The sequence below is a fragment of the Triturus cristatus genome, chromosome 4_2 (genome assembly GCF_964204655.1).
Source record: "Triturus cristatus chromosome 4_2, aTriCri1.1, whole genome shotgun sequence".
NCBI lineage: Eukaryota > Metazoa > Chordata > Amphibia > Caudata > Salamandridae > Triturus > Triturus cristatus.
In genome coordinates this window covers 121,405,092-121,477,180 of record NC_140586.1, presented here as the reverse complement: position 1 = coordinate 121,477,180, position 72,089 = coordinate 121,405,092, and positions in this window count along the sequence as shown.

Here is a 72,089-nt window from a genome sequence, read left to right as displayed (position 1 = left end):
CAGGTGGAAGATGCTGTAAAAGACTGCTGGGAATGTGCCAACAGTGACAAGAGCAAAAAGACTCGGGTGGCACCTCTTTCACCTGTAGATGTTCCTTCTGAGCCATGGTCCAAGTTGGGCTTGGATATTGCTGGGCCTTTTGAGCTATTTCCTCCTGATGAGCGTTATGTATTGTTATTGGTGGACTACACCTCTAAATGGGTAGTCACTAAATGTGTGTCTGTCGTCAATACTCGAACTGTTATTGAATTCCTTTCTGAGGAATTTTCTAGGGAAGGCATCCCCAAATGGCTTATTACAGATAATGGGGTGCAATTTGTCTCGCATGAGATGAGCAGATTTTTAAAGGAGTTGTCCATCATTCATTTCAAGACAGCTTTGTACTCACCGCAGGCCAATGGTCTTGCGGAAAGCATGAACAATTTGGTTAAATGTTGTGCCCAGAGGGCTTTGCAAACTAGACCCTCTCTTAAGAAGATGCTCAGAGAGACGTGGTGGGCTCATCGCACTACCCCAAATTGGCTGACTTCTGTTCCTCCTTTCTCAATTCTAAGAGGGAGGAAAGCTCATGACAAACTGAGTCCTGCTTGGTTGAAGTTGGATGTGAATGATTTGTGGATGAATGAGCAGGTAGACTTAAGAAGGAGAGTCTATCAGGGAGCGTATAAGCGCAGATTTGATCAAAGAAATTCCACATTCTTTAGACACTGGTGTGTGGGGGATGAAGTATTGATCAGGAATCCTGGCCTGTTGAAAAAGGGTCGGCCACGGTTTATGGGGGCCTTTGTCATCAAGGAGGTCAGGAAGAATGTGGTTGTTTTGAACTCTGGTGAAGTATGGAGCATGTCCAGGTTGGTTAAGTGGGAACCTGGGGTTGATGCTCGTGAATCTGACCAGACATGTGAATCTGTTTCCAAACCGGTCTACAATAATGCTACTTCCGGTGTTCCTGGTTTTGGCACTTGTAGGAGGTTGAGATGTAGGCCGAATTGGCATAAAGATTATCATATGTCTTGAGATGTATACTTTGTTCTTGCCACTTTTCCTTATGTTATTGAGAAGTGATTTTGATGTTCTTGCCACTTTTCTTTTTGTTATTGAGAAGTGATTTTGATCTCATATGTTCTGTTCCTTGCATTTTTTTCCATACAGATTAATCATCCTTTATTGTAAGGGTAGGGGATGTGTTGTGGGTTACTAAATCTCTTTTCTCCTTTCCCTTCTTGTCCTATCTTGCTTTCCCCTCTTGTGTCTGGAATGTATGTGTACATTCCAAGCGTCATGAGATGAACTGTGTGGGGAGGTTCTGGAAGGGTGGGAGCTTTGGCAGTTGAAGCTGTGCCACTGTTGGATGCTGTGCCACTGTTGAACCAGTGGTCCTATTTGTTGTAATCTGATTGAATTACAAGAAGACTATCACGCCTCCATCGTCTTCTTTCCAGTATCCTCGTCATTTGTCAATGGGTGCCCAGCACGACCTGTGTTTGGAAGAGACACACAATGTGATTTATGTTTCTACATGCATCGTTGGTTCACAAACATGACATTTTCTACTTTTCAAACAGATGCCTGCCTGTACACTGCTTTTTCCCAGCTTGTCACGGACAGAGTTTGATCTTGTTGTTGGCCATTTGCCAGCATGGCCTTGTGCTCCCCACAACAGAGCCCAGTGTCAGACATCTTGTCGGTTCCTTCCCACTCCCTGTGAGGCGAGTATGGTTCAGGTTGATCTTGCTGGGCCATGTAGGTGGGTGTAGGTTGGGTGTGACTGCGAGTCCCATCATACTCTTGGCTATACCCCCCTACCCAGCATGCCCATGCTTCCTCCCTCTTGACTCTGCTTCCCTGTGAGGGGGTGTGGCAGCAAAGGCAAGATGGCTGACTGTGGAATCCTGGTGTTTGTTTGGCTAGCAGTCCCAGCATGGCCTTGTGCTCCCCACAACAGAGCCCAGTGTCAGACATCTTGTCGGTCCCTTCCCACTCCCTGTGGGGCGAGTATGGTTCAGGTTGATCTTGCAGGGCCATGTGGGTGGGTGTAGGTTGTCTGTGACCGTGAGTCCCATCATACTCTTGGCTACACCCCCCTTCCGAGCATGCCCATGCTTCCTCCCTCTTGACTCTGCTTCCCTGTGAGGGGGTGTGACATCAATGGCAAGATGGCTGACTGTGAAATCCTGGCTACAAGTCCCAAGTGAGCCCCTCTGCTTCACACAGCAGCAGCCAGTACAGGGGGATCATTTGCTGATATTTCAATGAGGTGTGTGTCAAAGCATTGTACCCGGTGAGTTGTGTGGAGTTTGTGTTGGGGGTGTCTCCCCATGCTGATTAGTATGGTCAGGGCTGTCAGTCCTCCTTCCTATCATGAAACGTGCTTCCATTGTAGGGCATGCAAGTTGTCTTTCAGGATGTCAGTCAGTGGTGTCCTGCTTCTGATTTGCACACAACCCCTAGCAGGAGCCAGTGTCAGACATCTTGTCAGTCATTTTCCACTCCCTGTGATGTGGGCATGTTTCAGAGAGGTCTTGATGGGCCAATGAGGAGGGGGAGCATTATCTGTGACTACAGGCCCCATAATGCTTTTGTCTACACTCACTTCACCTGCATCCCCACTATTCCCTCCTGACAGTCAGCTGCACTGTGAGGTGGTGTGTTTGTGGTGGCAAACTGTCTTGCTGGATGTATTTGACTTAGTGCCAGTGGCTTGCTCTATTTGTTTGTAGGTTGGTGCATGTCATGACAAAGTCCCCAGTCACTATGAGATGGCAGATATTGTGTTTGTGTGACTGGCATCCACATCTTGGGTTGATTATCTATTGGTTAGTGTAGGTTTGCTTGGGGTGCATGGTTTCACTGTCCCCTAGCCAAACAATCTTGGGTTTGTTGTTTGTGTACTCACCAGTCTCTGGGATGTCTGTTAGGCCATGGACGCTCTCTGGTGGTAGGATGTCCCGCACCTTCTTCTCCCAGGTCCTGAAGTAGACTGGTTTGGCAGGAGGGCCACCGCCGGTGCGCTGACTCAAGGCGTGATCTTTCTCGATGAGTTTCTTGACCCTCCTACGCACATCATACCACCTGTTCTGGATATCGTCCTTTGTGAACACGTTGGTGCTTGTGCGTTCACCTTGTCCACAATCCTCGCCCACATCTTGGTTTTCTGTGAGATGGGGGTCCTTTGAACCAATGTACCAAACAAATGTGGCTCTACTCTGATGATCTTGTCTACCAGCACTTCTAACTCATTATTTGTGAACTTTAAATTCTTCTTTGGGGGCATGGTGATGGGTGGGTGGTGGTGAGGGATGTGTGTGTGAGGGTGCAAGTGATGTTGGTTTGGTGTTGGTTTTGCTATGTGTATGTGTGTATGCTTTTGTATGAGGTGCTGATGGTGTGTGAGTTGTGTGATGGGTGAGTTGTGAGTGTGTCTGGGGGGCTGTGTACTGGTGTTTGCTGCTGGCTGTGTCTCCTGTTTGCAAGGGATGATGGTAATGATTGTAGTCCTTTATATAGTTGTAGTTTTGGGTGTGTCTTTGTCCAATTAATTTGTGTTGGGTATTTATTGGCTTAGTTTTTGCTTGTTCGGTCCTTTTTTTGTGTTTTTTCCTTTGTGTTTTGTAGGCATGTAGGAGACGTTCATGTGACGGAAACAGACGCTGCTGCTGTCTCATGCGGTCTTCTCCGCCTCGTTCACGCTGCCCGTCTTCTGTGTTGGTAGGCGTCATTCGCGGCGGTCTCTATTGCTTGTGTGCCGGTTTGTCTGTGCATGTCGGTCGTGCGGCTTTGTCTCCGTGTGAGTCGGTCTGGTTTTACACGCATTGCATCGTACTGCGCTAATCGTACATCGCAGGTACGGGTCAGTCGGGTTGATTCCGGGTTCGTGTCGGTCGGTGAATATCGCGTCGGTTTTCCGGCCGGATCACTATTTACCCTCCGGCTCGGTCGTACGGCTTGTATTCCGTACGTGTCGGTTGTAATTCACTCGCGTTGAATTGTACTACACGGGCCATACGGCGCTGATCCGTGTCGGTCGGTATTCGGTCCGGGTCCGTGTCGGTCGGTCCGTTTTGCGGCCGGTATCGGAATCGACCCCTTAATGTATAGTTATTTCTTTAAAGATTTGTTCAAAATAATCCACCTATGCTTATTTGTATTCAATCAGTATTAAACATTGCTAAAAGTGAGATAAAAAGTAATTTTATTTACTTTGAATGTTAAAAAAGTAAGTTACATTTAAATGTAATTATTTTTAACATGGTTAATATATATATATCTTTTTTTGTGTTTTTGTTTGTTTTTTTAAAGTCGAAAAGAGTTAATTTATTTCAACATTATTTCCTATGCGGTATAATTTTAAGTTCCCTCCTCCAATATTTTCCTTTGCAGAGCGTTGCAGTACCTGTTAGTTGCAATGTGTGATGCTCGGACTTACTCCAAAGCTCAGCTGAAGTACATTTTCAACCTTTTTGGTTTTATTTTAGCTATTGCAACTTTAGAAGTGCAGTTTGGGAATAGCCATTGGCTTTCACATTTGTGGATGAGTGTGTGTTTCACCCAAAAGTACTTCTTTATCCCTTAATTAGCCCTGCCCTAAAACCCCCCGTTTAGTGGTATTAGTAGTATTTCCAGCCAGTACCCCATCCCTCCCACATTTAATACTATAACGTAAGTGTACATGTGGGGAGATTGTCAATAACGGGGCAGAGATCTCCGCTTAGAAAATAATGGAGCAGGGGAGGCGTAGATCTAAATATAGGCCCGCGAATAGCATTTTCTGGTACATAAGTAGTAGTATTGTAGTACTACTAAGCGCACAACAAACTGCAGTTTGTGAGTAGGCTTCTAGAACTATACTCAGGAAAGGACCAATGCTTGCTTGGGAGTAAATGCATTCAGTAGTTTTCATGAAATTGGCCTTACAATAATGTGACAGTGGGCCTGAAATGGTTTTGCGACAGACACACCTGGACCGGTAGCGTGCCAAGAGTCCTCGATCCCAGGCTTGTAAACTTTCCATGAACCTACATTTACAAATCAAAGCCCACATTCGACAAAAAAGCTTTTAGCTCCCATTGTCCAATTTGAGTCGGCAATACTGAAGTTTAGCCACACATCAAAACAGGGTCCATGAATACAGTACCATACTTGGCTACAGGCCAGGTCCTACTGACAGCATGTGGTATACATCTTTGAAAGATATGCACATCGGCGGTTGGCAGTCTGCAGCAAGATAGCAAATTATTAGCAAATGAACACCTTTTACTCTTTGTCCTGAACTGTGCACCAAGTTGATCGATTTACATAAAACTCCATGGGGTGAGGTAACTATGCTAAGGTTTTGGCAGATTTCATTCCAATGATATTAGCAAATAAAAGAATATTGGTTTCGTTTTAACTTTGCCCCTTTGTCAGATCTTCGTTAAACTTGAGATTCATGCATTGGGCTAAACTTGCTACCAGCCTGTCAAATTAACACTTTTGTTACTGCCTTCCACCACCTCACTTAGCCCTGCAGGTCCTTGATGGATTTGCATAAAACTCAATATATCAAGAGTTCATGTAGTTTTACTTGAGGCACAGTATTCGTAGGAAAGGCATTTTTGTTTTCTTAATAGCATGACAAGCTTCGTGCAGATCAAACTAAAGGGTGGGAATTAGTTGAAAGAGGGGCAAACATTTTTTATAATTTATCAATATCTTCGGAAAACGATAATAAATCTGCAAGGAATTCGGAAGACTATTATCACATTTAGCCCACTCACGGATATTAGGTTTAATGCAGATCTAAGAAGCCGGGCAAAGTTAAACACGGTCAAAAATTATTTATTTGATAATAACTTTGGCACAAGTTTACAAATCAGCACAATAAGTGGCTGTATGCAGGGGCGGATGGCCACATACAGATGGTTTGGTGCAGGGTCTGGCCAGATAGAAGACCCTGCTGTCAAAATACTCCTGTGTATGGCCAGTGGCAAAATTCATGCGAATCAAATTTTAGATTTTTTGACAATGCATTGGATTACTGTTTCATTTTTTTCTGCTACTTGCAAGTTTCACACTGTGAAAATAAGTTACAATGCCATGAGGGGGCCAACCCCAAATTTGAATAACCACAAACCAGTGGTGAAGGGTACCCAGCCACTGGGAACATATAACGCAATCCTGAGAAAGTTTGCCAGTGCCCAATTGAATTGCTGGATTCAACCACCATTTTGCCCCTGACCCTCGAATCAAAGCTGACTCTCAGGTTTCATGGAGTTTTTAAAAACAAAAGCACATGAAAAAGCCAAACACTAAAATAAGAGCCTGGCTTTGCATGAAAGGCAGACAGTAGGGAGCTTGGCCTGACTACAGGCCATGTCCTGTGTCCAACCTCCACTGTGCAGCTCCCCAGGCAAATAAGGAACTAAGGGCCTTATGTAGGTGGCCTGGCATTTACCACTTCATAAATACCGAATCATACCGATTCGGTATTTATGAAGTGGTAAATGCTATGTAGGTATTCCTGCGGTAAAAATTACCGATTCGTAGAAATTCGGTAATTACTGAATCGGTATTTACCGATTCGGTAATGAGGCATACCTTCCCATTGATTGAATCAATGGGAAGGTATGCCTCATTACCGAATCGGTAAATACCGATTCGGTAATGGGGGGAACACAATCAAGGGTGGCAGGGTGTCACATTGACACCCTGTTGCACCCCTGATTCCTGCATGTGTGCACATGTGGCACACATACATGCCCTAAGGGCATGTATGTCTGCCACATTGCACACTTCTAAGCGCTTGAAAATGCATTTACAGAGCCATTCTTCATTTACCACCAACTATTAGTTGGTGGTAAATACCGACTCCACACGACACCCACACACTCCCCTTACATATCAGTACAGGATTCGGTATTTACCGAATCGGTAAAATTACCGATTCGGTAAAATTACCGATTCGGTAATTTTACCGATTCGGTAAATTACCGAATCCTGTAATGTGCCCCCTACATTGCAAAAGCCTAAATACCGGTCAGTAACGGTATAATTACCGAAAATCGGCCGTTACCGACCGGTATTGGGCTACCTACATGAGGCCCTAAGTGGGGTTGCATGCCAGGCTGTACACCCAACCCCCAATATGCAAGGCCAAAGGCGGTGCACAGCGGGGCTTGCGCAGCCAAGGTGGGGAAGGCACATGGGCTGGTCACAAGCCAGGCCCTCAACAAACTTTGCTGCTCTCAGCCAAAGGCCCTCTGCAGCATAAGTTGAAAATTATGTGCATAATAAGCAAACAGTAAAATGCACAAAAAACGCAGTTAAAAACCCAAGTTATGTTTCCGACTCATGTGTGCATTTGGGTGTACTGCCATGTGAGTAACAAAGATTAATTTGGCTAAGAACCATTGTTCCTTCTGTGTCAAGGACGACCTGGGACAGATTGCACATGCCATCAAATGGGAATGCTCATTTTGTGGTCCTAGAAGGCCCGACCTTCAGGGGGTCGAAAGTAGAGCCTTTGTGGTAGTGTACCAACGGTGCTGAGACAGAAATGTCGAATTACACAATTATCGAGTTGAAAATATTGTGATTCAGAAATATCGACAGCAACAATACCGTGGTCAAGAATACCGAATTTAAGGTACGAAATATCATTTTAAAAAATATAAAAGTCATTAATATTCTTTGCAAGAATATAGATGTCTAAAATATAGATTTTTAATAAGTGTTATGTATTATAGTTTATGTTTTAAATGTATGTGATGTATTTTTTTGTATAAGTATTGTTTATGTTTTTAAATAAACGTGTTACAGTTTTTGTAGTTATTAATTTTATTTTTATTAAATTTGCATTTTTTAGTTCCGTAGCGGGTTGTGGGTTTATAAGGGAATAGGGTGGAAAGTAATTTAATTAAAATAAATTAAGGACTATTTTTTATTTATTTAATTTAGATTTGTAAGCGTTAATTGTGGGAAGTAATTTATTTGTAATTAATTATTAATTGGTTGTTAATTAATATTAACTAATTAATTGATAATTAACTATGGTTGATTGTGCAATTTGTTTTAAGTGCATGTTGTGAGGTTTATAGAGGTAAAGGGTTGGAAGTAATTTATTTTTGATTAATTAATAATTTGTTGTTAATTTATATTAATTATTGATTGAAAATTAATTATGGAAATTGTGTAATTAATTGTAGGTGCGGGTTGTGGGGTTCATAGGGGTAGAGGATGGGAAGGAAATTATGTTTAATTAATTAATAATTAGTTGTTAATTTATATTAACTAATTGATAATTAATTATGGTAATTGTGTGATTTGTTTATGTGCTGGCTGTGGGGTTAATGGGGTAAAGGGTGGGAAGTAATTTATTTTGTAATTAATTAATAATTAGTTCTTAATGAATTAATTTTATTTTTAATTAGGATATTTGTTTATATTTTTGTGTGTGGGTTTTATTGTTACTTACTTTATAATTAGTTGTTAAATACCATTAGTTTTTTCATTGAAAATAAGTTTTAATTGTGTAATACATTTTTCTGATACTTTAATTTTAACTGTGGGTTGTGGGGATTATAGGGGTAAAGTGTGGGAAGTGAAATAATTTGTATGAGATTTTTTTTAAATTAATAATATTTCTTTAATTGGTAATTAATTATGTTAGTTGAGGAGGTACATTTTGTTTTAATGTAGATGCGTGTTGTGAATTGCGTGGTGTCATAGGGTAGGAAATTAAAAAAAAGTAAATTTATGTAATAATTAATGTTTTTCTTCCTAAATAATTTTTTATTACAAATATTTATTTGTTTAGAAATTGTTTTTTATTTTATTTAATATAATAATTGTAGGTTTTTGATATATGTATTTAACATTATAATTAGGGCTCCCGGTTTTATGGTATTTATTCTTTTGCCATTTCCGTCTGTATTTATCCATATTTATTTTTTGGGCACTTTTTCTGTATTTATCCACATTTATTTTTGCCACAAGTAAAAGACGACGCTACAGCTAGTATTTTTCCACATTTTTTTAAATTAACAATGCATACATGCGCTCACTTAAACTAGTGATTTGTTGTGGCTTTAGCAGTGCTATAAATGGTCCGGTACTGAGTAATTTCAAAAGGAGAGTACCTGTGCTTCTCAGTTCTGCTATAAAAACACTTTAGGATAGAGGACAAGCACTTATCAGGAGTAAACATGTGCCAGCGCTTCTGTATTTCCATCTAAAGCCAGCTAGAAATCTGCCTTCAAGTGAATTAGTTCATTTCACATTTTTAAGCATTTTTCCCTTACCTAGCAAAAATTACCTCCTACAACAACTGTTTCTTCTTTTCCTGTATTGAAACTAGCCCTCCCTAGGAAACGGGAAGAAGTGGTACAACCTCATGTTACCAACCTACTTAAACCTGCGCTTGCCTTTACTATTTCTTGTTGCTAAGCCTACAAACCCTTCACTGGATCCATAAAATCTTTCAGGGATGAGAAGTTGGCCAACTGTATGTCCAGGCCACAATCACACAACACATCCTGGGATGCTCTGCTAATTACAAGGTGACTGATGGAAAATAAGAGACTAGAAACACCGTTTTTAAAGATAAATGTTGAGTCCTTATAAAAAGGTACAAAAAAAGATGTTCAGCCAAAATAGGAAGTTTACTGAGACCAGGAAATAAACACGCTTCCACCCACCCTTCTTCTCTTTTCCGACTTGTCAGATCTGCTTTGACTAATGCCAGGCGCGCAACACCCATTGGACTCACAGGGCTTCAGCCCATCCCCCCCCCCCCCCCCGTCGTGTGTGGCAGCCCGGGATGAGACACCTTCCCGGGCAAAAAAGCAGCCGCACCCGAGCACTTCACAGGTCTTTAAAAGACCATTTGCATGTTAATGAGGCTTCGCTGTTGTTTCACCCCTTCTAAGAACCCCTGCAGCTCCACTCTGCCTATTGCTTAAAGTTCAGCCCCCCCCGAAATTTTTGCTCAGCCCCCCCCCCCGAAATTTGTCTCTAGTTGCGCCTCTGACTAATGCTAACAATTTTACCACAGGTAGGCCATTGCAAGATTTTTGTGACCGCCTGAACCATTCCTTTTATGCTCCTGTTCGAAGAGCTGGGCTTGACCTCTTTAACAGATTCAACCTATGGCTTCCTCAATAGCAGTACGATTATTTGGAGGAAACGGTGGGCCTTTAGTATTGCCTCAAAAACACCTAAATCAGCAGGGCAGACATTTGTGATTGTGCGGTTGCTATTGCATAGTTCCCATGATGATTGTGCCTGCTTTAGGAGCAGTCCCGTGGACAAGACTCTCTGACAGTCTGCTTTAAGCGCAGGCCTGCGTGTTGTTTCCTGTGTCTGTTTTTAAAGCGGGCCTGTGTGCGTGGTTCCCTGTCTGTGCCCGGGGTCTGCCCCCTCGGAGGGCCCTCCTTTGTCCTTGATCTCTGTGTGCAGGAGTGACGGCGGCGGTGGTATTATTTTTTTAGCGACCCTGGAATGATGAAAGACTGAGTTGACCCCGCTGGGGTGCAAAAGTTTATCCTGCAGGCTACATCCAGTGTTGTGCCCCATAATAGCACCTTTCTTCTGTCTCCTCCTCCTAACTTTAGACGCCTGGTGCTGAGCGTGAATCAGATGCACAGCTATGTCGGTCCGAAGCTCTCACGCTGCCACGTGAAATGTATGGGGTGAAAGAACAATAAAGCCTCGTTAACAAGTAAATGGTCTTTCAAAAGACCTGTGAAGTACTCGGGTGCGGCTGTGTGCGCGCCTGGGAAGGAATTTCCAGCAGTAGGAAGGGGGCGTGGCTGGATTCGAGCACGGCAGTGTGGCAACATTTTTCAGTATTTTGCCGTTTCTAAATATAAATACAGACAAAGGAAATATAGATTTCCGTCTGTATTTATATGTAGAAATCCGTAAAAACGGAAAACCGGGAGCCCTAATTATAATATTTTTCTTTACTTTTTTAATATTCAATATATTTCTACTTGAATTTTTACCGTATTTATATATTTTTTAATATTTTTATTGTTGGTAAAATTGAGTTTGTTTTTAATTTTGAACTCACTGGAGTGAGATTATTATTGTTACTCCTCTTAAATCCAACACTTTCCCTACTGTTGCACTCACTGGAGTGGGAATAGTAATTTTTACCCCTCCGCTATCCAACACTTTACCTACTTTTACAATTATCAGAGTGGGAATAGTAAAATATATCCCTCAACTATCAACACTTTCCCTACTGTTGCACTCACTGGAGTGGGAATAGTAATTTTTATCCCTGCGCTATCCAACACTTTCCCTACTGTTGCACTCACTGGAGTGGGAATAGAAATATTTACCTCTCCTCTATCCAACACTTTACCTACTGTTGCACTTACTGAAGTGGGAATAATAATTTTTGCCGCTCCACTAACCAACACATTCCCAACTGTTGCACTCAAGGGAGTGGGAAATTGAAGTTTGAAGATTTTTAAATAGTTTAAATTTTTAATTTATAATAGAATGGTTTTTTTTGTTACATTTTATGTTATTGGTACACACACACACACACACACTCGATTCGATATTTTGTACAACTATAGTTTTTTACATTGATATTTTTTGTTGATATTTTTGTACCTGTTTAGCGATAGGGAGTAGATATTTTTGCATTCTATATTTTTACATTGATATTTTTTCCTCTTATATATTGCTAACTTCGATATTTTGTCAGTGAACCGTACCAACAATATTCAGGGGCTAGACCCCCTTAGCTCTTAATTCTCTCCACGTTTACCCAGAGGTGACTTCTTGGTGGGGTGTGCCGTTAGATTCTCATTATGTACAAATGTCCACAGAGAAATTATCAACAAGGAAAAATGTAAATGAAAAGCTGTAAAAGATTATTTTTAGGTGGCTATAATGAAGGAAAAACTAAACATATGTTTTCAATATTACTTAAAAGACAGTAAAATGTAAGGGAAGGGGTGTTACAAATTGTTGTAATAGGAGATAGTAGGAGGGATAGGTTCAGGTTAAGGAAGGGACTCAGGTGATAAATATTTTAAGGCTAGGTTAGGGGTTACACTTAGTACTAGTGTGCAGTTCAGAGTTAGCATTTGAGTTGATGGTAGGCTTTGGGCTCCGGTTAGGGTTAGTTGTTTGGAAACCAGTTTTTGAATATAGCTTATTTCCTCATAGCAGTTTCCTTTTTACTGCAATTGACATGTTCATTAATCATTTTTCTACAACATTTTCTATCTTGGGATTTCTTTGTAATGGATTTCTTTATTCTAAAACAAATATAATTCAGGCAGGTGAACTAAATATTTGTGTCTTCTTCCAAATTTATTTACTTTGGTGCCGATCACAATCCGGTAAAAACCGGGTACGAACCGTCGGACGGAGCATATTCTCCGTCCGACGCGTACCCGGTCGTCAAAATATACAAACATGGAATTACGATTCGCACGGGTACACCATTACCGTACGAATCGTAAAAAAGACCGACCGAACAAAAAACACCTACCAATGCGATCCGGGAAAGCGCCGACCTGACGTCTGGACGCACGCAGCCAGCCATTCACGACCCAGGAATCACGATTCGCACCGACGTCACCCCGCACGGTGAATATTTTGCGGCAGCCAAAAACTGCCGGGAAATCAGGACGACGCGAACAAGGACCACCAGTACGCGACGGACAGACGACGACGCGAACAAGGAGGACCAGTACGTGACGGACACACAGGACGACGCCACCAAGGAGGACCCGTACGCGACAGGACGACGCGATCAAGGAGGACCCGTACGCGACAGGACGACGCGAGCAAGGAGTACCAGTACGCGACGGACAGACATGGACCCGAACCTACGAGTCATCCCTGCCCTCATAGCAGTACACCTCCTCTACAGGTTACGACGCAGACGCCGCAGAAGGTCAGAATAACTAAGGGAGGGGGGAAAGTGGGGTGGGGGTGGCACGACCAGGGCAGGCCACAAAACAACCACATGAGTGACACACTACACATGGCCTGGACATACCTGACTCCCATGCCCTGGTCACCACGAGGGGGTGGGGGCGTGTCCTGATAATCCAGCGACCGCCACAACGGAAGTCCGTCACCACGCGAACCGGCAACACAACCAGACAGGTACGTCCCGTACCCACGCCTGAAGAGCGTGGGTACGAGTCGGACCACGCCCACACACGTCACCCCAACAATGGCGGGACGGATCGCACCCACGTGGCAAAGGCCTGGGTACGGGCCGCACAAACATCACATAGCGTGGGGACGGATATGTACGGACCCTACCCCCACCCCGTATGCAAGGAGCGTACCCCCCTGCCCAACAGTGTAAGTACGACCCGTACCCCCACCCACGAATGCAAGGAGCGTACCCCCCAGCCCAACAGTGTAAGTACGACCCGTACCCCCACCCGCGGACGCACGGAGCGTACCCCCAGCCCAACAGTGTAAGTACGACCCGTACCCCCACCCGCGGACGTACGGAGCGTACCCCCAGCCCAACAGTGTAAGTACGACCCGTACCCCCACCCGCGAATGCAAGGAGCGTACCCCCCTGCCCAACAGTGTAAGTACGACCCGTACCCACACCCGCGGACGTACGGAGCGTACCCCCAGCCCAACAGTGTAAGTACGACCCGTACCCCCACCCGCGGACGTACGGAGCGTACCCCCAGCCCAACAGTGTAAGTACGACCCGTACCCCCACCCGCGGACGTACGGAGCGTACCCCCAGCCCAACAGTGTAAGTACGACCCGTACCCCCACCCGCGGACGTACGGAGCGTACCCCCTGCCCAACAGTGTAAGTACGACCCGTACCCCCACCCGCGGACGTACGGAGCGTACCCCCAGCCCAACAGTGTAAGTACGACCCGTACCCCCACCCGCGGACGTACGGAGCGTACCCCCAGCCCAACAGTGTAAGTACGACCCGTACCCCCACCCGCGGATGTACGGAGCGTACCCCCAGCCCAACAGTGTAAGTACGACCCGTACCCCCACCCGCGTATGCATGGAGCGTACCCCCCATGCCAACAGTGTAAGTACGACTCGAACCCCCACCCACGAATGCAAGGAGCGTACCCCCCTGCCCAACAGTGTAAGTACGACCCGTACCCACACCCGCGGACGTACGGAGCGTACCCCCACCACACCAGTGTCAGTAGACTCGTACCCTCACCTCTAATGCAGTGTGCGTAACCCCACCGTGTATGTGCCAAGCGCACATATCCAGAAATCGGAGGTGTGTGTGCAGAGTCCACCCAGCAGTGCCCTGAGACAGGAGTGGTGGGTGTGGAGTCCTCCCAGCAGTGCCCTGAGACAGGAGGGGTGGGTGCCCATCACTCCCAGCAGTGCCCAGAGACAGGAGGGGTGTGTGCAGAGTCCTCCCAGCAGTGCCCTGAGACAGGAGGGGTGGGTGCAGAGTCCTCCCAGCAGTGCCCTGAGACAGGAGGGGTGGGTGCCCATCACTCCCAGCAGTGCCCAGAGACAGGAGGGGTGTGTGCAGAGTCCTCCCAGCAGTGCCCTGAGACAGGAGGGGTGGGTGCAGAGTCCTCCCAGCAGTGCCCAGACACAGGAGGGGTGGGTGTGGAGTCCTCCCAGCAGTGCCCTGAGACAGGAGGGGTGGGTGCAGAGTCCTCCCAGCAGTGCCCAGACACAGGAGGGGTGGGTGTGGAGTCCTCCCAGCAGTGCCCTGAGACAGGAGGGGTGGGTGCAGAGTCCTCCCAGCAGTGCCCTGACACAGGAGGGGTGGGTGCAGAGTCCTCCCAGCAGTGCCCAGACACAGGAGGGGTGGGTGTGGAGTCCTCCCAGCAGTGCCCTGAGACAGGAGGGGTGGGTGCAGAGTCCTCCCAGCAGTGCCCTGAGACTGGAGGGGTGTAACACATGTGTGTGAGGCCAGAATTATCCACATGCATACTGGCTACAAGGGAACATGTCCCCATGAACTCATGTCAACAGACTCCACACACAAGTACAGTGATCACCAAGGATGCCACGATTGTCGCAGGTGGAGACATGGCCCTGCATGCATGGCCAAAGTAGAAGGGCTCCGTCACACACACAGCTCATGTAGACACAGCGCTGCGCTAAACATTGGGAACACCCTGCAGGGAAGAAAGCTGGGTACACAGAGGAAGGAATACACCCTTGGACAAGTGCACCATGCAGTAACTGCCTACATGAACAAAGAAAGTTAGCCAACACCTTGTGATGGCACACAGATCACAGGGTCCCACCAATGAGCAGTACACTACTACATATCCCACACACCCAAACCCTTACACACCACCCAAAACCATGTAGCAGCCCCACCAACACCAATACCAGCATAGCAGTAGTGTGATAATGAAAACAAAATTAAGCTTTATTCTGCAGGAGCACAATGTCCGTGGATCGCAGGCAGTTCAATCTTCACAAAGCCCATAGGGCAGTCAATGATTCTCAGCTGGATGGGGGACACAGTGGGATGCGTGTCCCCTACCTTGCCTGCACAGTCAAATGGCATCGTCTTCCACACTGGTGAGGGCATCAGGGGGGGGAGAGCAACAGGCACCGCAGGGACATCAGGGCAAAGGGGCGGCGTTGTGGGTGCAGGGATGGAGGAGTCCACCACAGGGGGTGGGTCAGTGCCAAAGGCGGAGGCCAGGATGGCACTACACACCTTTGCAAGGTCATCCAGGGAGTCCCCTGCACCCGAAGGGACCTCAGGCCCCAAGGAGGGGGGGGGGTCAGAGGGATGGGTCGCAGCGCCACCGGGGGAGGGTGGAGACAGGGGGGGAGACTCAACCACCCTGACCGGGGACCTCCGTGACCGCTTGCGTGGTGGTGTAACTGTGGGGCTCAGGGACAGAGCGGCCATGAAGGAGTCCTTGGGGGAGATGTGGCCAGGAGAGCTGAGGGGAGGGGATTTGGAGGGAGTGGACTGGGTGGAATGCGGACTCCCACTATGGCTGCGTGTCACACGTTTGCCCCCCGACCCAGTGGGTGTGCCTACCTCACCCTGTGTGTGCGTGTCAGGAGGAGTGCGGTGGACCTTCCCTGCTGGTGTGGTGCCCGTGTGCGTTGATGTGGGTGCATGCCGACGTCTGGGTGTACGTGTGACAGGCATGGGAGTGGGAAGTGTGGATGGGGCAGGGGTAGGTGGGGGGAGGTCGCGCTGCAGGAGACCCACTGCTGCAGTCAGTGTGGAGTCGATGGACCTCAGCAAGTTGCGTTGGTCAGCCTGCGATGAATGAATGCCCTCCAAGAAAGCCTCGATGTTGGTGAGGGTTTTGCCGTGGGCATGGAGGACATTAAGGATCGCAGCCTGACCAACCTGCAGTTGCCGCTGGATGTCCACAGACTCTGCATTGGCGGCAGCAGTGGAGACAGGGGCAGGGGGCGCGGTGCCTGGCAGGAAGGAGACATGCTGTGACCGGGCACGCTGGGAAGGGACACGAGCAAGTGGGAGGCGGCTGGTGGAAACTGAGGGGGCGGTGCGAGGTGTTGTTCCGCTGTCAGCTGCTGGTGCAGCCTCCGCCCACTCGGAGACATCGTCCCCGGACCTGTCAGCTTCGTAGTCTGATGTGCCAGTCGACAGGTCCTCGGCCACACTCTCCTCCGCCTCTGTCCCACTCGATGTGCCAGCCCCGATGTCACGGCTGGCACTGGTGCTCGGTCCCTCCGCCTGGTCTGTGTCCATGTCTCCCTCTGTGTCCCCCGACGATGCTGTGGGCAGGGTGGAGAGACAGAAATTATTCAGACACCTGTACACATCTGTCACATGAGTCCAATCTACATAGGTAACATTGCATGGCCTGAAAAGGAAGATCCCTAACATCTACTGAACAGGGTACCGATGTAGGGCATGCAACACACAGTTGGTTGAGCCACCATGCCACTGAAATACCATGGAGAGCATGAGACAATAGCTAAACACAGGAAAAGGAGTCTGACATAGCACCCAGGTCCTGGGGACAATCCAGCACTGCATCTGCACCACACAGCGTTTGCGAAAATACCGATGACCAGGGACCATATCCATGAACTTGAGACACATGCTGCATAGGTAATGCTGAAAACATGCACAACATGACTCGGTCACTGCACATTGCGTGTGTGTCCAGGCACATCACACACTGCCCAGACCCAGCAAGTGGTAATCAGGATTTAACACATAGGCATTGCCCGCCCCAACAAGACCCTACACGAGGCAAATTGTGGAGACACAGGTGGCACCAACATCTCATGGTCTGGGTGATACACACAGGGGCAGGCAAAAAGCAAGATTGGACGCCAAACAGCCAAGGTGCGCCTGTACAAATAATGAGGTACCAGTGCCCATCCTCAGATGAGTATAACAAGACACACAGGCACTGGCAACTGTGAGTATGAAGAAGGACAATCAGGTCAGGCTGCACAGTGGACACCTGTACAAATTAGCACGTCTATATACATGGTGACAGGGGACAATGGCACAGAGCACAACTTACGCTGTAGACACTGACAGTGGCCACGTTCATGATGACACATACACCACTGAGGAAAAGGTGCCCCAGGGGACAGTAGTGGGCACGCAACTACATGCTACTGAATGGTAATGACAGCAACACACGTCACCATCCCTGCACTATGTGTATCGCACAGTCATGCACATCATGTCACAGGCCACTACATAGGACATGCGCGCTGTAAGGCATGACACATGAGAGACCAACTCCCATGTCTGGAGTCAGCATCAGTGCCAACTGACATGGAACCCACATGCAGTGAACTTGACAGTGCACAGGCAAGGTCCCACAACCTGTTACACACCACCCCCACACATGATGCTACAGACATTGTTCCCGTGGACAAAGCGCCAGCCTACATTACCCTGGGAAGGAGTGACTACACACAGACCAGGGAACACATTGCAAGGAGGGGAAGGGTGGCAGGGGCACAGCGCTATACTGGGCCAAACAGGATCTGCACAGCACCTTTAAACCCTGCCAGTGGATTCATGCTACTGTGCCCTTACAAATGCCGGTGACACACAACAAACACACATGTACCTACCCCCTTCCGGCTGCTGCATCGCCTGTAAGCGCCTCTCCAGGTCTGGAAAGACCACCGGCAGCACACGCCTGTGGAGGTGGCTCAGACGGCGGCGGCCGCGGTTCTTGTGGCTCTCAGGTGAGTCCCCCAGCAGGAGCCGTGCAATCCTCCGCGTCCAGCACCGGATATCCTGCCAGCGTTTCCTCACCTGGGCCAGGCGCCGCCTCCGACCATCCACACCCCTCACGGCACTGACGGCGGTCAGCCAGATCTGCTCCTTGGCAGTGGCGCCTACCTGTGAGGAGGAACAAGTGACACCACATCAATACACCAGCCACATGTCACAGAGAGACATATGGGTACAAATTAGCTGGTAACAACAAGGCATGTCGTGCAGCCAACGCATTGCACCTTTGTCATAGGGACATCATCCCCTGGTGAGGGAAAAAGCAGTACGTGCCACAGTGGGTACACAGGTGGAATGATGGCAATGTCACAATCAATGATCTAGGCTCACACTGTGCATCACACCCACCCCTCCTGGCTCAGGGCACTGCTGTGAGGAATCCACACCCACCCCTCCTGTCTCAGGGCACTGCTGGGAGGACTCTGCACCCACCCCTCCTGTCTCAGGGCACTGCTGTGAGGACTCTGCACACACCCCTCCTGTCTCAGGGCACTGCTGGGAGGACTCTGCACACACCCCTCCTGTCTCAGGGCACTGCTGTGAGGACTCCACACCCACCCCTCCTGTCTCAGGGCACTGCTGTGAGGACTCCACACCCACCCTTCCTGTCTCAGGGCACTGCTGTGAGTGATAGGCCCCCACCCCTCCTGTCTCAGGGCACTGCTGTGAGGACTCCACACCCACCCCTCCTGTCTCAGGGCACTGCTGTGAGGACTCTGCACACACCCCTCCTGTCTCAGGGCACTGCTGTGAGGACTCTGCACACACCCCTCCTGTCTCAGGGCACTGCTGGGAGGACTCTGCACACACCCCTCCTGTCTCAGGGCACTGCTGTGAGGACTCCACACCCACCCCTCCTGTCTCAGGGCACTGCTGTGAGGACTCCACACCCACCCCTCCTGTCTCAGGGCACTGCTGTGAGTGATAGGCCCCCACCCCTCCTGTCTCAGGGCACTGCTGTGAGGACTCCACACCCACCCCTCCTGTCTCAGGGCACTGCTGTGAGGACTCTGCACACACCCCTCCTGTCTCAGGGCACTGCTGGGAGGACTCTGCACACACCCCTCCTGTCTCAGGGCACTGCTGTGAGGACTCCACACCCACCCCTCCTGTCTCAGGGCACTGCTGTGAGGACTCTGCACACACCCCTCCTGTCTCAGGGCACTGCTGGGAGACATCAGGCACCCCCCCCCCTGGGACCCCCCCGACAGTACATGGCATGTGTGTTACACCTGGACGCAATGGCAGAAGTCACAGTCACCACATAGGGACAGTCTGTGGCAGTGGCCTATGCACTCACCTGATAACCTGGTCGCCCATACAGCATGGAGTACTGTGGGAGGATCACATCCAGCAGAGCCATGTTCTCCTCCAGGGTGAATGGCTGTGTCCTCTCCACAGCCCTTGACATGGTTCCAGGGAATCAGTAGCAGCAGCTGGGTCGACAAATGCAAAGATGTGCAGGCAAGTGCTCCCTCATGGGACCTGGCTGCCTTATATGTGCCCTTCTGCCCAGTCTCATGCACAGGAGTACAGAGAGATTGGTCACTCACATTTGCATCCTATGTTTCCACCAATCCCTTCAAACCTAGCAGTCTGTGGGTTCTCTATCGGTTTCATTCTCCTGCATGATGTCAGCCCCACAAACACATTGCAACAAAGTAGACAAATCCCAACTGACTTCTGCTGTGCACCTTCCAGAACAATTTCCAATTTTGAACTTGGTCTCCATGACAACCAGCATGCATGTAGGCCTTAATACTTGTCCCCCATGTAATTTGGAGCATCACACACAGGTACGGTGCGTGTGGGGGCCCTAGGGCACCCCAAATGCATGGCAACGGCCCGTACATGCATGCCTACGCTCTCCATCACTTTTGGTCTGCACGCGTATGCGTACTCGTAGTGGTACGGACCGAACACTCGCATCTACGCTCACTATCACTACGGGTACGCATACGCGTGCAGACCCATAGTGATAGTGAGCGTAGATGCGAGTGTACGGTCCGTACCACTACGGGTACGCATACGCGTGCAGACCCATAGTGATAGTGAGCGTAGATGCGAGTGTACGGTCCGTACCACTACGGGTACGCATACGCGTGCAGACCCATAGTGATAGTGAGCGTAGATGCGAGTGTACGGTCCGTACCACTACGGGTACGCATACGCGTGCAGACCCATAGTGATAGTGAGCGTAGATGCGAGTGTACGGTCCGTACCACTACGGGTACGCATACGCGTGCAGACCCATAGTGATAGTGAGCGTAGATGCGAGTGTACGGTCCGTACCACTACGGGTACGCATACGCGTGCAGACCCATAGTGATAGTGAGCGTAGATGCGAGTGTACGGTCCGTACCACTACGGGTACGCATACGCGTGCAGACCCATAGTGATAGTGAGCGTAGATGCGAGTGTACGGTCCGTACCACTACGGGTACGCATACGCGTGCAGACCCATAGTGGTACGGACCGTACACTCGCATCTACGCTCACTATCACTATGGGTCTGCACGCGTATGCGTACCCGTAGTGGTACGGACCGTACACTCGCATCTACGCTCACTATCACTATGGGTCTGCACGCGTATGCGTACCCGTAGTGGTACGGACCGTACACTCGCATCTACGCTCACTATCACTATGGGTCTGCACGCGTATGCGTACCCGTAGTGGTACGAACCGTACACTCGCATCTACGCTCACTATCACTATGGGTCTGCACGCGTATGCGTACCCGTAGTGGTACGGACCGTACACTCGCATCTACGCTCACTATCACTATGGGTCTGCACGCGTATGCGTACCCGTAGTGGTACGGACCGTACACTCGCATCTACGCTCACTATCACTATGGGTCTGCACGCGTATGCGTACCCGTAGTGGTACGAACCGTACACTCGCATCTACGCTCGCCATCACGATGGGTACACATACGGCAGCACTCCCACAGTGATTTGGGAACATGCACAGGCCCTCTCAGCAGCAGTACGGCGGATTTTACACATCACTGTGGTGATAGGCGACACACATGTCGGAATAGGGCGGACATACTTGTCCATGGATGGACATACTTGTCCAGGAATGGACACCAAGGCATCGTCTGTGCATTACCACATGTGTTGGGCACAGGTGTCACAGGCTGTGATGTGGAACATGCCTCCTGAGTGGAGAAGGCACCAGATGTATGATGAGATGTGTACATGTGTACTGTGTGAGGGTGCAATGTGTGCCAGGCATGCCCTTGACTCCTTTGACATGTGTGCATGTGGGACTGCGCACTTGGGGTGAGCGTCACTGGCATGGCACGGACACCAACACACGGAAGTGTCCCATGATGCCCGGTACAGGGGTCATGACACATGACTCATCACTACCCACAGTGCACAATGTGACTATGCCATATATGTGTCCGGGATTTACATCGGGTTGATGTTGTTGCACCCTCAAAAGCTGCAGCCGTTGCAGCAACCAACATGTGGCTGTGTGTAGATTGTCATTGCACACTGTTCCCAACACCATGCCACATGTGTTACCGGATGTGAGGTGCACATGTATGCAAGGGACACGGAGTAGCGTGACAAGGCCATGTCAGCAAACTCACAAGGAATGTGTGGGGAGTCATGACATGTGCACCTTCATGGCAAGGTGTGTGGGCTGGACTAGTGTAATGTCATGTGACCTGTGGCTCAAGTGTTCCGCTGCCAGTCTCTGCAATCAGCATCACACTTCTGCTGATGTGTGGGTGTATGTCACTCCTGTCTTGCGTCGGGCAGTGCACTTGCACTGGGACACAGCTATTCCCATGGCGTGGCATGGGGAGGTTCTCAATCACCGTGTGTAGCTGGGTCTTGGAAGGAGTGTCACCTTGCATCCATACGTGTCCTGGGCATGTAGCACATGCCTGACTCCCTATGTGGCATGTGTGTATTGGCAGATTTACATGTGCTCAGTAGACATGAGTTGTTCTCGTAGTGCACTCACTCTTCCTTGTCACTTCCAAATTACTGCAGAGCGCCTCCTGTTGCCCGAAGAATTCCAGACTTGGCCACCATGCAGGAGAATGACAGGATCCGGCTCTACCGCTTCACCCAACCGTTGATTCTGGAGCTGACGGCGAGACTGGCACCACACCTGCAACCGCAGCACAGGTATCCTACGGCACTGACACCCCAGCTGAAGGTAATGGCTGCCCTACATTTCCTTGCCACGGGTACCTTCCAATATACCATAGCTCATGTTGGTGGCATGTCCCAGAGCATGTTCAGCGGTGTGCTGCATGATTTCTTGGAGGCCATGTTGATTCACCTGGATGACTTCATCAAGTTCCCAACCCCTGAACAGATGACTGAGGTCAAACGTGGTTTCTATGCCCTGGGAGGGATGCCCCATGTCATTGGGTCCATAGATGGGACACATGTAGGTTTGGTACCACCACACGCACGGGAGGTGGCGTACCGCAATCGGAAGCACTACCACTCCATCAATGCCCTTGTGGTGTGTCTGTCCAACATGGTGATTTCACATGTCTGTGCTCGTTTTCCAGGATCAGCACACGATGCCTACATCATGAGGCGTAGCGGGATGCCTGATATGATGATGCAGCTGCGCAACGAACGTGCATGTGTTGTTGGTGGGTACAGTCTGTCTGTCCTGTATTCTGTTTGGCCGAGCAGCACTACCGCTTCGCCAGTTCTAACGATATCCATGTGCTTTCCATTTAGGGGACGCTGGCTATCCCAACATGCCTTGGCTGCTGACACCTCTCCGCAACCCCATCACGCCGGCCCAGCTCCGCTACAACACCGCCCATGGCCGGACAAGGCGAGTGATAGAGAGGACGTTTGGCATGCTGAAGAGCCGATTCCGGTGCCTCCACAAGACCGGCGGCGCACTCCCATATGCCCCGGCGAAGGTCTGCAAGATCTTCATGGTCTGCTGCATGCTGCACAACATGGCAGTTGAAAGAGCTGTGCCCCTCATCCTGGATCAAGATGACGAGGACCATCCACCCGTGGAGGACGAAGGGCTTGGCAATGGGGCTAGTGATGTGGAGGATGTGGAGCCGCAAGAGGACATCCGGACTCGGCTCATACGCGACTTCTTTGCTTAGTGGTGAGTACCAGGGTCTGAGTGTGCACGCATTGGTCCCCGTGTGGCATGCGTTGTGATGTGTGTCTCCACCTGCATGTATGGCACGTGGGTCAGAGGTGTGTGTGGGTGTGTCACTGGAGTGATGGTGGCAGTGATGGTAGTATTTCCCCAGGCATAATTGTGACCTAGCATGTTGTCATACATACATGTGTCGAGTAAATGCACATGCAAGTGGCTGTGCTTCTTGTGGCTGACTTCTTGTGTGTCTCTCTTCCCCAGGTACCTGCGCATGCCGTTTGCTGGTTGCATTGTTGTGGCACTGCTATTCCTCATGGACATGGCATCGTGGGCTGACTCAGCGTTACAGGCACGGACACGTTTGGAAGTCTCCATGGGGTAAGGGATGCATCTGGGGTGTATTGGGTGTGGCAGTTGTTCACGATGTGTGCACACTGCCCCGGTCGGGGTTTGGGTCCTCTGCAGACATGTGGCATCCCCATGGGACACGACATGCAGCTGGGTACACCTGAATAGATGGGCTGCCTGGTTGTCAGTCATCAGTGATGGGATGGTGGATTGTGATGAAGGCATCAATGTGTGTGACACTGCCCTCGGACACATACGGTTAACATTGTCTTGACATGGCGTGGGACTTCCACATCAGCGGATGTATGGTGTATGGCAGGCTCTCCGTGAGCAGCTGTGGGTATTTAGCTATTATCCGACACTTGTGTGCCAGTTCCATGGCTATCACGCATTTGTGCTGCAGAAGGGGGGTGCCAGTGTTGGAGCCACATGTTACTCCACATGATGTGTTCATGTGTACTTCAAGTTGCCTCTGCAATCCCAAACACATGACTATTAAAGGTGTCCCTATGCCTCCAAGGTGCCTCTTCTCAGTCAATGCTGGTGTGTTGGCACGGTGCATCCTGCATGTCTGGCATGGTATTCCCTGATTGTGGATATGTGTCATTGTGTCGAGTGGCAAGATGCAAGCTGTGTGTGTGTGCTGAGACTGTGTAATGGGCATGATGTCCATGACTGTGTGGGTATTGTGACATGTGCCATCCCCATGCATCCAACGTTGTCCATGACCCCATTCTCTGCATCCACCGGACTCAAGCTTGCAGGACATGGTTCTGCCACCTGTCTACACGTACCTGGGTGCCCCCCAGGACACGGGCCAGGATCCCTGACCTCTGCGCATGACTGTTGCTGTACTCAATGTGTCTGTCAGCACGGTTGTTCGGCCACCCCCTCAGCTGGTTCTGACCATCACGGGTGTGTATGGTGCTCCATGTCTGTCTTGCCTAGAAAACTGTGACCCATGTGTCCTGTGCCAGACTCAGGCCCCAGGGTGTGGATGGTTGAAGTGAACAGATGACTCAGGCATGTTTAGACTGTACAAGACACATGTTAGGTAATAATGCTACCAGCAGGCATCTACTCTTAATAGTGTGATTTATTATTGGGGGGGGGGGGGGCCAAGTGAGGGCCTTTCCGGGATTAGGGAATCCAAAGTTCAGTAGGGGAGTTGGTGTCCTTGCCATTGGAAATCCTCAGAGTCCATGCCACAGTCTTTGTCAACATTGGTCAGCCAGTGACCAGCAGGGCCATGTGGCAGAGAATGTCTCTTGATGCTGTGATGCTGTTGCTCCAGTGGGCCAGGTGCCAGGCCAGGTGTCCTGGGAGATGGTGATGTAGCAGCCACCCTCACGGTCCTTTCCGTGGACGACCCGGCTTCCTGCGGGGAACCTCAGCAGCAGGCCGTGACGACGTCTGGGATGCTCCGTCGGATGTTTCCTCCTCCTCCTCATGATCCCTCCCTGTGGGTGGTGATGTTCTCCGCCTTCTGGCACAGGGAGGGTCGGCCATGGTGTCGGCCATCCGACGGAGTTCAGCGTGAATCCCCTGGGACGCCGTCACTTGCTGAGCCTGTCTGTCCTCCATCCTCCGTTGGTGTAGCTGTAGACAGGCTATTAGCTCCGCATGTTGCTGGGCCTGCTGGACCTTGATCCCCTCGAGGACGGACACAACCTGGGCCATGCCCGTGGTGTCCTGCCGGTATGAGTCCAGGATGTTACGGACATGGGAAAATACCGGATCCCCAGCCAACTGGTCAGGCTCGCGCCTCCGCCGCTCTCCACTCCCACCACCCCTGCCCACTTGCGTCTGGCCTGCACTTGTGGGCACATGGGGTCTCCGGGACCCCTGAGGGGTGGCATTGGCGTTGTCGCCTGCCTCCTCCTGGGTGCCCGGGACACCGTGTCCCTCCTGGCGAGCCTGGCTGCATTGTGGTGTTGGGGCAGGGATCCTGGGTGTCTCCTGGGATGTGGCAGGAGTGGGGGTGGTGGTTGGCACGGTTGTACCTGACGCAGGTGCTGCAGGTGGTTGGACACCAGAGGGGCCAGGTCGGTCGGGGTCGTCCGCAGAGTGGTGAGAGTGGTCGCTGCCGGTGGGATCGGTCTCCTGCAGATCCGGGTCCTGTGAGTGTTCCCCCCCAGTATTGGGGGGTGCAGCACGACGTTGACCTGTGTGTGAGAGAGACAATGTTAATTTTGATCCATGCAACATCCATGTTTCATCCGTTACAAAGTTGGCACATTTCCTCTTGGAATTAGGATCTGTCTTGCATTCCACTCACAGTGCACTTGTGCATGTGTGTGTCCCTTGGGCACCAATTTGGCCCCTTTAACTATGTGTGGCACAGTCTTACTTGCTGCGTCAAGTGTGACTGCAGTCAGCAGTGGAGTGTGCATGTGTGCCGAGCTATGCGTTTGCGCCTTCCTTGTAGCACTGTACATGTGCACATGGAGTGGATCCACACACTCATATGATGCAGGTGGCTGTCCTTGTGCTCGTGTACAGGTTGTAACATGGCCCTGCGTTTTGCCATGATGAAGAGGGGGGGTTCTGGCACTGGGCACCCTTGTCTACATGCACGCAGTCCACCTGCTGACGAGCAGACATTCCCACACACCAAAGGACTGATTTGCTCTCCCTGTGTCTCCCTCCTTCTCTGTCCCCCTCTCCCTCCCTCTCTGTCCCCCTCTCCCTCCCTCCGTGTGTCAGCCTCCTCCCTCTGTCCGTCTCCCTCCCTCTCAGTCCCCCTCTCCCTCCCTCTCTGTCCCCCTCTCCCACCCTCTGTGTCCCCCTCTCCCTCCCTCCGTGTGTCAGCCTCCTCCCTCTGTCCGTCTCCCGCCCTCTCAGTCCCCCTCTCCCTCCCTCCCTGTCCCCCTCTCCCACCCTCTGTGTCCCCCTCTCCCTCCCTCCGTGTGTCAGCCTCCTCCCTCTGTCCGTCTCCCTCCCTCTCAGTCCCCCTCTCCCTCCCTCTCTGTCCCCCTCTCCCTCCCTCTGTGTCCCCCTCTCCCTCCCTCCGTGTGTCAGCCTCCTCCCTCTGTCCGTCTCCCTCCCTCTCAGTCCCCCTCTCCCTCCCTCCCTGTCCCCCTCTCCCACCCTCTGTGTCCCCCTCTCCCTCCCTCCGTGTGTCACCCTCTGTCACCTTGGCCCAACTTCCTGGGCACACACTGTTAGCAGATCTTTGAGTGGCCCTTGGCCTGTTGATGTGAGTTTGTTTCTGATCTCCAGGCACCCATTTTGTCTGCTGTGTGTCTGTGCGCTGCTGCTGTGGTGGTGTGTGCTGCCACTCTTTCACACTGTTGGCTGTTCATTAGCTGCTGGCATGTGCAAAACAGTGCCTTCACCCCCATGTGTTGATGCAAGGCGTCCGCCATTTGCTGGCAAGTCATTCCTGTGTTGGGACACAGTGTTTGTCTGGCTGTGACCTAGGCCATATGGGCAGAGGGCATTGTTGTCTGCTTTGGAGTCGCACTATGTGATTCTTGGTGCCCAGCCTCCCGCCATCCGGGTTACCGTGTCATGTGTTGTTGTCTTCTGTGGCCTGTGACTTGACATTGTCCAGCTGGGTGCATGGGGCATGGTGGCAGCAGTGGCATGTGCCTGCTCATGGAGTGTGGTTGAGTAATGCGATGGCTTGTGGTGGTTGCGTGCCTGTTATTGATTTTGGTTGTGGTTGCAGTTCCCCCCATGTGAGGTGCGTTGTTTGTGTACTCACCCGGGTCTCGGAGTCCTTCTACTCCTTCAACTGCCTCCACCGGCAGTATGGCCATCACCCTCTCCTCCCAGGGATGGTACTGTACGGCTCTGCGGGAGGGCCCTCCTCCGGTGGCGTTGGCCTGGTCGTGTTCCTCCTGCCTCTTGGCTCTGACCCTCCTCCGCAGATCGTACCACCTGTTCTGGCAATCCTGCTTGGTCCTCCTGGTGTCCGCAACAGCATTCACAGCATCGACGATGGTCTGCCACATGGCTGTTTTGGCTGCCTGGCTGGTGCTTCTGACCAATGTTCCAAAGATCTGTGGCTCGACTCTGAGGATTTGATCAACAAGGACCTCCAACTCTCGGTGACTGAACTTTGGATTCTTGGTAGTGGGCATGGTGAGGGGTGTGGGTGGGGATGGTGTGGGTGTGGGGGGGGGTGTGGATGTTGGGGGGGGGTGTGGATGGTTGTGTGTGTGTGTGAATGTGATGAGAGGGTGTTTGTGAGGGTGGTCGTTTGAAGGTGTGCAAGTGTAAGGTGTGGTGTAGCTTGTAGTCTGGTTCTGTGGTGTCTGGCAGCAGTGAGTCTGTTGGAAAGGCTCATGGTTTGTGTGTGTGGGCCCTTTTTATTGGTCCATGGGTGGGTGTGGCAGTTTTTGAATTTTGGGTGGGTGTGTTATAAGGAGTGGTGGTGTATTGGGCCTCTGTTTGTTTTTGGCAGTTGCAGGTCAGTGTTGTGTTATTTAAGTGGTTGTTGGCCATGTTTAGTGGCTGTGTGCCTTTCGACTGGTGTATTCTTGTGTTGTTTTATTTTGTCCTGGTTGTGTACGTGCGTTTTGAGCGTGTGTACGGTGTGTACATGGGCCATTTGGTTGTACGATTTTGTCCTTGTGTGTGGCTTTGTAAGACTCGTACATGCGGTTGTGATGTTGGGGCATGGGGTGCGCTCCGTACTTAGGAGGTTGTGTTGGGGGTGCGCCAGGAACGTACTGGGGTGGGGGTACGACTGGAACGTACTGGGGCGTAGGTACACGGGGGGTACGACACGTACAGGGGTGGGGGGTGTACATTGACGGTGGTACGACACGTACTGGGGTGGGGGTACGACTGGAACGTACTGGGGTGTAGGTACACGGGGGGTACGACACGTGCAGGGGTGGGGGGTGTACATTGACGGTGGTACGACACGTACTGGGGTGGGGGTACGACTGGAACGTACTGGGGTGTAGGTACACGGGGGGTACGACACGTACAGGGGTGGGGGGTGTACATTGACGGTGGTACGACACGTACTGGGGTGGGGGTACGACTGGAACGTACTGGGGTGTCGGTACACGGGGGGTACGACACGTCCAGGGGTGGGGGTACGACTGGAACGTACTGGGGTGTAGGTACACGGGGGGTACGACACGTACAGGGGTGGGGGGTGTACATTGACGGTGGTACGACACGTACTGGGGTGGGGGTACGACTGGAACGTACTGGGGTGTAGGTACACGGGGGGTACGACACGTACAGGGGTGGGGGGTGTACATTGACGGTGGTACGACACGTACTGGGGTGGGGGTACGACTGGAACGTACTGGGGTGTAGGTACACGGGGGGTACGACACGTCCTGGGGTGGGGGTACGACTCGAACGTACTTGGGTGTAGGTACACGGGGGGTATGACACGTCCAGGGGTGGGGGTACGACTGGAACGTACTTGGGTGTAGGTACACGGGGGGGTACGACACGTCCTGGGGTGGGGGTACGACTGGAACGTACTTGGGTGTAGGTACACGGGGGGTACGACACGTACTGGGGTGGGGGGGTGTACATTGACGGTGGTACGACACGTACTGGGGTGGGGGTACGACTGGAACGTACTGGGGTGTAGGTACACGGGGGGTACGACACGTACTGGGGTGGGGGTACGACTGGAACGTACTGGGGTGTAGGTACACGGGGGGTATGACACGTACTGGGGTGGGGGTACGACTGGAATGTACTGGGGTGTACATAGACGGTGGTACGACACGTACAGGGGTGGGGGGGTGTACATTGACGGTGGTACGACACGTCCTGGGGTGGGGGTACGACTGGAACGTACTTGGGTGTAGGTACACGGGGGGTACGACACGTCCAGGGGTGGGGGTACGACTGGAACGTACTGGGGTGGGGGTACACGGGGGTACGACACGTACAGGGGTGGGGGGGTGTACATTGACGGTGGTACGACACGTACTGGGGTGGGGGTACGACTGGAACGTACTGGGGTGTAGGTACACGGGGGGTACGACACGTACTGGGGTGGGGGTACGACTGGAACGTACTGGGGTGTAGGTACACGGGGGGTATGACACGTACTGGGGTGGGGGTACGACTGGAATGTACTGGGGTGTACATAGACGGTGGTACGACACGTACAGGGGTGGGGGGGTGTACATTGACGGTGGTACGACACGTCCTGGGGTGGGGGTACGACTGGAACGTACTTGGGTGTAGGTACACGGGGGGTACGACACGTCCAGGGGTGGGGGTACGACTGGAACGTACTGGGGTGGGGGTACACGGGGGTACGACACGTACAGGGGTGGGGGGGTGTACATTGACGGTGGTACGACACGTACTGGGGTGGGGGTACGACTGGAACGTACTGGGGTGTAGGTACACGGGGGGTACGACACGTACAGGGGTGGGGGGTGTACATTGACGGTGGTACGACACGTACTGGGGTGGGGGTACGACTGGAACGTACTGGGGTGTAGGTACACGGGGGGTATGACACGTACTGGGGTGGGGGTACGACTGGAATGTACTGGGGTGTACATAGACGGTGGTACGACACGTACAGGGGTGGGGGGGTGTACATTGACGGTGGTACGACACGTCCTGGGGTGGGGGTACGACTGGAACGTACTTGGGTGTAGGTACACGGGGGGTACGACACGTCCAGGGGTGGGGGTACGACTGGAACGTACTGGGGTGGGGGTACACGGGGGTACGACACGTACAGGGGTGGGGGGGTGTACATTGACGGTGGTACGACACGTACTGGGGTGGGGGTACGACTGGAACGTACTGGGGTGTAGGTACACGGGGGGTACGACACGTACAGGGGTGGGGGGTGTACATTGACGGTGGTACGACACGTACTGGGGTGGGGGTACGACTGGAACGTACTGGGGTGTAGGTACACGGGGGGTATGACACGTACTGGGGTGGGGGTACGACTGGAATGTACTGGGGTGTACATAGACGGTGGTACGACACGTACAGGGGTGGGGGGGTGTACATTGACGGTGGTACGACACGTCCTGGGGTGGGGGTACGACTGGAACGTACTTGGGTGTAGGTACACGGGGGGTACGACACGTCCAGGGGTGGGGGTACGACTGGAACGTACTGGGGTGGGGGTACACGGGGGTACGACACGTACAGGGGTGGGGGGGTGTACATTGACGGGGGTATGACACGTACTGGGGTGGGGGTTCGACTGGAACGTACTGGGGTGTACCTAGACGGGTGGGGGTATACATACACGGGGGGTACGTGTCGGACGTACGGGGGCTGGGGGGAGTGTTGGGCGCGTATGCGGGCACATGTCTCCATGGTTGCTATGGGTGTTCGGTGCGGACGGTGTTTTTTCCATACGGTTGTACGGTCGGACGCACGGGATGGATCGTGATTCCTCGGTCGGACTTGGCTTTTCACGTTTGTAAGGTAAATCGTCCGAGGACATGTCGGACACATTTTCCGACCCGAGGACGTGTGGGGAATGATTCCCAGTGCGGTTCGTATGGACTTTTTACCATGCGAATCGTGATTGCCAGTTCGTACGGCACTTGTACGATTCGTACGGTAATAAGACCCGATACGAGTCGCACGGGGGAATTTTTTACCGGATTGTGATCGGCACCTTATTGTAGATCATTAAGGAGATGATTTCTTTAGTGAAAAGTGTTAGCAGGTTTGCATAGCAGCTTTCTAGAACTTTTTCTTGGAAAGGAAGATTAGAGACCCATCAGAATTTTTTCAAACATCTGGGTCAGCGCCACAGTTTTAAGAAAGAGATATACATTGGCGATTTTCAGGTATCTGAGAATTTGCAGGAAGTGACTGGAGAAAAAGAGATGGACCGATACCCTCTTCATTACATTGTCTCTGAAAAATAAGATGATTGTCTTAGTTCTGGTGATGTTCTTAGACAGACCTGTGTATCAACCTTTTGAAAAGAAGTCAATATTTCAAGGGATATGAATTACGGTGGTGTTATGTAAATCAGAAATACTGGCTGTGAGATAGAAATTAATCTTTTTTAATTTGTTATGTATGAAAGTTTTGAATTTTTCACAGTTTTTCCTGTATTCTTCCATTGAGAGAATGTGGGATATGTGTGCTTTTTCACAATCTCAAAGAGCTTCTTGTTGTGATTTTTGAACCTGTGGCTTTTGGATTTGATGAATGAAGGCTTTGCGTCAAATATATGATATCTGTATTGGGAGGGGTTCTACTGTCTTTTTGCTTGAGTGAAGGGGGGTTATGACTGCCACTTCCATCATGGTTTTGTAATAATGTGCTGTTGGCACCAAGATTTTTTCTTCTAATACTTCCTCTTACAGGTATCAGCTTCAAAACGTTCAAAAAATGTGCTTTTTATATTTAAGGTTTCTAATATCATTATCTTCAGTATCATCCTGTCCTGTCTTGAATATAGGTACTCTCTCTAGTTGCATTCCCTGCACATTCTCTTGCTCCTCTCTACTCTATCTTTAAATCTGCTGTCCAACGTCTTTTCCCCATTTCCCATATAACTTCAATTTCCTCTTCCCATATTGCCCTTGCTTACTATTCTACTTCCTGTATATTATTTTCAAATATTTTCATAATTTAGTTCCTCCCTCTCTATGTCTTTGTTCCCATGCAAGCCCTTTGTTTTATCCTTGCACCCAATCCTACTTTCATGCATTTTCCCTACATGCTCCCAAGCACTGCAAATATCTTCCCCTAGCAAAAGGTGATGTTCCAACTCTTCATTTTTTCAGGTCCTTTCAAAAGACCATCTTCCTGCCTGTATTTCTGGTGCCTAATTTGTTTTTATGTGTTATTGTGTTATTATGTTTTTCCAGGCTCGACCATTTTTACACTATTCCCACCTTTGAAAAATACTTTGGCAAAAGTACTATATAAATCAAATGAAATGAAATACAGTCTACTTTAACAAGAATCCTGCTTGTAGCAAAATGTTCTTGCAGGAATGGCGCCTCTGCTGTGCCTGGCTTATTGGTACATTGGCTTGTTTAGACAAATGGCCTCTGAGAAAACCTTTTTTTTCTGAGTCATTAAGCTCGCAGGGGACCCTGACTTTCTGGTATTTCTTTCTTTCTGCAATTCTTATGTTGCAAAGTGAAAGTATTATGTGGTATGGCAGGGGTACCTTACCATATAATACTAAAACAATACACAAAGTTGGACCCCGGATACTCTCTCACTACACCTTCTCTGAGTCCTGGTAGAGTGGTAAAGAGCAGACAGTCTACTTAGAGGAACATGTGTCAAGCATTTCACATCACCAACATGGATGATAAGTAATTGGCACGACAAGAGAGAAATCTGACACCAATTTATAAAAATAGCTCTGATTTTTTTATTTTTTAGAAAATTAAAATTAAAATCAATACATACAGTATAACAAGGAGTATCAATTTTAAATCACTAAATAAATCAGTACTTTGCAAGGTGAAAATATTAACGTGGTGGTCAATGGGAAAAACACATATATGCAATTGGTTACTTAGAGAGTGAGTTCAACGTAACCCACTTAGAGTTAAGGTCTCGTGAGTCCCTATGATGGGGAAATACTAGCACCCTCCCAGGAGCAAATGAATGAAACTCACCAGACATAGCAGGTTTGTTCAGAAACAGGGTGAAATGTATTTATTGGTACCAAATGCATGCATCATTGCTAATTAGCAAGGAAGAAGTCAGATCTGTCTCCTTAGGGGCTCTCAGACTGCTTCTTCCCAGAGTGACAGGTTTCTGGGTGCTATATAGTTTAGTAATGCTATGTCAGCGGAACTAGAATAAGGCACCAAGTCAAATATGGCTAACATGGATGTGCAATGTCTGCACCATGCAAATTATAAACAGCCAGATACGGGCAGACCAGAAAGGCTGGCTCTGCACTGTGTAACCAACTTGCACAACCAGATAAGGAAACTTATGATGACGTCAAGACAAGGTAGTGACCTCTAAGGCTGATTCAGAATAGCTGCTGGAAGCTTGTCCAGGCAAGGTCAGATAGGAAGCCCTTTGGCGCTCTGGGCCTCATGTTAGTGTGGGTGCATACATATGAATTTAAATGGATTTACATATATTTTGCAACACCCTAGACTAGTTCATGACAGCTAGCTTGCACAATTTTACCTGGCTCAGGGTAGTGTGATGCAGAGGTGCACTTTAGATGTCAAATGAAGCATTCAATTAGGCTTGCGGTATTGGAATGATTACTTTGGCAAAAAGGTACTTGCTGGGCAAGTTGAGAAAAACCCTTTGGAAACTAATCATGGAGATGGCCCTGGACCAGGAGTCTCCAGACAGATCCAATCTAACTGACTTGTGGGACTTGGGTGCAGAGGTGCTATTGACTATCCATGGTGCTGACCTGGATCTGCGGCCTGAGGAGCTGGCAGGTATGCCAAGAGAGGGCAAAAACCTTGTGGGTGTATATCACTAAAACTACTCAGAAACTGATTTTAAGGCCAAATTCAAGATGGCCAAAACATCCTCGTTCATACACCTCAGCTGAAAGCCCCAAGAAAAGTGGTCAACTTTGTGGAGGTGGATGCCTCCTGAATAACTGGAGTGGAGTGGTGTGGCTCACTGGTTAGAGGCAACAGACCCGGAAGCAGAGGACGGCCCGGGACCAGGTTTCAATTCCCGACGCGGCAGGGTCGTGGACCAGGGCCAGCGGACTCGATAATTCTCGCCTCGGTGCCTACTCTAACCAGGGATCACACTCGGCAACTCTGGGCATTAGATTGCCTCATCTCCACAACGGCCCCCCACATTCGCCGGGGATGCCTGGTTTCACCTTGGAGATACCCAGGAGGGACCATCTCACAGGGATAGCCAGGACGGGTTCCCCAGTGGTCTACAGAGCCAGGACGCCTCAGGGCAGCTGTGCGCTTTACAAGACACATACATTTACATTTACATAACTAATTTCCCGCCTGCCATGAAAAACAGTGCCTGGGGCAGAGGGAGGGTTTGGCCTCGAGTGGGGGAAGTTGCTTTGTTGAGTGGCGCCAGCGAAGCCTTTGAGGCTCGCCCGCACACCTGTGTGATCACTAGCCATCCAGTGTGGGCAGAGGTATCACCTCCTACTATCACAGGTAATTTGTTTCTGACCTCTAAGAGTATCATACACTCCCCGGCATGAGGCATGAATTCTCTCTTGGTAGCAAACCTTTGAAAAAGCCCGCCAAGGCATGAGAACACTGGGTCAACTTGGTGGACACTGTCTCAAGTGCCACCTACGTACATGCTGGCCATATACGTAATGCCTGTATGCCAGCCCATGTTATCCGATGGTCCGCTGGTCACTTGCAGTATAATTGCATTTGGAATGCTACCATAGGGGAGTATTTGCTTGCTTGCACATATACTTCCACACATATAATATAATATACCCTGGCCGCTGGGCTACAGGAGGCCTAACTTAGGGGTGACTGACATACATTGAATGTAATGAGGTGACCCTATCACGCATGGTGTGTGCAGGTTCAAACTCGAACAGGCAAGCTGCTCGTACAGGGTTGACATGGCAGACCTGCAGACTTTAATTTAACTCAGGTCACTCAAGCTGGTAAAATAAGTGCTGCAGCCCTGGCACCCCTCTTACATCCCTGCCCTGGGTACCACTGGTATCTATTACTAGGGCCCTACAGAGGTTAAAAGTACTTGCCAATTGGATGTACCATTTAGAGTTTAAGGGAAAGAGTACTGGTGATGGGCCTGTTTAACAGGACCCAGCACACTTTCAAATCAATTACCACAGCACCTAGCAGCAAAAATAGGGGCAAAAGGTGTGGGGGGGGGGGCATCTGCAAGCAGCCCAGTTTACTACGTCATTCTTTTGTGGAACCAGCAATTTTGAAAATGATCAGTTGCCTAGCTTGATTGTCATGGAACGGATCATCACATCAATGGTAGACCCCATACTTCCCTTTACTTATGTATTTGTCTGGTTGGTTGCTTTTTTAAATAAATTATTTATGTGTTCATGTTTTGAAGAAACAAAATAGTATTCTCACAGAAAATGCTACACACAGTATCAGGAACTCAGTAAATATAAATGCAATGCAGTCAGGGTAGTGATGAGGAGAGACTGAGGATTGGAAGAGTTGAGATGGAAAAAAATGAGTTGCATTTAGGTGATAACCCATTTACGGTTTTAAATAGAAAGGTGAAAAGCTTACAGAATGCTCAGTTATTTGCAGGTAACCATCGATTTTGATGTTGATATTGAGAGGTTGAGTAGTGTACATCGAGGTTACATAGTTACATAGTGTCCGCATAGCACAGTTTAGCCCCGTCTCAAAAGGTAGACATGACTGAGGGGGGACACCGACAAGTGGCCTGCTGCAGCAGTCTATATTGCTAAGGACCGGGACTGAAAGTAGTGTTTGGCAGCGTGGAAGGGAAAGTATAGATAGACTTTGCAGCCGTTTAATTATTTGAAATGTAACAATATAGCTGTGGTCGCTTTAACAAACCCTGCCATCGCGACTCCCACACCCGACTCCTGCCCATGAAGATAAAGTTCCTAAAAAGGACTCCCTCTCCAATTTGTGTATGAAAATATCTACACTGGTTGGGCACTAACAGGGAAATCTGTTGACATATACCACACGTGTTCCTGAGGCACTTTGAGTGAATTACCAAGTTCACTAGAGGAGTGCTGGCTAATAGTGAAAATCTGTTCTTGCCAGACATTTCTCCAAACTTGCTCAGGATGAGTCATGTGCTGTGCTGCTGCTCCAAATAATACAACCAAGGAAACCAAGGGGCATATTTACAAGGAGATTGCCCCAACGGAACGTCACTTTTTTGATGTTCCGGTGGCGCAATACCCTGCACGATATTTGCAAAGTAGTGTTAAGCCACTTCGCAAGGCTTAACAACATTTAGTAAATATGGTAACCTTTCATGCAGGTATCTGCGTGAAAGTATGCAATGGATGTTGCTGGTGGCGTTCCATCAAAACACTCATTGCTATTTCACGTTGCCCCAGATTTACAAGGAAAAAATTTCACCATGCAAAAGCAGGCGTTAGATTGGTGCAACGAGGAAAAAGACTTTTATTTCTCCTCGTTTTTTTTTACAATGCAGGCACCCTTGCACTATGTTGCACTGTGTTGCAGGACATTATCCCTGCAACGCAGGCACCCTTCAACTATGGCGTAAGGGTGTCTGTGTTAGCGCTAGGCAGCTATTTCTAGTGGCAGTGCAAGGGAAAACACAGGGGTGAGCCTTTGCGAATATATCCCCAAGTCTTTGCAAGTTTGCCTCTATTTGCATAGATTAGGTTGTATTTTGGTGGCTTTGTATGGTTCCCTTTAACTCTGAGGATTTACATCTGTATGTAATTCGCTTTAAAGTTCTCAGCCTTTGTTTATTAAGTTTAAAACCAACATGATTTTTCAATCCTTCTCTGTAAATCTCGCGAAATGATGCAGTTTATGCAGCACCCATGGTGCATCTCTGCTTTCTTCTGATATTTGTTCTACTATCAAACTTCCGAAAAGCAGACACTGTCCAATTCCTAAACAACCCTTTGTATTTGTACAAATCTCTTCTGGCAGAATGTGTCTGCTCTAACTCAAGAAGCCTCGGTATGACGGCATCCACAAGCCACGACGGACCAGGCAACAGAAAGCCATGCCTCACTACAGGCCAGCCGCGCATTCTTCAAAGGATGCTAATCCGCGAGACATTTAAGGCAAAAATTGGAGCAAAGACATTCCAGTTACTGTAAAATATCTATGACAATACTTTAAAAAAATCAATCAAAAAGAGTTTATGTTAAACAGGAGTATTTAGTTCAACATAGTAAATTAAAGATGTTCGAGGGCCAGCATCACACCCCGCCTACGGGAAACAAAAAAATAGACCAGACCATGAACATAAAAAGATTGACTATTTTTAAAGCTCTCCATGCCCTTCCGTCCCTCGTCTCTACATTAGGGAAAAAGTGACAATTTCCGGAAATAATCCTCAATTTAACAGGCGTTCCAATCTGAGTTGTTTGACGTACTTTGGGGAGGCGACGTGATTCTAACAGAAAAAGACCGTAAAGGCTTATAAATAATATTTGAAAAAATACACACTTACAGGGGTTTCACTAATTTAAGAAATATCAATTAAACACATATTGGTCTCAGTGCCTTTTCATGATTTAACACAGTGGCCAGCAGCCAGCTTAGGCAGTAAATAGTGTAAAGAGCTCCTAATTTCTTCTAAATGGTTTCTGTTACTCGTGTCACTGAAGATAAATGCTGATTTCAGAAAGGCCTTGAGCTACGTGTCTGCACCCCCCAGGGACTTGCTGATGTTTCTGTGTCTGCAACTGTCAACTTATTCCCAGTCTGACTGGCAGCTCTGCATTCAATCCCGTCATCCACGGCTCTGGGGTAAGTGGGTGAGGGAATTGTACAAATGTCATGGCAATGTAGAAGCCTCTGAGGTTATCAGATACTAGGGGGCATATTTACAAGACCCCTGTGCCACGGGAGCATCACTTTTTCCGACGCTCCGTTGACGCTGTATTCTGCTCCATATTTACAAGGCAGAGCTAAGCCACTTGGCGTGTCTTAACGCGGCCTAGTAAATATTATATTGCTCGCTTTTGACAATGTTTTCTGTGTTAAAGGGACGTACAATAGTTGTTGCTGTGGGTGTTCCCAGCAACATCCATGGCTTTTGGACACTGTCCTGAATTTACAAGGAATCGTAAATCAGACGCAGCACAAAAAACTTACACCGAGGTGTAAAGGTGGCGCAACGAGGAGAAATACTTTTATTTCTCCTCATTTTTTGCTCTGTTTGCAGCACACATAGAAGTGGCAAAATGCCATTAATGATTGTTTTTGTGCAGGAAGGTGTCCCTTCCTCACAAAATTAATCACCCCCTACACCATTACACCATAGCACAAGGGTGCCTGCATTGGCGCATACCAGCCCATTGTGTGCCAACGCAGGGGAAAAGGGCAGAGATGTACCATATCTCGTAAATAGTGTCCTGTCCTGCCCTTTTCTTCTGATGCAGGGCAGCGCAGCAAGATTCCTTGCGACGCTGCCCTGTGCCAAATCTCATAAATAAGGCCCTAGATTTTTAGGGTAAAAAAATAAAAGAAGAATCCTGTAAATGCAGAAGAAAAACTACTTGACGTTTAAAAATGGTTGGAGCTGTAGTACCCTAAAAATACAAGCCAGCTCTTGTTAGTTCTTGCAAGCTTCGACCTCTAGTGGCTGTAAGGGAAGTCAACTGAATCAGAGTCAAGGTTACACAAACTTTGGGCTGGTGAAGTTCAATGTTGCACCAATGTTTGCGCCAACTGACCAGTGCAAAAAGGATTTTTTCCCTAATGGGTTGCTGTAAAAATATTTGTTTCCACCGACTGACGTAACAGCTGTGTCTGCAGTGGTCATTTGGTGAAAATGTAAGTGTAAAATTGCACTGCAAACTTGCACTATTATATTATCTCACTTACACTCTTTATTAGGGGTTTTGTGAATGGGTGATTCAGCTGTAAGGTCAAGAAATAACACACTTATTCTGTTGATGCTATCAAGTTCTCACCAAAAGGTCTGAGATCCGAATGAGTAACCAGAAGATTAAAACAGCCCCATGCTCTTACAATACCTCTGATGCTCCAACTGAGGGACGCTAGGGTGTCCGACCATCCCTACAAGTTTTCAGGAGAGGTGTTGGTGTAGAGGGGATGTTCTGTTCTTAAGGACATTTATTTTCAGAGAAAAAGGGAGAACAGAGGTTGATCTACTCCGAGGGTGGAGGGCGGACTACTTCTCCTCTTTTCGACCTTTCCTTGTTTCTTTCTATCTCACTTTTTGTTTCTTCTTACACTCTACTTTTGGTTCCCTTTCTGTCTCTGCCTTGCACTTCCGCCTTTCTCCACTTTCTTCCCAGTTTCACCATTTCTCTTTCCCACTTTCCACCGCTGTTGCTCAGTAGCCAGAGCTGGTCCTCACCTCTCATTGTATTGTATTTATGGGCTGTCTGATAAACAATAAGCGGGTTTAAATGGGGGTGGGATGGCATATAGCAGTGAGTTTACGTTCACTGTGACCCAGCCTCCGAGGCCATCAAGCCAAGTAACAGCCCCCGCCAGAGCTGCTTAAGGGGGGGTTTCTTATGCCACGGTTGAGATTTCTTAAGACATCCTAGATTGGATGGCCTTTCTTTCAAACAGACAATATGCATTAGAGGATCAGGCAAACAGATCCTAACACCATGTATATTCTCTAGAATAGAGAAGACTGGATTCTGCGAGTCTTCATGAATTTGCTTGCCAACTCGCGATTAAAACCTACTCCTCAAAGTAATTCCAACGTAAGTGATTCTATAGAATGATTGAATCAAGAATGAATGAGTGAAAGAAGAAAAGCTCAAGCCCCCTCCTTCTAGGAAGGCTTTCACCAATAGGTTTTGAGTCTCGCGTCCACCCTATCCGTGGAGCCTGTAATGAAATAACACCGCTGCTGGAGGAAGCGGTCGAAACTGCGTGGCAATTGTGTCAAATAAATTGCTTTCAGACTGTTTTGTTTTGGCAAGGTTGAACTTTGCAGATGGATATTACAGAGATTGCATGCTCTCCTATTTTTTTTCCCTCTTCAGACTGTCCATCATTTTGAAGTTTAATGAGGCGTGTCACTGCAGGGACGGTGGGAGGAATCATCTATGTTGTTTTGGGAGTCTCAACGCCGTCGAGGCCTGTGCTTTTCATATTGTCGATTAAATAAGCGCCTCTCCTCCTGGTAGGATCCTTCAAAAACCAGGCCCCAGGGGGGCTGGCTTACTTTCCCTTTCTCTGCTTGGGGCTCTTTAGTGTAACAAAGCTCGAAGTTTTGCAAATGCTCAACATCTAAATGCCACTAAGAGTATAAAAGTGGGAAAAACATTGACTGTGATGAGCAGTAGGAAAGATCCATTCTCTAAATTGCTTTACACCCTCTCCCCAGTTTAACCAGGCAGCACTAAGGGCCTCATGTAGGTAAATAAATTTTACCGTTGCTTAAATACCGAGCCGTACCGAATCGTTAAATTAGAATCGTTAAGTTATATGTAGGTAAAAATTCGGTAACAGTTACCGATTCGGTAACATTCGGTAATCACGAATCGGAATTCACCAAATCGGTAAATACCGAGGTGGTATTTACCGAATCGGTAAATACCGAGGTGGTATTTACCGAATCGGAAAATACCGAGGTGGTATTTAGCGATTCGGAAAATACCGAGGATACTACCACCTTCCCTTAACTAAGTAGCTAATATCATAATTATGTTATAATAGAAGGTCTCTTAGGCTTGAATAGGGGACCCCATACCTCAAAAATCAGCTCAGTGAAATCACATCACAGGAGCATCAGGAGCCGTCTCGCAGGAAGGCTCGTCTTCGGTCTGAATAATAAACATGATGTCTGTGATATGAAAAGCACCAACTGTCAGGTATTTGCAGCTGCGCGTGTGTCATGGCTAAATAGTGGGTCGAACAACCTAGAGTGGAAAACATGCATTGTGTAAAATTCCAGACTGTGTGTCACAGCATGTACAGACCAAGGTCGCTGCGCAGAGCTTGGGATGGGAACAACAGAATGCACTCGTCTGAAGGAAGTCTCGAGTCAGCAGTTTATTCAAGAAAGAACATGTAAACGCAGTGTCGTGTGCAAAGACAAAAAGATGGCTACATAACATTCAACGTGGTTATGCGAACTGAACAATGTATGTACGTATTCAGGGAGAACTCACTACACGCCCCCTTGAGCGAAGCAATATTTAATAGGCAAGAAAAGAGAGAACGCAGAGTTCAGTTTCGTCAGAGCAGAACAAGGCGTAACCAATGCAGCGCCAAAGTCCTAAAGTCCAATTAATTGCAGCATAAAATTCCAAAAAACACAATGCAAGTATAGTAAAAAACTCAAGCCGACCATCAGGAAGAGAAAAAAGAGAAATAAAAGAAATAAATGTTGCGCCAGGGTGCTGTCCAGTAGCACAGGCGCAATGGACGACAATCCAGTTAATCCATGAATGTATAGGCAGCATATGTGGCCACGGCTTCCAACAAAAAATCGTTTGCAGGGCCACTAAAAGTCTCAGCCATCCAATTAAGTAAAGAAAAGGAACATACGTGTTCTCCAACCAACGGAGCCTCTAGCACAATCAGAGGGCACCCGGAATGTTCCTCCAAATAGCTCATGGACAAGAAGTCGTAGGCTGCCGCTGAGATGTCCCAATTACCCAGGATACCATGCGCCGCACCACACGCCATGATCCGGACACCAGAACAGGACAACTCGTGAGACACTAAGGGCCTCATCAGTCGATCGAAATCCGGCACCGGAGACACCATGTTGGTCAAGCACAAATCCAGAGGCCATTCAAAGGGACAATCCAGGCAGTGTAATACAGGTTGTACGCAGGTGAAGTAGGAATACCTGAAGGATAATCCATAAGCCAGGCTCAAAGTCGCCAATGGCAGAGTACCATAAAAGTCAAGCATCCGATCACGAAGAAGATGCAGACGGGACAGGTGCTCGTGTGGCACAGAAGGAGCAGCCATTCCGGAGTATGAAAAGGAAAAGCAGCACACCTGCCACTAGCGCCAGGAGCAGCGGGACACCTCCAAAGATGCTCGAGAACAGTGAATGAACAAATGCAGGAATTACACCAAAAATAGGTTGGAAAGAGGTCACGAGACCCGAGCCCACATGTGTAAAAAAATGAGCCAGGCCGGTCGTGGACGAGGCATTGAAAATAGTTTGGATCAAAGAGCCGAAATGCAGGGGGAGGTCAGTATTCAGAGGCGCCTGTACCTCAGTGCGCGTATTAGCAACGTGAAGGACAAATGTTTCACGAGAGGAAGTCAAAGGCACCTCTTTGTGGGACAATAGCGCTCTATTGTGCTCAACTTGTTGAACTCTGCTTTCAAGGTTGGAATCGAAGGCCAGATGGAAACATCCAGCCGCACATGCGGGGGTGGAAGAAGAACAGTATTGCAGCAGACAACTTATTCGAGACAGTTATGTACGGGATTCCCACTCACATCCCGCAGCAAGCTTCATTATTCAACATTATATAAATACCGTTTGCAAGCAGAGTGAAAGGAGGTGTAATCACAGGCACTGGGATACCTCGTAGGACGCACGCCAAATTCGGGGCTTGTACATTGCATGCGCCGTGTACTTGCATGTGCCTATTGTCTCATGTATGAATCCTAGAAGAGAGAGTGCTAAAGCTATTATCTATAACGGCTAAAGCCTTCTCCATGTTTGCTTGGTCAATAGCTCTCAATCTGGAAGCCGCCTCACTGTGCGACAACTTGCAGACTTCGTTGTAAATAGCATACGCCCACCTTTTGGTTGTGCCACCCACAGGACCATTCACAAAATCATTCAATTCGGTATGCACATTGATGGAGTGGGTGGACTTCCTGATCCTGTAGATGTGCTCTGTGTCAGCTGGTGGACAGATTGGGATGTGTGTACCATCAATGCAGCCAATGGAATGGGGGAACTGTGCCATGTGAGAAATGTCTGTTTTTGTTTACTGCAGTGCAGCCTGTGTGTTGTGGAAGCTGATGTAGTGGTGCATTCTCTGCATCATGGCATCCAGGAAATTCCTGAAGGAACGGGACAGGCAACTCTGGGATACACCACCCACCGCAGCTGTCACCACCTGATAACTGCCGGATGCCAACAGATGTGGGCTGCAGAGCACCTGCACATGTGGGGGTATGGCGTGCGCCCTTCTTATTGGCTGGTCCAGGAGTGGGTGCAGGTCCCTGATTAAGGCCATGATGGTTTCGGGGTGTAGCCTGTACCTCTCATGTATCTCTGCATCAGTCAGCTGGAATAGTGTGATGCGCTGTCTGTAGATGCGTTCCTCCCGTCGCCAAACCCTCAGTCCTGCTGCCTGTAGATGTAGGCGCCTTGCAATGACGTACATAGCGGGCATGTTGTCCACGCTGTTGCATTTTGGGATTGCTTATCTGCACTGTTGATGGTTACCACCTGCTTTCAATCCGTGTTAATTACCGACTCTTATTTACCGATTTTCTTGGATTTCTTAATTACCGAGTGCTCCTACATGTCATTTTCATTTTTACCACTTCATATTTACCACTTCATATTTACCGATTCGTTAATTATGTATTCGGTAACTCTGATTCGGTATTTTGGAATTCGGTAAATATGAATCGGTATTTACCGCCTCATATTTACCGAAAAGTGGTTTTTGGACTCCTACATCTCACTTGTCTGAATACCGGTCGGTAACGGCATATTTACCGAAAATCGGCCGTTACCGACCGGTATTTGGCTACCTACATGAGGCCCTAAATGCACAATTAGAAATTATGGGTATGGAAATCTTCAATATGGATTGTATACTTTTAGCGTCAAAAATGTTAAGCTGAAGTTCAGACCACTGTCGTGAAAAAGAAGTGTCTAACGATAATCACCAGGGCCAAAACTGACTGTGTTTCAGGATATTCCATCAAGACTTCCTACCAATGTTTCTTAGAAGTTTTCTGAAGAAGTCTTTGGGTACAGAGGGACCAATGCAGATCACCAATATGCATTGTCCAATATCGTTTGGGGCACTGCCTTCCCAACTCCTCTACATTGGTAACCTTGCTGTTTTGAGTATATATTAACTTCTTCTGTATTGCTTAGAGCAGAGTTATTCTTCTTGGCACTACTGGGAACCATCATCCACGGCTATCTCATCTCTGCCACCTACTCTAACAAGCACCGTCGGAAAGAAGCTATGATATTTCACATTCCAAAACCTAAAAACACTTCAGTGACTGCTCAGTAGCACCAGGGTCACCTCTGCCTCTCACACAAACACATCCAAGAACAAGCATTGGCATAGCCAATAGGTCTCGCCTTTGGGACCTTATAAGTGTTTAGCCATGCAACACTTTATGTTGTTGCACCAAGGATATTGTGCTGGATAACTAAACACTTATAAGATTCCACAGGCGAGACCTAGTGGCTATGCCTATGCTTGTTTGAGGTAGATTTACACTTAAACGTGCACCCACTTATGCATACATAGGCTCGTAATGGAGTAAACCAGAGGCCACGAATGGGATGGGTTCAATTGTTGCCAGCTTCCTTCCATCACAGTATGCCTACAAGAGCAGCTCTTTCTCATCCCCCTGAGGGGCAATAGGAAGCCCTCCCAAGGAGAACAACGTCGTTTACTCCCTTTGGACCATACGTATGCATGAATGTGTGTACTTTTTAGGTAATATGCAGTTTGATGCAAAAATATTTGAAACGTAAACCATACCACTGTTAAAGATTGAAAAATGTTAACTCAATAAACAGTTTGGAGATATTTTAAGATATGCGTTTGTTTTTCCTTCACTATCATGACATTTGATTACTTCATTTATTATAAATAATGCTTTCCAAACAAGCATTGACAAAATCACAAGTGTGTCACTTGCATTATAAAGGCAATATATAAATGTATTAAAACTAGAATTTAAAAATAGTTACAATTTAAAATATGTGGCTGCAGATCATAGCTGCAAGAGGAGGGGCAAAATATGTTCAAAAACAGGCATAACAACCCTTTCATTATGGGGTTTGAAGGTCCAGGTACTGCTTGGAAGATGCGAGATACAAGAAACGCAGGGTTTCAGATTCAAATACCAAAATGTAAGGTGGATATAAAGCTTATATCTTTCATATATGGTGCAGTAAACAAATCAACAAGGTGATGCTTACAGATGTTGGCAAAGTCCTGCAAAAAGATTATGCAAATGTCTTGATTTTGTGAGCGACTCGTGTTTGGTGCACGGAAGCTCTCCCAGTTTGGCCTCCAGCAGGCGGACAGACACCTGAAGATGTCTGCTAGGTATGGTGGACGCTACAGGAGAATACCAGTGGGGTGGGGAGGGGTGAAGCGCGCTTGAATAGAACATGGCGCCCTAGAAGGCTGCTGGTGGAGGGAGAGGTCTGCAGTATTTGGCCCCACAAGAGAGGCGAGCTGTGGCATAAAAAGCGACCAATAAGCCACAGGTATTTCAGAGGGCATCAGAAAAGGGAGCCACCGGTATCTAGACTGAGTGAGGCTTACCTTTACACAACATTTATTTATCCCTCAGCACAGGATCCAACTATCCTGCAGGTCAAAGAATTCAATCACTGACCTATACGTACACTAACAGCCTGTGTAGTCCCTCGAAGCCTGCCGACCTATTCCAACTCTCTACACTGAGACCTGGATTGAAACAACTTGATAAATGTATAATGGGCGCACTCCAGCCTCCCTCACATACCTCTATAGCACTCGCACATACCGGCAACATCAGGTGTGTAGCAACACAACCAGCCCATCTGTCTGGCTCACCAGCATCACATCAAACTCCTCCCACATTACACATATCCGACCACATACCCAGGGTCGGACTGGGACAAAAAAAAAAGAATAAATAACGCTAGGCGTGAGAGCGCGCGCGTGCCACAGCGAGCCATGTGGTTTCAATTATCGCGCCCGTGTCTGGGCACGATAATTGAAACCACATGGTGGCCGTGCGGGCAATCGCCACCAATAGGCCATGGGCAGAGCAATGCGCCCGCCTTTGGCCAATTGCATGCTGTCTTTGTTAAAGAGACGCCCGCAAAGGCCAATAGCGTAGGACAAAAGAAAAAGCACATGCACGAGCTTGTGCGAGTGTGAGGACAAATTTCTAAAGCCCCTACATAAAGTCTTCGCAGAACAGCGCATGCGCGCTGTTACAGGCTCGACCTAAAAAGGATCAACATACCTCAACAACAACAGTACTACAAGCTCTCTCTGCTCATAAAACGTGTAGTATTCTGCAACCTTGCAGGAGGTCAACGACTCATACTCCAAAGGCCCCACTTTGAATGTGCTCCCTGTCAACAATGTCCGAAGACTAACCAGATTTGCCTCAGAAAGAACTTTCACCCAACCCTTCTGAACTCCCCCCTTTGTGTCATAAAGAGCTTTGAAAAGATCCAGTGAGCAGCACTGCACTCCAAATGCCTCTTTATTCCACAGGCATGGAGAAAAGAGTTCCAGGTCAAATGTCTTCATATCTCCTTGCATCTGTGGCTTCATTACACCATGTAGAGCACCAGGGAGAGCACACACTTGTTCTCCAAAATGAAAAGGCTACTGGAACTATAATACGGAGTGGGAAGCCACCTAGACATCCCACAATGCATGCCTTCCCCACCAGCAATCAGAAGCCTGGGGCCATAATATGTATATGCAAAACTGTCTCACTCTGCGCTGCGGTAAACACTTAAATCTGTGTGCCAGGCACAGAGTGGGACAGTGAACCGTGTCACAGCAAATGTGCTGTTTCCACTGCAGACACGAAACTGCGCCTGCACTGAGAACAGCACATTAGTAAAAGATGGACAAGTTGCTATTCCACCTGTTAAGGTGCAATCGGTAACTCACCTGCCTTTCAAAGGGAGGGCAGAGATCCCAATGCAGACAAGTGCAGTGAGTGAGTGCACCAGCCTTTAGGGGGATGTCTGAGGGTCCCTGGGACCATGCCTTGGAAGAGTTCCAAGGGGTGCCCTCACGGGGTGCACTGATGATACCTTTGTGTAGCTGCATCTTCCGACATGTTCTTTGCCTCTGTGACCACGTCTGTATTATGGTGCAATCACAAAAGCAAGGGATACCCTTTCGTGTTCCGAGCCATGCGCCATGCGCCATGTGACAGCGTGCACATGCTCAATCTGTGCCCAGCGCACAGCAGAACAGACCAGGGCAGTACGTTCTGTGATACGGACTTGGTGACGTATGCTTTTGTAGGAGAGTGTGACGTTCTGTGAAATGGGCAATGCTAGCAAGTCCTGGCAAGGAGGTATTGTACACCTTCCTGTAACTGACTTAACAGCTGTTAGGGCAGGTGTAAAGAGGGCTTCTGGTGTATTAAAGCAGGACACAGATCTTAATATTTAAAGGCATAATATTCCAGATATCTACGAATATACACGCTTGAGTAAAAAAGGCACACAAAATAGAAGTCAAGCAAAAGAACTATATGTAGAAAAATACCCAGTTACAAAGAGGAATGGCCACTTTGGGCCTCAGGAATGTAGCTTAAAGCCATTGTTCGAAAACTACTGACATAATATTCCTGTCATTCACTCTCTTTTCCTAGAAGCCAGGCAGTACTCATTGGATGAACACAGGAAATAAGGTGACAATATATTCAACAGTTAAGAGTCACGCATGCATATGCAATACATTATGTGCACGCATCCATTTAGGCATTCAGAAGCAGATAGTGACACGTATATTATATTAAAACAGAAAGAATTCTAGTGACAGTCGCACTACCCTAAGTGAGGTGGGGCAACCGCTACTGTGGCCTGTGATGTAAACACTTCCGGCTCAATGGTTTCTGACGGCAGGGGGGCTTCGTCGTCAGAATCCCAGCAGTTTCCCCAGCTTTAAAGGGGTAGGAGAGCCACTAGGTTGACAGACTGGGGGTCCACGTTTTCGAGCGGTTTACCCAAATCCACCAACGGGGCATCTTCTTACCTCAAAATGATCTCCAAAGTTTTTAAGCATCTGCTTATCATAATATAGTCGGCTCTGGTCCGTCGGCTTAAACTGCCGACTTTGGTGCAGGAAACCAGGGTTCGGGCCTCGAGGTCGCGTCCACATCCTGTGATCCTGGGCAAATCACTTAATATTCCCGTGCCTGAATATGTAATGTAAATACGGTGCTCATGTACAGTGCTCCAATACCTTCGGGTCGAGTTCGTGCTATATAAAAGATGCAAAAATACATAAAATAAAAAATAAAAAAGCAACATAGGCATTTATATATTGAACCAAAGTATTGCAGCTCTTGGTTTAGTAAAATACCTTTCAACTGTAGCTCTAGTGTCGGTCAACCTGATGTCCTCTGGTCCTGCTCTGCTGTAAGTGACGATGAGACGAGGAGGCAGATGCTCTCATGTGGGCAGCAGCTCGGCCTCTACCTGTTGCGGTGAATGCTGCTTGCCATCAGCCATGCTCCTTCTGGTGCATATGCTGTTTGACCGCAGTTTCCTCTGGATTCCCTTGCAATAGCTCCTGTGCAGCGGCGAGTGGCGCTATCAGCCTCAACACGTCTTCATGCTGGCTGTGGACATAATGTCACAGAGCCACATCACCCCCGTGCACTTGGCCTTTTTTGCAGCCTTACACAGTGTCTGAGTAACGGATTGAAAACACTGACAGTATACTAGTTAACTTGGATTGTAATTAATATCTGGACGTCCATTCCACAAAGGGGATCAGGGCAGGCAGTGAGGAATCTGCAGGTATCTAGAGTATCCACCAAAGGCAACTTATTCTTCGGATGAATAACCACGGCAACGCCCTGCCAAGGAGGTGGGCGGCAGGAGAGCACTTTACACCAGGAAGTACTACAGCCACAAGCAGGTAAAGTAACTGTCCCTGCAGACGTGAAAATCTACACAGTAGTGCCTGATGAAAGTATGGACTGATGCCCACATGGCAGATGTTGGAAAGAGGAACAGCCTTAGTAAGAGCTGAAGACGCAGGTTTTGCCCTGGCGGAATGAGCCCTAGGGCCCTCAGGAAAGTCCTCTTCGGCTAAGGCGTAAAACAGATTGATGTAATGGACAATACATCGCAATAGGGTCAGTTTTTGTGCTGTCCTTCCTTTCTTCACACCAGCAATTGCAATGAAGAGCCGGTCAATGCTGAAGCGAAGGGATCACAGTAGATCCAACCGGTATGACCTCTCCTTCTTTGAGGGATGTGGACCAGAGAAGAGCATGATAGACTGACCCACACGGAGAATGACACAACATTCAAAAGAAAGCATGCAGGGTCCATAGTATCAGCTTGTGAAGGAAGAAGGTACTCTGAAGAGGCAGGACTTAAAATGCCTGCTGTTCACTGACACGATGCGCAGAAGGGACTGCAATGAGAATCAGTGCCCTCAGAGTGAGGATTCGCAAGATGCAACCACACAGAGGATCAAAAGGGGAACACATCAAGAAAGGCAGGATTAAACTGAGGTGTCAGTGCAGCATAATGATGGGGTAGGGGCAACCATATGTTGAACCCCACTTAAAAAACGCATCACAATGAGCGATTAGAATAAAGAGAGTTGGTCAGGCAAACGAAGAAAGACAAAGGGGCCGATAAATAACCTTTAAAAGTACCAGCAGCACAGGCTTCTCAAACCAAAGACAGCACAACAAAAGGACATCTGACAGTGTAGCCTGTAGAGAGGCAATCTGCTTATCCTGGCGCCAGACGATGAACTTGATCCTTACACCAGACAATAAACTTGGACCAACGACCTGAGCAAGCATTCTTTGTGAAAGGATGGCAACCAGGCACAAAAGAAAACCCAAAATCTCTTAAGATAGCTCAAAACCTCTCAGCTGATTCAACTAAATCTCCTCGAATGCCGGTCTAGCTTGTGGAGGATAGAATGCCCTGTTGCTGGGATAGCAGATCCTCCCAAAGAAGACGGCAGATGCTGATGGTCAGAGAGCCTGGAGTACTAGATCTTCCTGGCCCAATTCGGGCCACCAGAATCAGCTGTGCTTTTTCTCACCTGACTTTATTCAGGGGCAGCAGAATCATGGGCGGAGGTGAGAAAGTGTCTAGAATGCTGCATTTCCACTGAAGGCAGCACATGCCTCCTAGAGACCCACACAGAGAAAACTCTAGAGCACGGAGGCTGAGCATACTCAAAGGAGGTGAATAGATCTCCTGAGAGCACGTCCCATTGTAAAAAATACACCAAACATATGTATTATTGGTGTAGATGGCACTTGTGATTGGAAAGATAATGCCTACTGCGTTTGTCTGCCTGATGTTAGGGAACCTTCCACGTCAAGCGTCGGGGAGTTCTTATGAAGTCCAGCTGGATGTATGACGGAACCCCTCATGCATTTACCACGCATGCCTTTACAGTGCAGTCTCTACACCGGCTGCGATGATACCACGCATTCCTTGACCACGTAAGTCATTACAACAACTTAACATAGGGGCCCTGGACTTTGGAATAGTACAACTTACTATTCCAACTCCAGTCTACACAACAGTAGGAAAGGTGTAAAACTTAAAATCATGTCGAACAACATGCCCCTAAAGCAGAGGTCTTCAAACTTTTGGATGCCGAGACCCCCCTGTCAACATTTTGAGGCGTAAGGACCCCCTCTTGACAAAAATGTCTAAACCTGTTGACTAAATTGCGTGGGATGAAAATGTAAATAAGGTTATGTGATGCCGCGTATTTTGGGATAGCATTGCTTCATTATTTTGATATTTTTTACACACAGTAACGCTGAGGAAAGATTTCACCCAATCAGTACCCATTTATAACCAAAATACAGCAATTATCATCAGAAAGATTTCAAGTCAACCTTTGTGAAGGGCCTCCCACTCTGCAGCAATACGTGCTGCCACATTAGAAGCTCACCTGGCCCTGACCGGAAGAAGCAGGGGTCCCTTAAAACCCTGGCGGTTTTGTGTAGAGTTAAGCCTTTTACCCATGCAGCTTTCCTCTCACCCCCTCCCTTCCATCCCTCTCTCCTCTCCTAACCCCGGATCCCTCTCTCACTTTGCAGGTCATTTTCTTTCACCCCTTTTTACAACTTCTGAACTCTCCCCATTCAACCTCTCACTTCACCTTTAATCACCTCTTGCCATTCTGTCCTTTCACTGCCCTCATCTCTAACAGTCTCTCACATTTATCTCATGGCCTCTCTGGCCCTGTCACCTCCCGTGCCCCTCAGCACTTCTCATTCACCTCGTCTCTTCATTCAAATTTTTGTCTATTTGTATCTTACACCTCTCCAGTCCCCCCATTCCTCTTTCACATCTCCCCTTTGTTCTAACAGAAGCCCTCACCTTTGGATCACACTCACTTCTTGCGTGTCCACACTTCTCTTCGGCAATTCACATTTCTCCTCATCCCTGACCTCTTCAATCAAATTCTCTCACTCCCTTGCTGTCCTCTCTCATTTTGGGTGCGGATGCAAGTTCAGAATGGGATGAATGAATGTATGATTACTGATGGGCTTGTTTGAGTGAGTTGCATATTGAGTAGTGAGGGGGACAGGTGAGTGAAGTGTCACATGAGTGCAGGATGAGTAGTGTACTCGTGTGACTGCAGGTTGAGGTATAGTGTGAGCAGGACAAGTGCATTTTGAGAGCAGAGTGATCACTGTGAGTGCAGGGTGAGCGGGTGAATGGTGCAAGTGCATGGTGATCAGTGTGAGTGCATTGTGATCGCTGTGAGTGCAAGGTGAGCGGGTGGATGGTGCAAGTGCATGGTGATCAGTGTGAGTGCATTGTGATCACTGTGAGTGCAGGGTGAGCGTGACAATGAAGGGCGAAAATGAGGAATGAGTTGTCTGAATGCAGGGTGCATTCCCAGACCCATGAAGTAACTCAGCATGTTATTGACGGGGCGTAGACTTTAAGATCTAAGTTAAACTATTGCGGCATTAATCGGGGATCGAGGGTGAAGGAAATAAATAATGTGCTGATCCTGCAACAAACTTCCAGTCCTATGGTTAGGGTTGCCAGCAGATTATTTTGGTGGCCCAGTCGGTACGAAAAAAAACAGTCACCTAAAGCGGTATTTTCAGCGCTTATCTGTGCATACTTCCCAGGGCCGGCTTTAGTGCTGGTGGTGCCCTGTGCGACCATGTTTGTTGGTGCCCCCCACAATGACCACCCCCACCACTGATTCTCTCACTAGCACCCTTTAACATTGACCAAGTCTCCATAACCCCACACTCTCAGATGCATTGAATTAGTTATATAGTGCCACTCATACCAGTGTAGGGTGTCCGAGCACTTTGCATCACACACACATTACACAGAGACAATCAATCATAAGTGTGTAAATCAGTGTATAGGAAATGTTACATAAGCCAAAGGACTAAAAGTATAGGAGTCACATGTCATCCATACTGGTAGGCAGTATAGTTCAAGAGTGCTTGGTGTGGAGAAGCACAAACTCAGAGTCGAAAAAGAAACAGCATAGTTGGGAGTTTCCTTTAATAATAATTGATTTCTAGCCAAATTAACCCTTTTTGCAATATTAATCAATGGTCTAATAATGTATTCTTTGTAGTGTGCATGCTGTTCTAGGATGAAAGTTAATAGCTCACTATTCTCTATTAGGACTTTAAGTTATAAATTGCAAGTAACAAAAGGATGTCTCTTTTGAAAGCAGTAACCTGCTGATCTCTTCACATCATACGCACTCTGTAATCTACTTGGTACACGTTCTTTGCAGCAGGCAAACTAACCCTCTGCACTAACATCACCCAAGTCAAAACCTCAACTATACAACATTCTGATCTCTCTCCAGGAAGATAATTAATCACAGGAGTTATCTTGACATTTATGTGAGGCCTGGTAATTTCCAGGAAAAGAAACGCTGCAGCAGGTGCTTCAAAAGCACAATAAACTTTCACTCACGGCGCCCCCAGGAAGCCAACTTTGTATTCCTTTCCATGAAATGCATTCTCACACTACGGCAGTGAATGTAAAATCCAAATGTAAGGAATAGGCACAGTGGGGACCCAGGGGGTACTGGAACCAGCAAAAAAACCTAACCCTCTGTAATCAGTTTACAAAGGCATGTTAAATGGTCTTTAAAGACCTGTGAAAAAACACGGGGTGCCGGAGATAGGAATCCAGACACTGCCCAGCTGAGCCCCCAGCAGCTCAAGTTTCACTGCAGCAGCCCGGGCTGAGACACAGGACGGGGGGAAGGGGGGGGGCTGAAGCCCTTGGGCCTGGGCAGAAGTGTGACTGGGAAGGCGCGACCCCCTTTGCATCACTCCACGGCCCCCCTGGGGGTCGCGCCCCACAGTTTGAAGACCCCTGCCCTAAAGCAAGTCATTGTAACAGCTTGTGTGGTAAAGCAACTTGTCGTAATGTCGCAGTAGGGGTAACGACTGCGTGCTAAAGGATGTTTCCCATCCAGCAACAGCCTCAGAGCATCCAGACAGAGGGCCCATGTCCCTAATTTTCATAGCTTGTTGCAGTATCACATGGCAGTCAGGTTGTCTGCCACCACCTGGATTGGCATGAAATTGATGGAAAGTAGAAAAGGGCTAGACAGGTGGCACGCAACACCATAACATTTTTATAATGGTGCCACCCCATCCCAGGCCAGAGGTCTCTAATCTACACGTAGTCAAGGTTATCTCCCCGACCCAGAGTGGATACATCCATCAGCACTGAGACCTTTGGAGGAGGAGGAGGAAAGAACAATCTGCCACATGTCCGGAGGCATTTGTTAGCCAAAACTGAAGGCCCAGTGGCACCTGGTCAGAGATATGAATACTCTCCCTGAGGCATCCCCAATGCTGAGCCCAATAGAGGTGAAAATTCCATTAAAGGGCCCGCATGTGCCAAGGAGCATTAGACACCAGAAGGATGAAAAATATAAGAAGTCCAAGGAGTCTCAAAACTGCTATGGCTGGAATAGTAGCTCTCGCTTGAAACACCAGAATAATACCTTGAATGTTTCTTACTCTCTGTGGCAGCGGTAAAGCCTTCAGGGTGACTTTTTTCAGAATAGCAGCAATGAAGAGAGGCCTCTGAAATGGTAGAAGGTGAGACTTTGGCTCACTGATGAAAATGCCAGAGTAGGCCATAAAGACACTGGTGTCTGAAGTTGGTCTGAGACTCACTAAATCAAAGCCACCTTCAAAAAACAGTTATCGAGGCACAGGAATAGGTGAATGCCCACCTGTGAAGAAGGGTGATGACATTCGACATGGTCTTTGAAAAATCCTCAGGGGCAATTTAAGACTGAAGGGCAGGACAATGAATTGGTAGTGGTCCTACCCCACAACCAGGTGGATATTCTTCCTGTGGGACTGCAGGACCAGCACATGAAAGTGCACATGTCCTGCAGGTCCAGGGACATCGTCCAATCTTTGGGGTCCAAGGCCTGCCAATTTTGAGTGAGTGTCATCATTTGAAACTTCTCCTGCAAACTCATGCTTTGAGGTTCAAAATCAACCTCTGTCCCCGGTGCTTCTTGGGGGAAGTGCCTAGTATAGCAACCCTGGCCCTTCGACGACTCGAGTATGAGTTTAATTACCCCTTTGGCAACTAATAATATCAGTTCCCTGGAAAGAACAGCCGGGTGGAGAATGTGAGGGGTGCTCAGAAAGGGAAGGGCAGTCCTGGGCTGAACAATTAGAAGGACCAATTGGTCTGATGTAGTGGAGCACCTGTATGGTAAACAGCACTGGATTTGATCACCTGCTGCCCCAAATTGCAGACGGAAATGGTGTCTCATGAAGATTAGGAATAGGACTGCTGCTGCTGTGAATTACCTAATACGTTACCAGTCCCCCTACCCCTGGAGTGATAGTCAAATGCCCTCAGGTATCCTCGAAACATCCGATGTTGCTGATGGAATTGACGACTGGGAGAACGCAACCACAAAAACATGCCATAGTTCTGCTATCCTTAAAGTGTTCAAGCACAGAATCTGCTGTTTGGCCAAACGATTTAGCCTCATGAATAGCATGTCCATGAGTGATGTTTGGACATCCTGTAAAAATCTAGTGGCACGCATTCAAGCATGGTGTCTGATGACAACACTGGGATCCATAACCCAGACAATAAAATCTGTGTTAGCCAGACTGGACAATAAAAATATATTTTGCTGCACCCTGGTCATCCTGTACTATTTGGGTGAAGAAATTACACAAATCTTCTGGCAAAGCAGGTAAAGCAGAACTTGTTATGTCCCAGACTGTGGCAACAGTTTATGTTTATTTTGATCATAGATCTCTGGACTTTGTTGATCTCAGAAGTAGGATGCACGTTCAAAAATGGTCCATCACCTGATGCAGGTTTGTGTCATCTTGCAATAGAGCGACTTACTGGCGGGGTCAAGCAAGGCTTATGCCAGCCCGCCATGAGTGAGTCAGTCAGGGCTTCTTTAAAATGGCAGTAAGTGCTCTGAATTTGAAGTCCCGTGCTGCAAAACATAAGTAAAGAGGTTGGCCTGTAGGCAGCAGAAATCCAGTACATCTGCAGCTCCACAAAGCCCCACAGCTAAAGAAGAACTCTCTTCTGTAGAGAGCCCTAAGGGCAAATTCAGATCCATCCCTGTTGAAGCGTCCAAGCAGCTAGCATTTTGGAGATCAATGGACAAACCAGCCTCAATGTAATGAGGAGGGAGCAAGTGGTCTGCATTATCATCTCCATCATGGGTAACATGTTAGAGGACATAAAGAGCATCAGAACTTGACACAAAGAGGGCCTCTTTCCACCTGTAAACTGCCACTGAGGCAAAGTAACAGAAAGAATCTTCCTCAAAGGGTGATAGGGATTTACTGCTCTTGTAGTGTGACATTGGGTATGCCCTAACCAAAGCTGATTCCAGATCTGAAATCAGATTCAAAGTGGAAAATCAGGACTAGTGCCTCTGAAGCCAGAGCAGTCTGAGGATTAGGGGGGGGGGAATAGCAGAGCCTATGCCAAAGCAATTGAGGCCTGGCCAAACACTTGGAAGCAGAACGGGTTGAGTTCATCCTGGGATGGTTGTTGTATGGGAAGGACAACCCCAGCAGAACCTGACTGGAAAAGCCCTGATGCAGCTGGGGGCACAAAGACACACCAGATGCATCGGAACTATCTTAAAAAGTAGCAGCATGGCCTAATTTAAGGATGCGATTTGCTGGTCAGCAACGATGGCCCTGAGAGCTTGGAGGATATTGGCTCTGGAACTTGTTTCAAGTAAGACGTTGAAGTCAGAGTTGAGCCTTTAAAGTGCCAATAATGACAGCTCGTCCTCGAGCATAAGATATGAGAATGTGAAGAGCTTTGCTTGGACCGCTTATGTTTTTTCTCTGATTTGCTTGTCACAGTTGCACTACCTTGGCAATCAAGATTCAACAGGCGTTTTGCTAGTATGCACATCTCCCTCAACCCAATGACGGCCATGCAAAGAATATCTAGGCTAGTGAGCAGTACATAAGTGGAAAGTTGAATGTAATAAGAGAGAAAGAAACAGAGTCACCAGATTTTGTCACCTTGTCTGTTTTTACTGCCTGATTGAATCTGCACTGCAGAGGCATTGATATCTACAACAAGAGCTAATTCTTTTGGTATTTGGCAAACTATATTACAGGTCACTGGCTCTACTATGACATCTGATGAACCCTGTGACAATTTCTGTCTAACCCATTCTATGTTGTTGCTGAGAACTCGATGACTGAGGATAAACCTTTGTACTAAATGCATAAAAGAACCTACTTTCAGCAAGTTAGAAATCAAGTCTGTGACCCAAATTATTGTCAATACACATATAGTTTTTCAGCGGTAACTGAATGAACTCTGATTAGAACTGTACTTTCACTCCTGTTAATATGCATTCACTTCCCAACCACTGGCAATACCTTACTACCACATGACTTTCAAGTGACACACACAAAGTCTGTTCAGATAGAGGATTCACTAGATCCTCTCGTAAATATGTGCAACAGAGTTCACAGTCCTAGAAAGGATGACTCTGGTAAATAGCGTTTCTAATCCTTGGAAGAAGGACTCAAGACCTAAGTGTAAATCAAAGTCCAAAGATGTGACGTTACGACTAGAGCAGCCAACTTTGGAACTGTGGAACCAGGTTTGAGTCTTTGCATCGGCTCAACATCCTATGATCCTGGGCAAATCACTTAATCTCCTAAAAAAAAGAATGAATGCTACATTGATGATTGTAAGTGGTGCTCACATAAAGTGCTCCAATTAGTTAGGGTTGAGTTTGTGCAATATAAAATGGCAAAAATAGGGTTTATCCAGAATATTTCTCCAAGAATAAAGCCCTTAGTAGCTCTTGACGAAAGTGTGATGAATTTTATCTCCTGGTGACAAGATTCCAGCTGCAACAATTAAGTACCACAATTCTCTAGCAAGAAATGCCCCCACAAGGAATTTATACTTATTGGATCGAAAATGTCCACCACAATTGCATGAATCAAGTTTTTCACATGGTACTTCTGGAAATGTAGCTTGTCTGGATTCCACTCACGGGTTTCACGTTGTGCAAATACCACAGCTACGAAGCCTGACACACTCTGCATGTACCACGGACCACCTATGCAGCATTTGAAGTTCAGAGGAGAGCATCTCCATCCCAGCCTAGCATAGACAGGTGATCGTGGTCCATGGATCATGACACAGTCTCTTCACTAAGTTTTAGACTTACCTGAAGAGGGCAAGCGGGTGTGGGAAAAGCCTCTAGACTTAGACTTGGAGCAACACCAACCATATACTTAGTGTTATGGAGTTTAGCTTCTTGTTCCATCATGGCTTTTGGACTCTTCAAGGAGCATTTTTTGCAGAACATAGAGTCATGCTTGGTGCAGAGACATCAAAGGAAGTCATTGCACCGGTAAATGACCACCCCCTTTTTGTAACACTTGCAGCATGATTTAAACACTGTTATTTTAGAGGGTGAGCTCCCTATTCATTGTCAAAAAAGTTTGCAGTGATAAATGTCAGTGAAAGAACCCAGAAAAAGAAGGAGCAGAGCTTTGGATGGGTGTTCAAGGACACAGAAAAAGAGGAACTGACATTAACGCACATGGGTATTACCTATATGCAGTTCTGTGCTATCATGTCCGGAGGAGGGGCAGAATTGTGACAGAAGCCAATAGCACCACCTGCTGGCATGCAAAGCCATTGTAAAAAAGTTCCAGATCTAGTCTGGTGACTTGGGAGAAACACAAGGGGAGGAATCTGTAGTTCAAAGTAGCAATTAAAATTAAAGAATTACAAGGACCAAGATGGATGAGAAAACAAACCTTTCATGTGCCTTTCATGTGCCTAATTCTCTATTCTTCCATTGACTTACCACAGCAATTTTCTTTTTTTTAAAAGTAATGTTGTCAGTTCAAACACTGCAGAAATGAAATTTCAAAAACGGGTGCTCGATTAATCCAACTACAAATTTTAAAACAACTCTCAACTGATACCAATCCGCAAATTACTCATGTGTACAAGTAGTGTACTTACAATTAAAACATTTCTGTTGGCCTAAGCCAGGACAATTTCTCACGAATGACCCCTTAGTTACAAATCATCTTAGAGAATTAGATCATTACAATCTCTTGTCACTTGCACAGCTTTATCTTATCTTTAAAATATTTTTCCCATTTCTTACAAAGACAAGCTTAATCTAGTGACTCCTAAATCTTGAATAAAGTGGGATAAACAGAAAAATGTTTCTCATTTGGTACAACTACATGGGTATACATATGTGTAGATGGTTTACTTATGTAAAGTTACATAAAAGCACAGTTTACAAATTAACTTAATGATTGAAGATTGCTCTTGAGCTGTTACTTTTAAATCAAGGCAACCTTACTGGCCATCTTCTGCAGCATATATTTAGGTCTAAATCCTGAATCAAATATAGCATACAATCTATAGCTGTGTGTCTGCTCACAATGTTTCAATTTTGTAACCACTTTTGTGACTCAGATTTACCCAAGTTCAGTGGTGCAGCAACAATTTTCAGAGTGGGGTTGCTGCCATCAATGTTACATCACAGCAGTCTTAGGGATTCTGAAAAATCCAAGCGCCACACAAAGAACAAGTATAGCTAATGAGTCACGCCTATTCAGCAGGAGAGCAGTGAGGGTGTGTATGTAACCAGTGGTGCATTTTGCAGCACACTGTCATAAATATATTAATAAAGCATGGCGTGGTAGCACATTGCCATTTACAGACAGCACATTTCCATTAAAATAGCCACAAAATTTGCAAAGACATCCTTTTACTGCTAAAGCTTTATAACACGCATACATTGATTTGTTTTGGTCCTCTTAAAATATTTTTTTTCCATCACACTGCAGAATTACAAAAAATATGCATCATTTGTGCTTTCATAACTGCTACTGCATTTTGAAATATTTGTACAATTAATTTACAGGTTTTTAAATGTTGCTTTGTGTTAGGGACAAAAGGACACTCTACAGCCTTTCCTTTCATACTTCCTGCACCCTGGCAAATTTGTCAGATTGCGCAAAATCCTCTAACCTTGCAGTTAGAGAAAGAAAATAAACACCAGTCTCCATTTTACAAGACTAAGCAGCCATTTGTCAAAAGATATAGCCTGACATTTAACCTCTATCTTTGAACAGAGAGCAAATGTGACAAAATAAAAACAAATGGTAAAGGCATATTTATTACTCGTTCAGCTTCTGAACTCCAGCATGCTTATTTTGGGCTGCCGCAGAACCCTGCCCCTGTACTTCCAGTGCCTATGTCAAAGTCAGTAGTTCATACATAGCTCGAACAGAACCTTAGAAAAATTCTCCCTCCATGAGCAATCCAAGGTGGGTTCAGCGCACTATATAAAGACAACAAACATTGGCAAAGCTAATAGGTCTCACCTATGCAAAAGTTATTGGCTTTGGCAATGTGTTTCAGTCATGCTGTACACCAGTGTGACTGCTGTTCAGCATAGCTAAAAGTTATAGTCATGGTGTGGGGTGTGTTGATTGGAGTGGAGTGGGGTCGAGTGGGGTAAAATGGGGTAGATCATAGTGGGGTAGAGTGAGTCAGACTGGAGTGGGCTAGATTGGGGTAGACTGTACTGGAGTAGAGTGGGATGGATTTGTGTGGGGTAGATTGGAGTGGAGATGAGTGGGGCAGATTGGAGTGGGGTGGAGTGGGGTAGATTACAGTGGGAGTGGGGTGGATTGCAGTGGGGTATATTGAATTGGGGTAAACTGTGTGGACTGGGGTAGACTGGAGTGCAGTGGGGTAGACTGGGGTAGATTGAAATAGAGTTGGGTTGACTGGAGTTGAGTGGGGTAGATTGGAGTTGAGTGGACTAGATTGGAGTGGAGTAGAGAGGGGTAGATTGGAATGGAATGGGCTGGGCCTGGGGTGGGGTGGGGTGGAGCTGAGTAGATTGGAGAGGGGGAGTGGGGTAGATTGAATCAGGGTGGTTTGGGATAAATTGTGATATACTTGGGTGGGGTGGGGTAGATTGGAGTGGGGTGAGAAAGATTAGGGTGGAGTGGGGTGTGGAGTAGGGTAGGTTTGAGCAGATAGATTGGGTGAATTAGAATAGGGTAGATTGGAATAGAATGGGGTTGATTGGGGTGGGATAGATTGGAGTGGAATAGAGTGGAATGGAGTGGGATAGATTGGAGTGGTGTGGGGTAGAATGGGATGGGGTGGGATAGACTGGAGTGGGATGGAGTGGGGTAGAGTGGGATGGAGTGGGGCAGAGTGGGTAGATTGGAGTGGAGTGGAGTAGACTGGAGTGGGGTAGACTGAAGTGGGGTAGATTGGAGGGAAGTGGAGTGGGGTAAATTGAAGTGGGGTAAATTGAAGTGGGTGGAGTTTAGTGGATTGGGATGAAGTTGGATAGATTAGAATGGAGTGGGGTAGATTTGATACGAGTGTGGTTGATTGGAGTGGGGGAGATTGGAGTGAAGTGGAGAGGGGTAGAATGGGGCAGAATTGAGTGGGGTAGATTGGGGTATAGTGGAGTGGGGTGGATTGGAGTTGGGTAGATTGGAGTGGAGTGGGGAAGATAAGGAGGAGTGAATTGGGGTAGATTGGAGTGGGGTAGATTGTGGTAGATTGGAATGGAGTACATTGGGATAGAGTGGAGTGGGGTAGATTGGAGTGGAGTTGAATAAATTGGAGTGGAGTGGGGTAGATTGGAGAAGAGTGGAGTGGATATGGGTTGATTGCAGTGGACTGAGGTACATTGAAATGGGGTATATTGGGGTGAAGTGGGGTATATTAGAGTGGAATGGAGTGGGGTAGATTTGAGTGCAGACAGATAGATTGGAGGGGTAGACAGGGTGGATTATAGTAGGGTAGATTGGAGAAAAGTGGGGTAGATTGGGGTACAGTGGAGTAGATTGGAGGAGGGTGGGGTAGATTTGGGTACATTGGAATGGAGTAGGGTAGACTGGGGTAGTTGGAGTTCAGTGTGGTAGATTGAAGCGGTGTGGAGCAGAGTGGAGTGGGTTAGATTGGAGTGTAGTGGTGTAGGTTGGGTGTAGTGAAGTGGGGTAGATTGGAGTGGAGAAGATTGGAGTACAGTAGATTGGGATAGAATGTAGTAGAGTGGGGTAAATTGGAGTGGATTGGGGTACACTGGAGTGGATTGGGGTACATTGGGTTGGGGACGATTGGAGTGTGGTAGATTGAAGTGGAATGGGGTAGATTGGAATGGAGTGGGGTAAGTGATGTGGAGGGGCATATAGTGGAGGGGCATAATGTAGAATGGAGGGGCGTAGAGTAGAGTGGCATGTCGTAGATTGGAGTGTTGTAGAATGGAGTGGCATTACATAGAGTGGAATGAGATAGAGTGGAGTAGAGTAGAGTGTTTAGAGTGGAGTGGTGTATAGTGTTGTAGAGTGAAAAAGTGTAAAGTTGAGTGGGGTAGTGTGGAGTATGCATTGTGTGGCAGCGCAGTGCCATTACAGACACACATTTCCCTTTGAAATGACCGTCACATATGCACAGAATTACATTTTTACTGTCCACAAACGATAATGTGTGAAAATGTCATCACCTAGTGTATTGATGTGTTTTTCTTATATCAACATATTGTTTCTACCACACTTAGAAATTACAACAAAATGGGCTTCATTTTTACTTTCCTGATTCTGATATATTCTGAAATATCAGCACTGTTCATTTTTGTTTTGTGGCATAAAAAATAACATCCTACAGCATTTCTTCTCACATGGGTACTCAGCAGGATGGATTGTCCCATAAATTCTCTCACTTTGAAATCAGCGAAAGAAACGTAAACACCACACTCCCACAGAAGACATAGTCTGACATTTGTTCTCTGTCCCTGAATGCACAGCAAATGTGACAAGATAAGAATAAGATCTAAAGGCCTGCTTACAGAAAGCAGTGTTCGAAAGGATATTGCAAACAAGGGACGCTCATGGGAGGGACAAACTCCAGCTGGACAGCCTAAAACCAATACAGCTAGCACAAAAATAGAAAGCAAGCACATGTGTGTTACAAACCACAAAGCCAATAGTAAGCAATGGACGAAATGCATTCACAGGGAAGCTTTTAGAATGCTCACAAGAAGTCATAAGCAAACCAGATAGGCTTTGATCTAAAAATTAGCTTAAACTGCTCTAGAATGCAACCGATCTGGATTTGTCTGTAGTTTAATCTACTAAGAACAGGCATTGGAGCAGTGTATTTGGTAACACAAATGACCCAAGGACTGCAAATACGAATATTAGCACCTTTCAACCCTGGCCTCTGCACAATAAGCTGTACAAAATAACGGCCTGCCATAAATGACCTTGCAACGTAAGCCGTATGTTTGCAATAAAGATCCCAACTGCCAAGGATAGCAGACACTATTATAGATGTCATCATAGACTATTTACTCGGAACTTATTCCTCTATGCACCATCTAGAGGCTTGCATTTTATATTATCTTATTTAAGCAGTCACGACACTACGAGTTCTTGACATTTTATGACATTCTTTTATAATGAATTGCATCCACATTTTACTGGTTTTTTTTTTAATCACATGGAATTGTAATTGTATGGTTTTCAAATTTGTACTTCACAAACATGTAATGGTTTTAAGTCATCACACAATAAACTATTCATTCATGACCCAAGGACTTATATTTTACCCGTTTTAAAGCTGTTAATTTTGGCCTGCTCATAGTGTTTTTCCACAGTATTTTTTTGTCTGTGCGTGGGTCTCTGCAGAACCCCATAGTCTGGCCACCGTACTGCACACTAGTTGGTGTTTTGGCCCACAAAATCTGGAACCTATAAAGCGAGAATTAGTTTGAGTAACAATCCAATAACAGGAGCAGAGAAGCCATCCTAACGAACCAAGCACGAGAAGCTGTTTTTTCGCATTATGTGTATTTTGCACGAAATGCCTCCTCTGTTCTATTTTGGATTCGAGGTGCCCGAACGGCAGTTCACATAATAATGTGTAGATTTGGGTAATTCTTTGGCTCATAATTAAGTCTGGGCAAAATGTGCGCAATTTCTATGGGGGAAATTATGCAAATTTCGCCCAGGCCTTATTAGGAACCTTGGAAGAATGTTATGTCGTCTTGTTTTTATTAAAAACGTTGTTGCCCGCTCACTGTTGTTTTTACGCTCCTCCCTGTAAGGTGCTCTGCCGCTCTGTGCTCAGAGTTTTGCAGTGATTAAGTAAAATGTAAATAAATAAAGTAACATAGGATAGGGCAGTATTCCCCCGCAGATTCCCATTCTATTTCCAAAGTTGTTGCATTAGGTTTTCCTGCCAATAGGTTTGGAGCGTATGTTCCAGGCTCTATGACCGGCAGGGTCGGATTGGTAACGCGAGCACTCGGGAAATGGCTGAAGGGCCGGTAGCCGAGTTCCAGCTGTGGGCTGCTTTTTTGCGCAGCCTGGCGGCTGTCTGTGCTGTTAGGATGCTACCAGTGGGTGCCTGAATGGCCTTTCTAGAGGAAGATGGGCGGAGGTATCACTCCTTTTCTCTCACTGGGCCTGCCCATTAATGTACGCTGATTGAGCGGGGGCAGGGGTCCTGGCCAGAAGTGGTCTCACTTGCAGTCATGTGTGGCTCAGTAGTGTGAGCCAATCTGTGCATTTCTTTAAATCTAAGCGAATGCCCCAACGCCCTTTCTTTTCATAAAACTTCGCTGAAGCAGTGTTTTGCATAAAGACAATATGCAAATGTGGGCCATCTTTTCTTATGTGCCCCAGCCGATTTTTGATCCCAATCCAACCCTGATGACCAGCACCACTCATAAAAACTCTCTTGGAAAAACGAAAAAGCTTGCTGGCTAACAAACATAAAAGGAATGAAATAGCACAGCATCCCCCTGATTGCAGAGCTCAATTGAGGTCAGGACTGTGTCATCAGCTACAAAAGACCAGTCACAGAGCGAGCCACAGAAAATGGCATTGGGGTGAGTGCTGCAGTTCGAACAAATGTTTCAATTACTTTCCAATAATTACATTACTTCAAGTCCTACTCCTTTGCTTTAATTCAGTACCAATGTGGCTTCCCTGCTTCCACAGACTAAATCCCAAGCCACCTTCTAACCTTTAAAGACCCCCACCACCACCACCACACCTCCTGCTCATAACCAACCTCGGTACACAGGACAACTCAGTAGCTCCGGACTGGGTAGGTGGGAGGGTCTCTAAATTAAAGCGTAGGAGTAGGACGCGAAGTAATGTAATTACTTGTAAGTAATTGAAACATTACCTCCACGCCCCTCCTTCGCTTGAATTCAGTACCAATGAGACGTAGCAAGCATGCAAAAAGGAAAACATTGGTCAACTGAGTTGAATGCAAAAAGTCAAACATATTTATTTCTCAAGACCACAACTTCCCCTCAAGTATATCATAGAAGAGAACTTTATGATCAAAACACATTTGAGATATTTTGATACTCCCCAATCCTGTATTGCTTTATAGAGGTCAAATATGTCACTGCCCTACATATTTCAAATATTGAAGCCCCCTGCTGTTCCGCCACTGATGATGCCACACACTGGGTCGATCTGCCCTGATTTCCAGACCGAGGCACCTTACGCACCACCTCGTAAACCCTGGCAATAAAGGACCTTACCCACCTGCTCAAGGTTGCTGTCGCTGGCCTTTACCCCTTATTAGGGGGACCAAAATTCATCAGTAAAGACTCAGATTTTCTAAAAATGTTCACCCTCTCTAAATAAAGAACTAGAGCTCCTCTCACATCTAGACAATTAAGTTTGGTTTCTACCTCAAAGGGAAGTTTCAAAATCATGCCCATTTCCGCAGGGTCAGCCTTTTAATCACTCATCCAGAGATAACTCCTAGCCGTGATGACAAGATCAGATGCCATATATGTAGCTCTAAATATATCTGATGAAATTTCAGCCATCAACCTGGCCTGCTGCTCTATTGACGCCAGAAGGTCTGAACACTCTAAACCTTCATCAATCGCTATAATCATCTTACCGAAGTCCCTCGACATGAATTGGGCTGAATAAGCAGCATACACACTACCTTTCAAAGCCAAATTTTCTGCCATAAAAGCCATCTTGAGATTAGACTTAACCTTTATATCCGTAACACCCGACGGGGAGCAATCTTCTGGGTAATGGCTTTTTTCCCAATCAATGCCACAAGGATTGCATCCACCTTGACAGCATATGGCAACATATCACCCCCTCTAGAGAATTGAACTTCTGGAGAAACCGTGGCTCCTTCCACTCATCCATGAGCATGTCCTTAATTTGCCCATGGAATGACATTGCCAGTGCAGAGGGTATTACATACCGAGGAAAGACATATTCATCACCATTCTTCAAGTGAAACAGATGAGAGCCTAAATTCTCCCTCACATGAGAAAGAATGCCTCTCATGTCATCCCTTCTTACATATTTGCCAGAATATGTCGCCGGCATAACTATTTCAGAACCTGCAGAATCATCTGCATTCACAGAAGTTGAACCCTTGGCAGATTTAGCATCAGGAAAAGACTTAGAGGCATAGCCCTGGAGACTGCTGTCTCCGTCATTGCCTGAATTTCCTCTTTAGACATCAAAGGCGGCATAGTCCATCACTGACTCCTCCTCTGTGAAGCCTGACTGGGACAGGGCTCTCCTCAGAAGATGAAGAAGAAGACATCAGATGCCTCCTCCTCGCTGCTCTCTTGCCTGCCATACTTCAAAAAATAACATCGCAAACTGAAATCTCCTCCTTTAAAAGCAGCCAAGCAAGCTTAAAAGAGTACCAGTGACAAACACATACAAAAAAAGCTGAGAATCTCCTTCAGATTAAGAGCAATAGGTTCATCATAGTTAAGTCTCTTTATTTAACTTCTAATCAGTTCTTTTGTGGTAGACAAGAGGAAAAATTCATTCATTGAAACCTTAGTCAATCTTTTTACAAAGAAGAAAAACAATAAACCTTCTGGCCGATACTCCATACATAACAATCACCGCAATATTGCTATAAGCCCACACCCAGTGTTCTAACAAACATGTAACATCTATTTCTCCTGATAAGTCGCTATCGGGTATTATCCATCCTAGTTTTAGAAGCGCTGCCTGAGGATGGTGGAACTGCATTCAGTGGGAGCCTATTCCTTTACGTAACTGTTCGGTCTGTGAAATATCTTTTCTGATGGCATGGACAAAACTATCATCTTTTCAGCCTCAAAGGCTTACAGAGTGCTTTCACAACCGTATGATGACTATTAAAAGGCCACTTATGGACTTATAGTGGGGCGATCAAATCCTACTTCAACTTTCCAACTTGATGAGTCTTTCTTCCTAACTAAAGCCTTCTGTCCCTTCCACTTTCACTTTTGATCACCAGTTCCAATGTGATGCAATTAAATACTTTTTTTCCAGCATTGAATGCCTTGGCGATGTTCAAGTACATAGGCACCGGCTCCTTTCATGGATGCGCATCTTTGCAGATAGTATACTTTGTCGGTTGATAAAGCAGACCATCTGTAAATACTTATTTGAAAAACATAAAATATGTTAATCCATTTTATCAGTCGCATGTCTTTCTCTGAATGCTGAAATGATCAAACAGTATTTTTCTTCTTAACTTCGCAATGCATATTTATGTACTTATTGTACAAAACGTTAATACAATTGTGATAAGTTTAACATTTTCCTTATACCAATTCCTTTTTCTGAGTAGCTCTTCCATTCTATTTTTTGTGAATTATGGGATTATTTAGTGCAGCACAAATTTAGAACCGCAAGTGACAGAATCTGAAGAAGAAAACCTGGATTGGAGAAGCCATGCATGCCAGCCAATAAGAACATCTGAAAGCCTACTTCATAAACTTTTACAAGGCAGACTGAATTAGCTAATTATCATCTGATATTAACATCAGCTTAAATCTATGATTAAATGAAAAGTGGATAACAGTCCAAAAAGAGAGAAGGTGGCGTTGAATCTACCTACCAATACCACACCCATAAAAAACTACACCTCAGATTTTCGTTCCAGATCATTTTTACTGAGAATATTCCCTTTACTGTTCTTCTGCAGTAAAGGTACGATGCTAAACTGCAGCCAACACTGCTCACAACATTTTAAATTAACTTTAATAAACTAATTTAAGGTACTAAGGTTTAGGAGACGAAGCCGCTTAAAGGAAGGTTATGTCCCTGAAATCCATATTATGATTTGTCGTGAATCGTAAATGGGAAACATCCATTACAATGCAGTCATTATAATGACCTACCTTTACAACGCAAATGTTACAACCAGCCGCGGTCGGTAGTAGGAGTTCCTGCAGGGCGGTGACGTGGGGAGGGGGAGGGGCAGGGTGGGGGGTAGTAAACTATGGATTACGGAGGTTTACAGGTAAGTAAACATATAAATTAATAAAACGAATTTCGTTGTGTGCACTGCATCCCCAAATGCGATGCAGTGCACGCAACGAAATTCGTTTTATTAATTTAAATACTTACTTACCTGTAAACCTCCGTAATCCATAGTTTACTACCCCCCACCCTGCCCCTCCCCCTCCCCACGTCACCGCCCTGCTAGAACTCCTACTACCGACCGCGGCTGGTTACAACGCAACTGCCTTTACATCGCATGCCATTACAATGCATGTCATTACAACGCATGTCACTACAACGCATGCCATTACAACGCATACCATTACAACGCATTATAAGGTAAGTAATGGAGTTTTTTAGTATTAGGGTGGGTATGGGTTTTGGGGTACATGGGAATAATAATTTTTACCCCTACACTATCCAACACTGTCCCTACTGTTGCACTAACTGGAGTGGGAATAGTAATGTTTACCCTTGCACTATCCAACACTTACCCTACTGTTGCCCTAAAAGTATTATGCATTGTAATGGTATATGTTATAATGGTATGCGTCGTAATGGAAGGCGTTGTAATGGAAGATTTAAAAAATGCGTTGTAATGAAATGCGTTGTAAAATCATTCAATGTAATGGTAGTTGCGATTTAAAGACTGCGTTGTAAATGCATGCGTTGTAATTGCATGAATGGTAACGTCATATATTCATCGTAAATACTAAGGGATCTTAAAAATGTATTTCATATCTTTTTTGTTAAACATTATATTTGAGATCTCAAGATGAGTAGGAAAGATTTTTGCCTTTGCTGTAGAAAATAATTCCTTCAATGATTAAAAGGATAAAACATTGTAACAAAAATGCATCTCAAAATACATGCCTCAGTTGATCCAACAAGGGCTAGACGGTTCTATGTGCTGCTATCATTATAGTGATTTATTTATTTAAAAGCATTTGTTAAGTCATTTTGCTACCCTTGGTTATTCTTTGATCATTCTCTTGGCATATTCAGCTATCTCTGCATAGAAATTACAACTTTGATGATTTTGATGTAAGGCCCAGTATTCTCCTGACATTCTCTCGGCTGGTGTGTAAGAAAGTGGACTTGCCTGTTGTCAAAATTGCCTTGAATTAGGGCCATGCACCAATGCAAAATGTTGCACTACAGAAGATATTTGAAGAATGTTAGCACTGAAGAGGCCATTATAACTTTGCGTTTTGCCTACTTCTAAAATGTGACTTAAAAGCCTGTGCAAGTGAGCAATTGCTTTGCGGCTCGACAATAGGGGCAGATGTGAGGTACTGTGTGCATTTAGGTTGATTGTATCATCATGCCCAATGCCTCAATAGCTGCTATGAGTAATGACTAAGGTGGCTGTCTCCCCCTTTCCTATTGCTGTCCTCCTGTTGGGCAAGTATTGCGGTGGTTTCCATCGGACACACACTAGAGTGGCTGTTCCAAGCTGCCTGCAATTGTTTTCATGTATTTAATGACAGCTGTTCACACACACATTTGAGACTTCTTGAAGCCTAGACCTAATAGACGTAAAGGAACAGCTAAGAGACTAAAAGCAGTGATCGCAGAGCCAGGCCATCAGTTTTCTTTTAAAATACAGCAGGTTAGGTAACCCGGCAAGGGGAAACTAATTGTTCCTCGCCTTAGAGGCAAAAACTAATAATGCCAGGGCAATTTTTCCTAACTGAAATCAAGAGATTTGAAACAAGTATTGATTATATGAACAAAAGTATGCGTGAGAACATATGCCTTAAATGTGCTTCTGAGAAACAAGGGAGCGACAACCTGTGAACTGTGCAATGGTCAGATCACATTGCTTTAGTAGGTATCCACAGCCTTAGCGAATGTGCCATTGAACAAAACTTTGGAGCTTAAATAGTTATGTGGCCAACTCATTCTGAATAACTTTTACACGTCATCAGGGTCTGTTTCAACATCAGCATAGCAGGAATCAATTCCTTGTTTTCCGACTTTTTTCAGTTTAATCACACTTTATGAATTATTTTCAGATAATATAGACATTTTAGCCAATATTTTCCACACAGAATTCTTCCTTGCCAACAGCATTGTGGGTGTTAATATCAGTCAAGCTGCAGATAGTGCTGAGTCACAATATCTAATTGCTTCAAGGACACTGGGTTCATGCGTGGTGAGTTCAACCATGTTCACATAATCGGATATATCAACCAATCCCTAAACTAGAGTCACAGGTCAATATTTTAAGTCCGGTAAAATTAAAAGGAATATTAATATGCAGGCTTAATAAATCAAGTAATGGTGTACAACTACCTCAGTATACTAGGCTGTTTCCTAAGTCTTTTAAAGTAAACAGCTCTCTATAAAAGTAAAAAATAACAAAAAAGTATAAAAAGTAACAGTTTCATTATCCAGAAGGTAAGAGGATAACTTTATTATTAGCACTTCGGCATGAGTCCTGTTTACTCATGCTTATGTATGCTTCTGTATTTTAAAATAATTCTAAATTCTTTATTAATTAAAACTGTTTTGTAAATTGAGCTGATACTAATCCAGTAACTCGTAAAGGGTCAGTGAAGGGAAGTAAACATGTAACCCATATGTTGCAGTATTGAGCCCTCTGAAGACTTCTTTTTAGCTGCTGCATTTTAGCTATTCTTGACAAATGATCGTTTAGCAAGAAGTATGCCTTATTTGTTATTAGTTTTGTTATCTATCAGTTTGTCAAAATGTTGCAGCCTTATTGGCTAGTCACGTGGTTAAAGGGAACATGAAGTCACGTGGCGTGATGTCTTTGTGGACAGTAAGGAGGGTCGAAACTCGAAAGGGCTTTGATTACCTTTCCACTTCTATAATAATTGTGGTGATGTGACACAGATTGATAGGAGCCTTGGTAAAAAGTAGTCTTTCCTTCTCCACTATCATATGTTTGGTGATTCATTAGAATTTTCCCTATTTGGTGTTACTCTGTAGTGAACGACCTTTGCTTGGGTTTAAACGTGATCTCCTTGGGGTAAAAGATTGACATCGAGTGATATACTGTGGTTTCTAAAACTTAGAAACCACTGCATAGCACTCAGTATGTTTGGCTGCGTTATTTTCATAGCTAAAAATGCACCCTCGTATCTTTTTATGGATGCAAGGGTACATTTAGCGCTAGGAAAATAGCACCATATACCCACTTACCCACGCAGCAGAATTTCGAGAGAATCTCATGGAATTTTAATGTCATTCTGTGTGGTTCCTCAGAAAGAAATTCCACCAATTTCGCCCACACCTGGTTCTGGGCAAATCACTTATCTCCCCATGCATTAAAAAAGAATGAATATGACCTTGTGTAATGTAGCTGGTACTCATATAAAGTGCTCCAATACCTTCTGGCCGAGTTTGTACTACATAAAACAACAGGAGACAAAAGTTCCTTGGCATGGGTCTTTTCACGCTATTTGATCTTTCAGTGGAAGCTCCTCCGCTGAGGCACAGAGAGTCGCCCCACTGCTTTTTAGCAGTAAAATAAAGGGAAAATAAAATATAAATAACTTGCGTTGTTATCATTTTATTTTCTCTTACTTCCACAGTTTTGCATGCAGGGCAGTGTCAGTGGAGGAGTGGTAGCACCCTCCTAAGTGGGCAATGACTGATTGGCTGGTCCTCTCGGGCTGGCCAAACAGTCATGCGCACTTTGCATATTGTCTATGCAGGCTGCATTACAGCCTGCGTGGAGAACATGCCCAGGCTCCCAGTCAGCGTCTGTGCGCAGAAACATGGTGTTCAGACTAATCACAACACTAGTAAGGCAGCATTTTGATTGGCTGACTGGGAGTCTGTGTGTGATTCCTGTTCAGGCCAGCGAGGAAGGAATATGGAAGGGAGACGCAGCGAGGAAGCGGCGAGAAGGTACATTTGTTATTTCATTTTTTTAATACCCGATTCCCCCACATCCTACCCCCCTCCTGCCCCGCCCCCCTACCTCCGATCGATGCTGGCCACCGCTGGGATCTTTGTAAAGACCCTGGGGTTTCTATGCTGCAACGTTTAATTTTCGTTTGATATAAAACAAATTCTGACTGACCTTTAAATCTGATCTCCCAGATGATTTCTTAGTAAGGATAA